This window comes from Somniosus microcephalus, chromosome 3, assembly GCF_052327205.1.
Source record: "Somniosus microcephalus isolate GS21.2 chromosome 3, FLI_Smic_1.0, whole genome shotgun sequence".
NCBI lineage: Eukaryota > Metazoa > Chordata > Chondrichthyes > Squaliformes > Somniosidae > Somniosus > Somniosus microcephalus.
In genome coordinates, this window is record NC_140989.1 from 34,108,222 (window position 1) to 34,179,667 (window position 71,446).

The 71,446-nt window shown below is 46.5% G+C and overlaps 1 protein-coding gene across 4 annotated transcripts; it reads left to right on the forward strand.

The window, feature by feature from the left end:
* The first annotated feature begins 21,273 nt into the window (after positions 1-21,273).
* sult6b1 (sulfotransferase family, cytosolic, 6b, member 1) lies at positions 21,274-60,454 on the forward strand. 4 transcript variants are annotated; one of them, XM_085979963.1, is made up of 7 exons: positions 21,275-21,857; positions 27,820-27,947; positions 31,591-31,680; positions 34,830-34,956; positions 43,261-43,355; positions 49,242-49,398; positions 51,609-53,361. In XM_085979963.1, exons 1-7 carry the CDS (start codon positions 21,434-21,436, stop codon positions 51,659-51,661), a joined length of 1,074 nt encoding a protein of 357 aa, XP_085836089.1. In that variant the 5' UTR covers positions 21,275-21,433; the 3' UTR covers positions 51,662-53,361. The 4 variants fall into 4 exon arrangements, with proteins under 4 accessions (XP_085836098.1, XP_085836089.1, XP_085836094.1 ...); XM_085979957.1 differs by lacking the exon at positions 51,609-53,361 and adding an exon at positions 59,614-60,454 and having other exon boundaries at positions 21,289-21,857; XM_085979972.1 differs by lacking the exons at positions 49,242-49,398; positions 51,609-53,361 and adding an exon at positions 46,214-49,231 and having other exon boundaries at positions 21,274-21,857.
* The last annotated feature ends 10,992 nt before the right edge of the window (positions 60,455-71,446 follow it).

Here is a 71,446-nt window from a genome sequence, read left to right on the forward strand (position 1 = left end):
CACACACTGTACTTTCAATGGATTCACACACTGTACTTTCAATGGATTCACACACTGTACCTTCAATGGATTCACACACTGTACTTTTAATGGATTCACACACTGTACTTTCAATGGATTCACACACTGTACTTTCAATGGATTCACACACTGTACCTTCAATGGATTCACACACTGTACTTTCAATGGATTCACACACTGTACTTTCAATGGATTCACACACTGTACTTTCAATGGATTCACACACTGTACTTTCAATGGATTCACACACTGTACTTTCAATGGATTCACACACTGTACTTTCAATGGATTCACACACTGCACCTTCAATGGATTCACACACTGTACTTTTAATGGATTCACACACTGTACCTTCAATGGATTCACACACTGTACTTTCAATGGATTCACACACTGTACTTTCAATGGATTCACACACTGTACTTTCAATGGATTCACACACTGTATTTTCAATGGATTCACACACTGTACTTTCAATGGATTCACACACTGTACCTTCAATGGATTCACACACTGTACTTTCAATGGATTCACACACTGTACTTTCAATGGATTCACACACTGTACCTTCAATGGATTCACACACTGTACTTTCACTGGCTTCACACACAGTACTTTCACTGGATTCACACACTGTAATTTCACTGGCTTCACACACAGTACTTTCACTGGATTCACACACTGTAATTTCACTGGCTTCACACACTGTAGTTTAAGTTGCAGCACCTAGCTTGGAATCCTGATTAAATGAAAGTGTCTGAGAGCTGCCAGTTTCCTAATTGAGTTTAAGCATTTCAATTTATCCTTTTTTGGGCTCAAATCCAGAATACAAAACCTTCCCATAATTGACCATATATCAACACATTCTACTCCCATTCTACTCGGATGCATCAGGGGTAAACATGGGCTAGATGTAGCGCTCCCTCGCCTCATCCTAAGAATATGCCTTTGACCTCAGAGGAGCGTAGGATATTTCAATTTCCAATGCTAGCCATTCTGTGCCCTCTCTATATGAGATTTCCAACTAATGCCAAATTAGAGGCAGTTTTATGCATCAGAAAATGGCCACTAGGAATTGGGTTGCGACTGCCCAAGCTTACGTGGCCCATACAGCCAGCTGACAAAGCAAAGTTTCATCCTATCACTTTGGATTGGATTTAAGCTGGGGCCCTAGAGTTGAAAAGCCAGTGTCTGATCAATTCTATCACCCATTTCTATATTCATGTCACTATAATTGCAAGCAGAGTGAAATGCAAATATAGACCAGCTAGCCTCCCCAGGAATTTCCTCTGGGGTTCTCCTGATCAGCTGGCGTAACTTCGGCGGATGACTGGCAGAAACTCTGTATCCGGGCTTTCCGCCGATCTTCCACCAAAGTTTTAGAAGCTGATCGGGAGAACTCCTGAGGAGATCCCCAGTGCATATTCCTATTTTCCACTGTGCCAGGTGTGGAGAGACGTTCCCAAGGTGAATGAGTGCACATAAAATGAAATAAACTTGCATTTATATAGCACCTTTCAGATTCTCAGGACATCCCAAAGCACTTTATCGCCAATAAATTGCTTTTCAAGTGAAATCACTGTTATTTTGTAGGCAAACACAGCAGCCAATTTGCACCCATTAAGGTTCCACAAACAGCACTGAGATAAGTTACCAGGTAATAAGCGTTTGGAGGTATTGATTAAGAAATAATTGTTGGCTGGGACGTCAGGACAACTCATCTGCTCTTCTTGACATAGTGCCGTGGGGCATTTTTTTGTTGACAGTGCCTCAATTAAACCTCTCATCTGAAAGACAGCATCTCTGACAATAAAGCACTCCCTCAGTACTACACTGAAGTGATTGAATTATATCATCAAGTAGGCCTTGAACCCACAAGCTTCTGAGTCAGAGGCAAGAGTGTTACCACTGGGCCAAGCTGACAAATGGATGGGGCAGTCGTGTAAATTGATATTAAACTCAACGTTCAGTTGTCTCTGCTGCTTCTCTCCCTTCCCCTAGCGCACTTAGCCAAACCTCCCCTAAGTTTCCCCCTGCCCTTAACCCTGAATTTGCATCTTTCTCTAGTTTCTCTCTTATCTCCCCTCCAAGCTCATCTTGTCCATGAGACCCACCTCCTGCTCCCTCGACCCTATCCCCATCAAATTGCTGACCACCCAACTTCCCTTCCCGGCCCCCATGTTAGCTGATAGTGTTCACAGAGAGACACAGGGGGAAGCTGTAGGCTTATCCAAGTGAGAGTCAAGCCTGGGACGACAGCAGGAGAGTAGGAATGTCGAGGAGTGCAGAGGGATTGTGGTAGTGATTTGGTGGGGGCAGAGTACCCGAGAGGGGAAAAATAAAAGGAGGCATGACAACAGTAGAGAGGGGCCGAGGAGGGGTAAAGAGAAAAGAAGAAAAAAAGGGGGAAATAGAAGTGATGGGGGCTTGGGTGTCCGGAGCTGCAGCCAAAACGTGCATGCGAATGAACACGGGGTATCTCAAATTACATAGGCATGGTTACATAACAAAATTAGGATAACAAGATTAGGCCAATTCGATTCACTCCACGTGATATCAAGAAACAGCTGAGCGCACTGGATACAGCAAAGGCTATGGGTCCTGACAACATCCCGACTATTGTGCTGAAGACTTGTGCTCCAGAACTAGCCGCGCCTCTAGCCAAGCTGCTCCAGTACAGCTACAACACTGCCATCTATCCGACAAAGTGGAAAACTGCCCAGGTGTGCCCTGTCCACAAAAAGCAGAGCAAACCCAATTCGGTCAATTACCGCCCCATCAGTCTAATCTCAACCATCAGCAAAGTGATGGAAGGTGTCGTCGACAGTGCTATCAAGCGGCACTTACTCACCAATAACCTACTCACTGATGCTCAGTTTGGGTTCCGCCAAGACCACTCAGCTCCCGACTTCATTACAGCCTTGGTCCAAACATGGACAAAAGAGTTGAATTCCAGAGGTGAGGTAAGAGTGACTGCCCTTGACATCAAGGAAGCATTTGTCTGAGTGTGGCATGAAGGAGCCCTAATAAAACTGAAGTCAATAGGAATCGGGGGGGGGGGAAACTCTCCATTGGCTGAAGTCATACCTAGCACAAAGGAAGATGGTTGTGGTGATTGAAGGTCAATTATCTCAGCCCCAGGACATCACTGCAGGAGTTCCTCAGGGCAGTGTCCTAGGCCCAACCATCTTCAGCTGCTTCATCAACGACCTTCCCTACAACATAAGGTCAAAAATGGGGATGTTCGCTGATGACTGCACAGTGTTCAGTGCCATTCACAACTCCTCAGATAATGAAGCAGTCCATGACCACATGCAACAAGACCTGGACGACGTTCAGGCTTGGGTTGATAAGTGGCAGGTAACATTCGCACCACAGAAGTGCCAGGCAATGACTATCTCCAACAAGCGAGAGTCTAACCAACTCCCCTGAACATTCAACAGCATTACCATCGCCGAATTCCCCACCATCAACATCCTGGGGGTCACCATTGACCAGAAACTTAACTGGACCAGACACATAACTATTGTGGCAACAAGAGCAGGTCAGAGGCTAGGTATTCTGTGGTGAGTGTCTCACCTCCTGACTCCCCAAAGCCTTTCTACCATCTACAAGGCACAAGCAAAGAGTGTGATGGAATATTCTACTTGCCTGGATGAGTGCAGCTCCAATAACACTCAAGAAGCTCGACACCATCCAGGACAAAGCAGCCCACTTGATTGGCACCCCCTCTACCACCCTAAATATCCACTCCCTCCACCACCAGCGTACCGTGGCTGCAGTGTGTACCATCTACAAGATGCACTGCAGCAACTCGCCAAGGCTTCTTCGGCAGCATCTCCCAAACCCGCGACCTCTTCCACCTAGAAGGACAAGGGCAGCAGACGCATGGGAACACCACCACCTCCAAGTTCTCCTCCAAGTCACACACCATCCTGACTTAGAAGTATATCACCGTTCCTTCATCGTCACTGGGTCAAAATCCTGGAACTCCCTCCCTAACAGCACTGTGGGAGTACCTTCACCACACGGACTGCAACGGTTCAAGGCGGCGGCTCACCACCACCTTCTCAAGGGCAACTAGGGATGGGCAATAAATGCCGGCCTTGCCAGCGATGCCCACATCCCATAAAAAATGGGGAAAAAAAGGATAGATATGCCCTGGCAATAAATGGAGAATAGAGAGGAGACAAAAGGAGGGAGTCCAGGGTTAAAGTCAGAGGTACTGTGGCGGGATAAAGTGGATGTAGGTCGGGTGGAGTCAGCTTGGAGCATCGACGAACTGATGTCCAGGTTTGGAGACAGGTGTGGAAGGCGAGTGAGTCCAGAAAATATTTGAAGGGTAGAGTATCGGGGGATGCACTGCTGGAGGTATTTCTGTGGAAATGGAGAGCTAGGAGGTGTGCAGAATCGATCGCAGGGCGGAAAAATGTTGGCAAAGTTGGAGGTCACTATAGGATCCAGAAGTCGCGAAGCAATGAAATTCGACCCAGGAGAGTGAAATTCTAGCCACGACCTACACTGTAACAAAATAAAGTTGAAGAATGATTAGGACCTCTATGACAGCCATAAGCTCAGCAAGTAACAGCAGTGGTGGGGGATGTGCTGTAACCTAGACAAAGTTACCTTAAAACTTAAGCAAGTTTAATAATGCTTCTGTGAAGCACTTTGGGACATTGTTCTACATTAAAGATGTGATATATCTGTAAACAGTTGCTGTAGTGTTTTTGTGGCAGATCTCCTCTCTAAAAGGATAGCAGAGGTGCGAGGTTATAGAAGTTTAGAGACTTAGGGGGAGAAATTGAGTATAGCCCCGCTTGGGGCGCCAGCCTCGCCAGGGCGCTAAAAGTAGTGCCCCGGAAGCATTCACGGCCGCCCGCCAGAAATTGAGTGGTAGCGCCCCAAAGGGAAGTGCGGCACTACTGGAGGCGCCCCGCATCCCTCTTGGGGCGCTGCGACTGAATATTGTGGCACAACGTGCCGCAGCGCCACACGCTGCAGCACATCGTGCTGCGGTATTGCAGGCCTTCCTCCCCTTCTTAAAGGGGAGGGGCCTTGTGCAGCGCGACCTGGGGCCCAGCTGGGCCCCCGAGGATCGCGAGTGCAGGGAAAAGAGCCCGGCACCGAGGAGAAGTGCCGGGCTCTTGGAACGCAGCCGGCACTCCGCGGGGGGGGGGGGGTTCAGGAGGCCGGGGACGGGAGTGCAGGCAGGTGCTGGCAGGCGGCCAACAACAAAAATGGCCGCCCTGCACCTCTCCTTTAATTTGCGCCTCCCCGGCCGCAGGTACGCCCTCCTGAACCGGTCAGACATAGCGTCCGGCGGTAAATCAGGGGGCGCTTCCAAATATCGCGGCCAGGGCATCAGCGGGGCGCTGCGCACACCGATGACGTCATCGGTGGCAGCGCAGCGCTAACGGCTAACGCCACCACTAGTGTCCCGTGGAATTTAGCGGGAGGCGTGGACAGTACCGCACCCGGGCGCCAGTTGGCTTGCGACCCACTTAGCGCCCTCTTAAGGTGCTAATGGGTAGCGCAGCCAACTGAATTTCTCCCCCTTATAGAGTGTCAGCTGTGGCTCAGTGGGTAGCACTCTTGCTATCTGAGTCAGAAGGTTGTGGGTTCAAGTCTCACTCCAGAGGCTTAAGCACAAAAATCTAGGCTGACATTCTATTGCAGTACTGAGGGATTCTGCACTGTCGGAGGTGCCGTCTTTCAGATGAGATGTTAAACTGAGACCCTGTCTATTCTCAAGAGTGCATGTAAAAGATCCCATGGCACTATTTTAAAGAAGAGCAGGGAATTATTCCTGGTGTCCTGGCTGATATTTAGAGCTCAATCAACGTCACTGAAACAGATTATCTGGTCATTATCACATTGTTGTTTGTGAGAGCTCACTGTGTGCAAATTGGCTGCTGCATTTCCTACATTGCAACAGTGACTACACTTCAAATGTACTTCATTGGCTGTAAAGTGCTTTGGGACATTGGTGGATGTGAAAGGTGCTATAGAAATGAAAGTCTTTCTTTTTTTATAGGCTATACAAGCTAGATACAGGCAGACATGAAGTGTGACACTTAGATACATAGAAGATAGGAGCAGGAGTAGGCCATTCGGCCCCTCGAGCCTGTTCCGCCATTTAATGAGATCATGGCTGATCATCCAAACTCAGTACCCTGTCCCTGCCTTCTCCCCATATCCCTTGATCCCTTTAGCCTTAAGAAATATATCCAACTCCTTCTTGAATATATTTAATGAATTGGCCTCCACTGCCTTCTGTGGTAGAGAATTCCACAGGTTCACCACTCTCTGGGTGAAGAAATTCCTCCTCACCTCTGTCCTAAATGGCTTACCCCTTATCCTTAGCTACTTATACTTGGCGGTATGAGAATAAGGGAAGTGAAATTTGAGCCAATTACTCCAAAATAGATCTACTCAGGAGCACAGGCTCGAGAAGGAAATGAGTATTACATTTACAGATTCACCAATCTGACATCTCAGGATGCTGACACTGTCAGCTCAGAGAGAAAAAGGCAAACAACACTGCTACATTGCATCAGAAGGGTGAAGTCATATAAGTTCCTGGAATAATTGCAAAAGCAAAGAATGAATAAGCACATCAGTAATAAACTGAACTAATTAGACTTTTAATGTATCTAATAGACTTTAAGTTCCTCGGAGTCCACATCACGGAAGACCTCTCCTGGTCCCTCAATACCTCCTCTCTGGTGAAGAAGGCCCAGCAACGCCTATATTTCCTAAGCAGGCTGAAGGGATGTAACCTGTCACCCCTGACCCTCTCTAACTTTTACCGCTGCACAATAGAGAGCATCCTGACGAACTGTATCACAGTATGGTATGGCAGCTGTAGCTACTATGACCGGAAAGCCCTGCAGCGGGTAGTCAAAACTGCCCAACGCATTACCGGCACCCGGCTACCAACCATAGAGCACATATACCAGAAACGCTGTTTACGGAGGTCACGGACCATCATCAAAGACCCTACCCACCCCAGCCACAGTCTGTTTGCCCTCCTTCCATCTGGGAGACGCTACAGATGCATTCGCACCCGTACGACCAGATTTAGGAATTAACCGAGTGAACCTTCTTTGTACTGACTCGAGAGCAAGTATGTCCTTTCTTAAGTATGGACACCAAAACTGTACGCAGTATTCCAGGTGCGGTCTCACCAATACCTTGTACAACTGAAGCAATACCTCCCTATTTTTATATTCTATCCCCCTAGCAATGAAAGCCAACATTCCATTGGCCTTCTTAATCACTTGCTGCACCTGCATACTAACCTTTTGAGTTTCGTGCACCAGGACCCCCAGATCCCTTTGTACTTCAGTACTTTCCAGTTTCTTGCCATTAAGATAATAACTTGCTCTACGATTTTTCCTGCCAAATTGCATAACCTCACACTTTCCAGTATTGTATTCCATCTGCCAAATCTCTGCCCACTTACTTAGCCTGTCTATGTCCCCTTGCAGGTTTTTTATGTCCTCCTCACTCACTACTTTCCCTCCCATCTTAGTATCATCTGCAAACTTTGATATGTTACACTCGGTCCCCTCCTCCAAATCGTTAATATAGATTGTAAAGAGTTGGGGACCCAGCACTGACCCCTGCGGAACACCACTAGTTACTGATTGCCAGTCTGAGAATGAACCATTTATCCCAACTCTCTGCCTTCTGTTAGATAGCCAATCCTCTATCCATGCCAGAATATTACCCCCAATCCCGTGATTTTTTATCTTAAGCAATAATCTTCTGTGTGGCACCTTGTCAAATGCCTTTTGGAAGTCTAAATACACTACGTCCACTGGTTCCCCTTTATCCACCCTATATGTTACTTCCTCAAAGAACTCCAGCAAATTTGTCAAACATGACTTCCCCTTCATAAAACCATGCTGACTTTGTCCTATTAAATTATGATTATCCAAATGTCCTGTTACTGTCTCCTTAATAATGGACCCCAAAATTTTACCTACCACAGATGTTAGGCTAACCGGTCTATAGTTTCCAGCCTTCTGTCTACTGCCCTTTTTAAATAAGGGTGTTACATTAGCAGTTTTCCAGTCTGCCAGGACCTTTGCCGAGTCCAGGGAGTTTTGGAAAATTATTACCAATGCATCCACAATCCCTACCGCCACTTCCCTCAAGACCCTAGGATGTAAGCCATCAGGTCTAGGTGATTTATCCGCCTTGAGTCCCATTATTTTACCGAGTACCACTTCCTTAGTGATTTTGATCGTGTTTACCTCCTCCCCCCCTTTAGCCCCCTGTTTGTCCAGTGTTGGGATATTCTTAGTGTCTTCTACTGTAAAGACTGATACAAAATAGTCATTCAGTGTTTTTGCCATCTCCATATTTCCCACCATTAATTTCCCGGTCTCATCCTCTAAGGGACCAACATTTACTTTAGCCACCCTTTTTCTTTTTATATAACTATAAAAACTCTTACTATCTGTTTTTATATTTTTTGCTAATTTACTTTCATAATCTATCTTCCCTTTCTTAATCAATCTTTTTGTTATTTTTTGCTGTCTTTTAAAGTTTTCCCAATCCTCTATCCTCCCACTAGATTTGGCTACCTTATATGCCCTTGTTTTTAGTCGAATACTATCCTTAATTTCTTTACTTAGCCACGGATGGCTGTCTTTTCTTTTACACCCTTTTCTTCTCAGTGGAATATTTTTTTTTGGAAGTTGTAAAATAACTCCTTAAATGTACACCACTGATCATGTATCGTCTTACCCTTTAATCTATTTTCCCAATCCACTCTACTCAATTCCGCTCTCATACCTTCATAGTCTCCTTTATTCAAGCTTAGCATGCTTGTTTGAGATCCAACCTTTTCACCCTCTAATTGAATATGGAATTCAACCATGTTATGGTCACTCATTCCAAGGGGCTCCTTTACTAGGACATTTTAAATTAATCCTGTCTCGTTACACAGGACCAGATCTAAGGTTGCTTGCCCCCTGGTCGGTTCAATTACATACTGCTCAAGAAAACCATCCCTAATACACTCAATGAACTCATCCTCAAGGCAGCCCTGCCCAATTTGATTTGTCCAATTAATATGACAGTTAAAATCCCCCATAATTATAGATGTTCCCTTATTACAAGCCTCAACTATTTCCTGATTGATACTCCGTCCAACAGAGTTGCCACTGTTCGGAGGCCTATAGACTACGCCCACTAGTGTTTTTTTCCCCTTATTATTCCTTACCTCCACCCAAACTGTTTCATTATCCTGATCTTTTGACCCAATATCATTTCTCTGTATTACAGTGATTCCTTCCTTTATTAACATAGCCACCCCACCTCCCCTTCCTTCCTGCCTGTCCTTCCTGATCGTTAAATAACCTGGTATGTTTAATTCCCAGGCATTGTCACCCTGCAGCCATGTTTCTGTAATGGCCACAAGATCATACACATATGTAGTTTTTTGTGTCATTAACTCGTCTATTTTGTTACGAATGCTACGTGCATTCAGATAGAGAACTTTCAAAGATGTTTTGTGACACTTAGTTCCTGCTTTTGCCCTTTTTATTACTTTACCTTTTACTCCATACCTTCTGCCCCTTCCTGACATGCTCTGGTTTTCAATTTCCCCACTGCTACCTAAGTCTATGACCTTCTCTGTTGTCATTTTTATTATTTGCTCTCTAGGAACCTCCCCCCCCCACTAGTTAGTTTAAAGCCCTCTCTACAGCCCTAGTTATATGATCCACCAGGACTCTAGTCCCAGCACTGGCCAAGTGAAGCCCGTCCCAACGGAACAGCTCCCTCCTGCCCCAGTACTGGTGCCAGTGTCCCAGGAAGCAAAACCCATTTCTCCCACACCAGTCTTTGAGCCACGCATTTAACTCTCTGATTTTATTTGTCCTAGCCAAATTCGCTCGTGGCTCAGGTAATAATCCAGAGATTATTACCCTTGTGGTTCTGCTTTTTAATTTGGCCCCTAGCTGCTCAAACTCCCTCAGCAGAACCTCTTTCCTTGTCCTGTCTATGTCGTTGGTACCAACATGGACCACGACAACTGGATCCTCCCCCTCCCACTCCAAGTTTCTCTCCAGTCCAGAGGAGATGTCCTTAACCCTGGCACCGGGCAGGCAACACAGCCTTCGGGACTCTCGCTCTCGGCTGCAAAGAACTCTATCTATCCCCCTAACGATACTATCCCCTACCACTACAACATTTCTTTTAACTCCCCCCACTTGAATGGCCCCCTGCTCCACGGTGCTGTGGCCAGGTTGCTCATCCTCCCCGCAGTCCCTGTTCCCAACCTCACAGGGAGTAAGAGCCTCGAACCTGTTGGACAAGTGCAAGGGCTGCGGCTCCTCCAACACTACCTCCTGGATCCCCGTACCTGCCTCACTTCTAGTCACACCATCCTGACCCTGGCCACGGACTACATCTGAATTAATTAATCTAATTGGTGTGAATACCTCGTGATACACAGAGTCCAGGTAACTCTCCCCCTCCCTGATGTGTCTCAGTGTTTGAAGCTCGGACTCCAGCTCTTCAACACGGAGCCGGAATTCCTCGAGCAGCCAACACTGCAAATGTGATCACCGTGAGCATCAATGGTGTCCACCAGCTCCCACATATTGCAGCAGCAACACATCACCTGATCTCCCATTCTATGTAATTAATTAAATTTATTAATATTATTCTTAAATACCCTCTGCCCCGATTCTAGATGGTGAATATCACACCTTAGAAACTATAAACCAAAGAGATTTAAGCTTCAAAAGGGAGAAATACTCACCAACCAATCACTTACCCGCTTTCTGGTATGTTGAATGTTTAAATGTCTTAATCTAAATGTACACTCTTGGGAGCCGCAAGCCTACATTTAGTTGTACTGCACTTGTGCACTAACAATGACAATAAAGTTGATTATGATCAAAACTGTTAACTTGTTTTTTTTTAAATTCATTCATGGGATGTGGGTGTCGCTGGCAAGGCCGGCATTTATTGCCCATCCCTAATTGCCCTCGAGAAGGTGGTGGTGAGCCGCCTTCTTGAACCGCTGCAGTCCGTGTGGCGAAGGTACTCCCACAGTGCTGTTAGGGAGGGAGTTCCAGGATTTTGACCCAGCGATGATGAAGGATCGGCGATATACTTCTAAGTAAGGATGGTGTGTGACTTGGAGGGAAATTTGGAGGTGGTGGTGTTCCCATGCACCTGCTGCCCTTGTCCTTCTAGGTGGAAGAGGTCGCGGGCTTCGGAGGTGCTGCCGAAGAAGCCTTGGCGAGTTGCTGCAGTGCACATTGTAGATGGTACACACTGCAGCCACAGTGCACCGGTGGTGGAGGGAGTGAATGTTTAAGGTGGTGGATGGGGTGCCAATCAAATGGGCTGCTTTGTCCTGGATGGTGTCAAGCTTCTTGAGTGTTGTTGGAGCTGCACTCACCCAGACAAGTAGAGAGTATTCCATCACATTCCTTACTTGTGCCTTGTAGATGGTGGAACGGCTTTGGGGAGTCAGGAGGTGAGACACTCGCTGCAGAATACCCAGCCTCTGACTTGCTCTTGTAGCCACCGTATTTATGTGGCTGGTCCAGTTAAGTTTCTGGTCCATGGTGACCCCCAGGATGTTGATGGTGAGGGAGTCGGTGATAGTAATGCCGTTGAATGTTAAGAGGTGGTGGTTAGACTCTCACTTGTTGGAGATAGTCACTGCCTGGCACTTCTATGGCACGAATGTAACCTGCCACTTATCAGCCCAAGCCTGAACATCATCCAGGTCTTGTTGCATGCGGGCATGGACTGCTTCATTATCTGTCTGCTACAAAATGAATCTAACTATAGACTAATTTCACACTAATAACAGCGTGCACCTTTAACTCACCGTTATTTTGCCAGCAAATTCTGGCCCATCATGTATCCAATGATTTACTGTGAGTAATACCATCTACAAGATGCACTGCAGCAACTTGCCAAGGCTTTACCAGCACCTCCCAAACCCGTGACCTCTACCACCTCTACCATCTACAAGGGGAGCAGGCGCATGGGAACACCACCACTTCCAAGTTCCCTTCCAAGTCACACACCATCCTGACTTGGAAATATCCTTCATCGTCACTGGGTCAAAATCCTGGAACTCCCTACCCATCAGCACTGTGGGAGTACATTCACCACATGGACTGCAGTGGTTCAAGAAGGCAGCTCACCACCACCTTCTCAGGGCAATTAGGGATGGGCATTAAATGCTGGCCTTGCCAGTGATGCCCACATCTCATGAATGAATAAAAAAAGAAATCACATTGTTTGAGAAATAGTGATCTTCTCCATTTTTTAGTGTTCAGACACAGGGGAAAGAGAAACAAGATCAGACTTGGGGAAGAGAAGGAGAAATAGGTTTAGACACAGTAGAAGGAGACAGAGCAAGGGAGAGAGAGAGACATGTTCAGACATGGGCGAGAGAGACAAGTTCAGATGAGAAACACATGTTCGGACTTGGGGAGGGAGACAAGTTCAAACATGGTAGAGAGGAAGAGAAGGAAGTTGAGAGGGAAAAAGAGACAGAATTCAGTCACACCGGAAGAGAGATATTAATTCAGATATATAGGGGGAATCTTAACTCCCCGCCCAGCAGAAACCAGGCGAGGGGTAGTTGAAAAGGAATGGGTCAATTACCCTCTCCGTGGGGATTTTAACCCCGCTGTTTTTGGTGGCAGGTGAGATATCCACCTAAATCAAGCGGGAGCCTCATACAGAAGGAGCCAGCGGTACCTGTGATTGACAAGTTCACTCTACGTTCCCAGCTCCAGTCTGGTTATGATATCAGCCCAGAACTTCGGGTCTCCACGGGTGAGTACGCATGGGGTACTCACCCGTAGGCCCAATGGAAGTGCTGGTTTCCTGCATGCACTGCGCACGCGCGGGAAACCGGCACTTCCATTCCCCTGAAAGCAGGGGTTAAGAGGTCGAATGCGTGCGCAGGAGAGGCAGCGCGTGCGCATTGAACTTACATTTTTTTTGCAGGTTTTCCCGGGAAGGGTAAGTCTCCAGGAGTTAGACATTTAAAAAGCAGTCGCAAGGCCTGCTTTTTACAAGGTAAGTGGTGAATTAATTAAAATTAAAACATTTTTTCCACAGGTTTATTATTTTTAAATACTTTAAAGAAAGGTAATTTTATTTTTAGCCCTGTTAGAAAATAAAATTATTTTTTACAAAAATTTAAATTATTGTTTAAAATAGTTATTTCATGTAATTTATAGTTTATTTTAAAAATGTGATTTTTTTTTTTAACATTTATTTGAAGATTTAGTGATGTTTTGGGGCTCGTTGTATTTATAAGTTTTGACAGCCCTTCCTGCTACCATTGGCTCTCCATGGCCCACGTGATCCCAGGGGGCACTTCGAACTAACTGCGCCCCTGGGATACGGAAGCAATGCGCGCCGGCAGTTGGAGCAGGCCCAGGATCGGAATCCCACGCTCAACGGCCGGCGCGCTAGGTAAGTGCAGGTTGGGGGCTTACACCTGCGGGAAGTCCCCGACCCGAATTTCTGGGCCAATATATACGTTATTAAAATATTACTTTCCATAACCTCATAAAATTGGAGTCCTATTATATCAACAGGATCCCAATGGCCTTTTAACTGTGGTCTGAGCAGGACGCTCAGTGAAAGCTGCTCTGAAGAGGCCACAAAAGGTAACTGTTATACTTTCCTTTCTGACAAGGAAAGTCACAACCTCTGCTGTACCAGTCTCTTCCACCTGCAAGACCCTGCCCAAAGTTCCTCCCTGCCATTAACCTTCAAGCCAGTAGGCGGTTTCTTGGCCGTGCGATTGTAACCAGTCGACCACCGGCCATCTTTCTGCCCTATCAGTGGGATATAAATAAGGCCCGGGAGTTAAAATAACCCAGGCCACAAACTGATGCCATCTGGGGGGGGGGGGGCGTTAACACATGGCCCAACCCCTGCCAACCCGATATTCCTCTCCCAGTTAAAATGCTCCCCCTTATCCTCCCCATAGAAGTTTAAAGCACAGTGGGGTGCCGCAGGAACTGGTGTCGGCTCCACTGCTTTACATCGATGACTTGGACTCAAAAATATAATGCAAAGTAGTCAAATTTGTACATGATTAAAGAAGGAGGGCCATCGGAATCAGAGGAGGCAACTCAGAAACTACAGAGTATGTTGGGACACAATTTGTACGCTGGCAGAACAATGGCAAATTAAATTTAATGCAGGTAAAATACTTGCTTTGCCTTTCGCATCCTCAAGACTTCCCAAAGCGCTTTACAGCCAATGAAATACTTTTGAAGTATAGGCACTGTTATTGTGTACAGAAATGTGGTAAGCTATTTGCACACAGCAAGATCCCACAATCAGCAATGAAATAGATGACCAAATAATCCAATGTTTTAATGGTGCTGAGGGATAAATGTTGGGTAGGACACCAGGAGAAACTATGCTCTTCTTTGAATAGCGCCATGAGATTTCTTACATCCACCTGAAAAGGCAGATAGAGCATTAGTGTAATGTCACATTTGAATTACATCACCTCTAACAGTGCAGCACTCCCTCAATACTAAGTGCAGCCTAGATTACATGTTCCAGTCTCTAAAGTGAGGCTCGAACACCCAACCTGCTACCGGTTGGACTGCATTCTTGTTCTTTTCGTTTTGTTGCTTTAAACATCAGATTACACACACACTCAGTTGTAATAATGCAGGATCAGGTCTTTATTGAAACCTCATACTATCCACAACCAGTATGAGTGCACAAGTCTTTTCATACTACACCTTTTCAGTCTGAGTGCACAAGTCTTTTCATACTACACAAAACCAATATGAGAGCTGCTGAGACTCGCACTTCACAAAACCAGTGTGAGCACAAGCTGCTTTTGAGACACACACTATCCGATTCCAGTGTGAACTGGCTGCTGAGTCCTCACACTATCCGATTCCAGTGTGAACTGGCTGCAGAGTCACCACACTATCCGATTCCAGTGTGAACTGGCTGCAGAGTCACCACACTATCCGATTCCAGTGTGAACTGGCTGCTGAGTCCTCACACTATCCGATTCCAGTGTGAACTGGCTGCAGAGTCACCACACTATCCGATTCCAGTGTGAACTGGCTGCTGAGTCCTCACACTATCCGATTCCAGTGTGAACTGGCTGCTGAGTCCTCACACTATCCGATTCCAGTGTGAACTGGCTGCTGAGTCCTCACACTATCCGATTCCAGTGTGAACTGGCTGCTGAGTCCTCACACTATCCGATTCCAGTGTGAACTGGCTGCAGAGTCACCACACTATCCGATTCCAGTGTGAACTGGCTGCAGAGTCACCACACTATCCGATTCCAGTGTGAACTGCCTGCTGAGTCCTCACACTATCCGATTCCAGTGTGAACTGCCTGCTGAGTCCTCACACTATCCGATTCCAGTGTGAACTGCCTGCTGAGTCCTCACACTATCCGAGTCCAGTGTGAACTGCCTGCTGAGTCCTCACACTATCCGAGTCCAGTGTGAACTGGCTGCTGAGTCCTCACACTATCCGATTCCAGTGTGAACTGGCTGCTGAGTCCTCACACTATCCGATTCCAGTGTGAACTGGCTGCTGAGTCCTCACACTATCCGATTCCAGTGTGAACTGGCTGCAGAGTCACCACACTATCCGATTCCAGTGTGAACTGCCTGCTGAGTCCTCACACTATCCGATTCCAGTGTGAACTGGCTGCAGAGTCACCACACTATCCGATTCCAGTGTGAACTGCCTGCTGAGTCCTCACATTATCCGATTCCAGTGTGAACTGGCTGCTGAGTCCTCACACTATCCGATTCCAGTGTGAACTGGCTGCAGAGTCACCACACTATCCGATTCCAGTGTGAACTGCCTGCTGAGTCCTCACACTATCCGATTCCAGTGTGAACTGCCTGCTGAGTCCTCACACTATCCGATTCCAGTGTGAACTGCCTGCTGAGTCCTCACACTATCCGAGTCCAGTGTGAACTGGCTGCTGAGTCCTCACACTATCCGATTCCAGTGTGAACTGGCTGCAGAGTCACCACACTATCCGATTCCAGTGTGAACTGGCTGCAGAGTCACCACACTATCCGATTCCAGTGTGAACTGGCTGCTGAGTCCTCACACTATCCGATTCCAGTGTGAACTGGCTGCAGAGTCACCACACTATCCGATTCCAGTGTGAACTGGCTGCAGAGTCACCACACTATCCGATTCCAGTGTGAACTGGCTGCTGAGTCCTCACACTATCCGATTCCAGTGTGAACTGGCTGCTGAGTCCTCACACTATCCGATTCCAGTGTGAACTGGCTGCTGAGTCCTCACACTATCCGATTCCAGTGTGAACTGGCTGCTGAGTCCTCACACTATCCGATTCCAGTGTGAACTGGCTGCAGAGTCACCACACTATCCGATTCCAGTGTGAACTGCCTGCTGAGTCCTCACACTATCCGATTCCAGTGTGAACTGCCTGCTGAGTCCTCACATTATCCGATTCCAGTGTGAACTGGCTGCTGAGTCCTCACACTATCCGATTCCAGTGTGAACTGGCTGCAGAGTCACCACACTATCCGATTCCAGTGTGAACTGCCTGCTGAGTCCTCACACTATCCGATTCCAGTGTGAACTGCCTGCTGAGTCCTCACACTATCCGAGTCCAGTGTGAACTGGCTGCTGAGTCCTCACACTATCCGATTCCAGTGTGAACTGGCTGCTGAGTCCTCACACTATCCGAGTCCAGTGTGAACTGGCTGCTGAGTCCTCACACTATCCGATTCCAGTGTGAACTGGCTGCAGAGTCACCACACTATCCGATTCCAGTGTGAACTGCCTGCTGAGTCCTCACACTATCCGATTCCAGTGTGAACTGCCTGCTGAGTCCTCACACTATCCGATTCCAGTGTGAACTGGCTGCTGAGTCCTCACACTATCCAAGTCCAGTGTGAACCAGTTGCTGAGTCCTCACACTATCCGATTCCAGTGTGAACTGCCTGCTGAGTCCTCACACTATCCTATTCCAGTGTGAACCAGTTGCTGAGTCCTCACACTATCCGATTCCAGTGTGAACTGGCTGCAGAGTCATCACACTATTCGATTCCAGTGTGAACCAGTTGCTGAGTCACTACACTATCCGATTCCAGTGTGAACTGGCTGCTGAGTCACCACACTATCCGATTCCAGTGTGAGCTGCTAAACAGCGTTTCCTTACATTTCTTATAAGAACATAAGAACATAAGAAATAGGAGCAGGAGTAGGCCAATCGGCCCCTCGAGCCTGCTCCGCCATTCAATAAGATCATGGCTGATCTGATCCTAACCGCCAATCTACTATCACAGAACCATCTCCTGAATCTAACAGAATTAGACACATGAAATAGGAGCAGGATCAGGCTACACAGCCCCTGGGCCCGCTCCGCTACCCACAGGGCCATGACCGATCCGAACCTAGACTCATGTCTAAATTCCTGCCCGCTCCCCGTAACCCTTAATTCCCTTTACTTCTAGGAAACTGTCTATTTCTGTTTTAAATTTATGTAGTGATGTAGCTTCTACAGCTTTTTGGGGCAGCATATTCCATGGACCTACCACCCTCTGAGTGAAGTAGTTCCTCCTCATCTCAGTTTTGAAAGAGCAGCCCCTTATTCTAAGACTATGCCCCTAGTTCTAGTTTCACCCATCATCGGGAACATCCTCCCCGCATCCACCCGATCCAACCCCTTCACAATCTTATATGTTTCAATAAGATCGCCTCTCATTCTTCTGAACTCCAATGAGTAGAGTCCCAATCTACTCAACCTCTCCTCATATGTCCATCCCCTCATCCCCGGGATTAACCGAGTGAACCTTCTTTGTACTGACTCGAGAGCAAGTATGTCTTTTCTTAAGTATGGACACCAAAACTGTATGCAGTATTCCAGGTGCGGTCTCACCAATACCTTGTACAACTGAAGCAATACCTCCCTATTTTATATCCTATCCCCCTAGCAATGAAAGCCAACATTCCATTGGCCTTCTTAATCACTTGCTGCACCTGCATACTAACCTTTTGAGTTTCGTGCACCAGGACTCCCAGATCCCTTTGTACTTCAGTACCTTCCAGTTTCTTGCCATTAAGATAATAACTTGCTCTACGATTTTTCCTGCCAAAGTGCATAACCTCACACTTTCCAGTATTGTATTCCATCTGCCAAATCTCTGCCCACTTACTTAGCCTGTCTATGTCCCCTTGCAGGTTTTTTATGTCCTCCTCACTCACTACTTTCCCTCCCATCTTAGTATCATCTGCAAACTTTGATATGTTACACTCGGTCACCTCCTCCAAATCGTTAATATAGATTGTAAAGAGTTGGGGACCCAGCACTGACCCCTGTGGAACACCACTAGTTACTGATTGCCAGTCCGAGAATGAACCATTTATCCCAACTCTCTGCCTTCTGTTAGATAGCCAATCCTCTATCCATGCCAGAATATTACCCCCAATCCTGTGATTTTTTATCTTAAGCAATAATCTTTTGTGTGGCACCTTGTCAAATTTACTAAATTTTACCTTTGATCACTACATGCCATGCATACTTCCAAAAAATCATGTTATCTCAAAGATATATACACAAGTGCCATAGTTTTACGACATAAACTAAACAACCAGGCACGCAACTATTCTAAGTGTTGCAATAAAACTCTACACTCCCTAAACAGAGTTATCAATTTGACACATTCAACTATGGCTGAAAGACTCTTACACATTCTACTAAATCCTCTTACCCAATTTACAACCCATGCTCAGCAGAAAGCTGTTTTAACTTTTAACCCAGCATGTGCTGGTCTGACAGACTGCGCAGAAAGAATAGCGAGGTACCCAAGTACTGTAGTGTGAACCCTTGTTCCCACACTACCTCGGAGGGGAGAGTGCAGTGACTGAGCCAAGGCTGTCACTACTGCACGTCAGTACAGGCAGCACATGCATTCTGCGAATGTTTTTGAAATAGCTGAGGGAGAGATAGAAAGATACCTCGAAGACTTAGTAGACTTGATGCTCAACTGAAAGAACTTCAGAGCAAAAGGGAAGGTCATGCTTGACCAACCTTATTGAATTCTTTGAAGAGATAACAGAAAGGGTAGATAAAAGTAAATGGCCCAGAAATTTGGGTCTCCACGGGTGAGTACGCACGGGGTATTCACCTGTAGGCCCGATGGAAGTGCCGGTTTCCTGCATGCACTGCGCATGCGCGGGAAACCGGCGCTTCCGTTCCTCTGAACGAAGAGGTTCAGAGGTCGAACGCGTGCGCGGGGGAGGCTGTGCGTGTGCATCAAACTTAGTTTTTTTTTACAGGCTTCTCCCCGGAACGTAAGCCTGCAGAATTTAGAAATATAAAAAGCAGGCGTAAGGCCTGCTTTTTACAAGCTAAGTGGTGAATTAATTAAAATTAAAACATTTTTTCCACAGGTTTATTATTTTTAAATACTTTAAAGCAAGGTAAGTTTATTTTTAGCCCCCTTAGAATATAAAATTATTTTTTTCAAAAATTTAAATTATTGTTTAAAATAGTTATTTCATGTAATTTATAGTTTATTTAAAAAATGTGCTTTTTTAAAAAAATTATTTGAAGGTTTAGTGCTATTTTGGGGCCGTAGTATTTAAACGTCTTGACAGCACTTCCTGTCAGACTTATGAATGGAGCATTCCCTGCTCCGATTGGCTGCCCATGGCCCACGTGATCCCAGGGGACGCATCGAACTAACTGCGCCCCTGGGATACGCAAGCACTGCGCGCCGGCAGCTGGACCAGGCCCCGGATCGGAATTCCACGGGGCCCTACAGCTCAACGGCCGGCGCGCTAGGTAAGTGCAGATCGGGGGCTTGCACCCGCGGGAAGCCCCCAACCCGAATTTCTGGGAATATATTTGGATTTCCAAAAAGCCTTCAATAAGGTACCACATAGTTGACTCATGACTAAGGTCAGAACATGTGGAGTCAGGGGACAAGTAGCAGAATGGATAGTGAGCTGGCTACAAAACAGAAAACAGAGAGTAGGGGTTAAAGGTTGTTACTCAGATTGGCAAATGGTGAGAAGTGGTGTTCCACAAGGATCGGTGTTGGGATCACTGTTGTTCACCATTTACATAAACGATTTGGACTTGGGAATCAGAAGTACAATTTTAAAACTTTTTAAAACCAAATGGGGGAGGGGGGTGCAGTTAATACCGGGGAGGACTGCTACAAAATACAGGAAGATATTAATAAAGTTGCAAATTGCAAATTGGCAAACGAACTTCAACATAGATTAGTATGCGGTAGTACATTTTGGTAGGAAGAATAAGGAGATCACAGACTCCTTGGAAAGTAAGTGTCTAAATGGGGTAGAGGAACAGAGGAATCAGGGGTACAGATACACAAACATAGCAATGTAAGTTAATCAGGCCATTTAAAAAAGCAAACAAAGCACAGGGGATCATTTCTAGAGGGATAGAATTGAAAAGCAGAAACTGTATGTTAAACTTGTATAGAACCTTGGTTAGACCACACTTGGAATACTGTGAACAGTTCTGGTCTTCATATTATAAAAAGGACATAGAGGCACTGGAGAAAGTGCAAAAAAGATTTACTAGGATGATACCAGAACTGAGAGGTTAGGCCTATCGGGAAAGATTGAACAGGCTGGGGCTCTTTCTCTAGAAAAAAGACTGAGGGATGACCTGATGGAGGTCTTTAAGGTTATGAAAGGGTTTGATAGGGTAAATGTAGAGAAGGTACTTCCACTTGTGGGGAGACCAGAACCAGGGGCCATCAATATAAGATAGTCACTAATAAATCCAATAGGGAATTCAGTTTAAATCTCTTTACCCAGAGAGTGGTTAGAATGTGGAACTCGCTACCACAAGGAGTAATTGAGGCAAATCGCATCGGTGCCTTTACGGGGAAGATAGATAAGCACGAACTAGCGTGCGAACCAACCCGAACAGCACCAGCTCAGTAGCGCCAGGGTTCAACCATCAGTCCAGTTCACAGGTGAGGGAGAAAGGAATAGAAGGATATGTTGATGGGGTTAGATGGAGAGGGGTGGGAGGAGGCTCGTGTGGAGCATAAATCACACCGGCCTGTTTCTGTGTTGTAAAATACGTTGTAATGCTTTGTAACTTAGTAGACTTGATGCTTAACAGTCCCAATCAATGGAAAGCAGCAATCAATCAAGAACTCAAACTGTCAAGTCAAATCAGCAGAATCCGACTCAGAGGCGGTCGGAAGTGTTTTCTGTTTCTTTATTTAATTGGTCACACGGCACGAACCCAGCGTGCGAACTAACCCGAGCCGCGCCCTCTCCGCAAACACCAGGAGCCCTGCCTTCGATCTAGTTTCTTTTCTCTCCAGTTTTGAAGAAGGGTCAAACCCGAAACGTCAACTCAAATTTCTCTCCACGGATGTTGCCTGACCTGCTGAGTTTTTCCAGCATTTTCTGTTGTTATTTCGGATTTCCAACATCTGCAGTATTTTGCTATCGTACCAGGAGGGTGTCAGTGGACTTCACAGCCACCCCCCTCGCTCCACGATATACAGTGTGTGTATATAAAAAGGGAGAGGCTTTCAGCCGCTGTGCTGGTTCTGTCAAAGCCCTCGGCTTGGTCATGGCAGGCGAGGCGGTGAAGGTTGGCGCTCCCGGCACCTTCCAGGAGCGGCTGCAGCTGTTGTTGGACCGGGCCAGCAAGATGCAGCCGGAGGAGATGCTGTTCCGCTATAACGGGGTGCTCTACCCGACCGTGCTGAGCTCGGAGGAGAAGCTGCGGGCTATGGAGCGGTTCGAGGCGCGTCGCGAAGACATGCTGATCGCCTCTTATCCCAAATGCGGTGAGATGCTCGACAACAACAACTACTTGTATTTACATAGCGCCTTTAACGCCGCAGAACGCCCCAAGGCGCTTCCCAGCAGCGTTATCAAACAAAAAACGTGTCCTTTAATACTCCTGTGAAGCGCCTTGGGACGTTTGTCTTGGCTCTCGGGTGCTTTTTTTCGGCCCCAAATTATTGAAATAAGTTTGAGCTCATTTTGTCTCAAACTTTTTTTTAAAGTTAATAAGTTTCTGTCAAAAAAAGTGTAATTTGTTTAAGTCCCAGTCCTTTTCTGAACAGGATCTCTCTCCAAATGTTGTTGTTTTATATTTTTAAATGCTGATGGAATTTCCTGCTTGTTTCGCTTTAACTTTTCCTCGATTAATTATTAGTTTATAGTTACCGTTTAGCTTTTATACCAGTTTGTTGTGGTGCTTTTGACTTGACGCTGTAACCTTACACCGCAACTTTTCTGCTGCTAAATTTGGGGGATTGATTTCATTTGAGATTATGGCGGGCTGTCTCGCCGAGTTTTTTCGGTCGATCCGAAACATTTTAAAAACCGATTTATCTCGACTTCCAGTAGTGGCGCAACATTGGCTGCCCAACATTCCTCACGGCCCGACCTCCCGTCCTCTCTGTGCCCTTTAACACAGCGCAGCAAGTTTAGAGTCTGGCTGCTTGGGGGACGAGAGCTAACCTCTTCACACCTTGGTTCACGACCCCCTCTCTGAAACCCACCTTAGGTACAACAACCTGAGCCACGGGCACACCACAGCCACCTTGCTCAAACTGCCCCATTCCCACTCCGACCTCACCGTCCTCGGGCTCTTGCATTGTTCCACGGAAACCCAGCGTAAGCTCGAGGAACATCACCTCATCTATCGAGTTCAACAATTTCAGATCATAACCTTGGCCCCTATTACATTTTTATATTTTTTTTATCCACACCTTTTGTTTTGTGCCCTTCCCCCCCCCCCATTTTTTCTCTCCCACGTTCTCATTCTGCCAGCGCATTTCACACCTAATCTAGAGCCGTCTTTTGTCTCTCCACTAGTCCTATCACCATCTCGTCTGGTTTTGAATACCTCTTAATGGCTCTTCATTTCTCTTTTGTTCTTTCGTCCCCATTTCCCAGCCCCCAAACTGGCCTTTTAATCTGTTTCATTTCCTGTATTTTTTCAGTCCTGACGAAGGGTTTCGACCTGAAACATTGACTCTGTTTCTCTCCCCGCGGATGTTGCCTGGCCTGCTGAGTTTTTCCAGCATTTTCTGTTGTTATTTTGGATTTCCAGCATGCGCAGTATTTTGCTATCATTGCTCAAACAGCTGCCTGGGCCGGTCTGGTGGCTTTTCCCCCAGTTCAGCCTAGAGAGAATTCTGAACGATGGGCCGTATTTTGCGACCTCCTCCCCCCACGGGTGCGTACGAGGTGTGGAGGGGCCCGCGCAAGTGCTGGTTTCAGGCGTGCGATGCGCATGTGCTGAAACCTGGCACTTGCGATCTGTCAAGAATCCTCTTGACCGATCCTCCGCCTGCCCAGTAAAAGTGCCTCTGCGGGCGGAGAGTTGCGCTTTTTGCACAACTTCTGCCCGCTGAATGCCTGTCAAATTCTTATGCCTGGTAAAAGCAGACCTAAGGCCTGCTTTTACCAGCTTAAAAGTTTTTTTTTAAATAGAAAAATGAAATTTTGATATTTATAAACTCAAGATAAAGGGTAGGCCATTCAGGACTGAGATGAGGAGAAATTTCTTCACTGAGGGTGGTGAATCTTTGGAATTCTCTACCCCAGAGGGCTGTGGAGGCTCAGTCGTTGGGTATATTCAAGACAGAGATCGATAGATTTTTGAATATTAAGGGATATGGGGATAGAACAGGAAAGTGGAGATGAGGTAGAAGATCGGCCATGATCTTTATTGAATGGCGGAGCAGGCTTGATGGGCCGAATGGTCTACTCCTCCTATTTCTTATGTTCTGGAGGGTTGGCTGCCAGGGTCCAAGAGGGACAAGGGTCCACACCTCATGTGAAGGGTGAACAGTAACAAATGAGTGGCAGTGCAATGCAGCGCCAGGTTGCCGCACTGCCTGTATGTGAGACTGCTTGAGGAAGGGTAAGGAAAATAGCCAAACCCCCTGCTGCACTCGACCTCCAGCCTGGCCGACAGAAAGCAAAGAGTTGGAATAAACGGCTCTTTTTCCGAGTGGCAGGCAGTGACTAGTGGGGTACCGCAGGGTTCGGTCCTAGGACCCCAGCTATTCACAATATATATTAATGATCTAGATGAGGGAACTAGATGTAATATCTCCAAGGTGGCATAGTGGTCACAGCGCCAGGGACCCGGGTTCAAATCCGGCCTCGGGTGACTGTCTGTGTGGAGTTTGCACATTCTCCCCGTGTTTGCGTGGGTTTCCTCCGGGTGCTCCGGTTTCCTCCCACAGTCCAAAGATGTGCGGGTTAGGTTGATTGGCCATGATAAAAATTGACCCTTAGTGTTAGGGGGGATTAAATACGTGGGGTTACGGGGATAGGGCTTGGGTGGGATGGCTGTCGGTGTAGGGACCGGGTGCTAGGGTTTGGATGATCAGCCATGATCTCGTTGAATGGCGGAGCAGGCTCGAATGGCCTACTCCTATCTTCTATGTTTCTATGTTTGCAGATGACACAAAGCTGGGTGGGCGTGTGTGCTGTGAGGAGGATGCCAAGAAACTCCAGCATGATTTGGGCAGAAGCATGGCAGATGCAATATAATGTGGATAAATGTGAGGTTATCCACTTTGGTATCAAAAACAGGAAGGCAGATTATTATCTGAATGGCAATAGATTGGGAGAAGGGGAAGTGCAACGAGACCTGCGTGTCCTTGTGCACCAGTCGCTGAAGGTAAGCATGCAGGTGCAGCAGGCGGTTAAGAAGGCAAATGGTATGTTGGCCTTCGTAGTGAGAGGGTTCGAGTACAGGAGCAAGGATGTCTTGGTGAGACCACATCTTGAGTATTGTATGCAGTTTTGGTCGCCTTATCTGAGGAAGGATGTTCTTGCCATGGAGGGAGTGCAGCGAAGATTCACCAGGCTGATACCTGGGATGGCAGGAATGACGTATGAGGAGAGATTGGGTCGATTGGGCTTATACTCGCTGGAGTTTAGAAGAATGAGAGGGGATCTTATTGAAACTTATAAAATTCTAACAGGACTAGACAGACTAGATGCAGGAAGGATGTTCCCGATGGCCGGGGAGTCCAGAACCAGGGGTCACAGTCTAAGGATAAGGGGTAAGCCATTTAGGACAGAAATGAGGAGGAATTTCTTCACCCAGAGAGTGGTGAACCTGTGGAATTCTCTACCACAGAAGGCAGTAGAGGCCAATTCCTTAAATATATTCAAGAAGGAGTTAGATATATTTCTTAAGGCTAAAGGGATCAAGGGATATGGGGAGAAGGCAGGGACCGAGTACTGAGTTTGGATGATCAGCCATGATCTCATTGAATGGCGGAGCAGGCTCGAGGGGCCAAATGGCCTACTCCTGCTCCTGTCTTCTATGTTTCTATCTCCGACACCACCTCCCTGTGCCAGTTATCTCCATGGCAGTGTTACCCATTGGAACGAGGGCCTCCTTTGGTTCTGTTCCTCTTCCTTGTGTTGCTCATCATCATCTTATTCTGCAGGAAGAGTGGGAGTGAGTTGGTGGGTGCCCCCGTGAATGCGTTGTGCAGATTTGCGATGCAGCTTCATGTATAGCATGCCCATGCAAGTTGTGAGCATGAAGGGGTGGTGACTGCGTGCAAGAAAGTATCTCCAGTGTGAAGTGTGAAAGCAGTTGTCAGAATAGTGTAAGGCAGTCCAAGTTGTAACTGGATAGCAGTCGAAATTTTTCTGCCAATTCTGAAGCCAGAAACAAATGTTGAGTGTGTGATTTGTAAGGTGAAGCAGCTGTGGTTCAGGGTTGTGTTGTGATTTTGGAGGAAAAGCATGCGCAGCAGCGGGGTGGGGGGAGGAGGAGGATTAGCGGGGTGGATGGCGGGGCGGAGGAGGAGGATTAGCAGTGTTGCAAGGCTTCATTCAGAGAAAAGACCGGAAGAATAAAATTGACTCCTTCACTGCCAGGGTCAAGTAATTGAACCTCTTCCTACGTTGCAGCCAGGACCTCAGTGTAATATTCCAGCCATTGACATGCTCTGCAATCTCTGTCTGTGCCAGCTGACGTGGTTTGCCTGGGCCCCCTGTCTGCCATTAGAAAGAAAGAGGCCCTCCCTCCTGGGCTCTCACCTTGCTCCAGTAGCACCTTCAAAACAGCATCAGAAAAACCGGGATCCCTGGAATTCAACATTCTTCTGAGCAGTGTGCTCTGCTTTTTAAAGAAAAAAAAACTGGTTTATCTGGTAATCTGTCACGCTGAAAGCAGCACTTTCACGGAAAACACAAATATTGGGCCATGATGAAAGATCGTCTGTCCAAAATTAATGCCGAACTCTTTAGAAAACATACGACACTTAATTTTTATTGCGTAGATTGTTGCTGGTGTAACTGGAAATCTACAATTTAAATATGGTTAATCAATTGTAATGTACAGGGCACCCAATGAATAACTAGCTCCACATGGTCGGCGCTAGCACTTTAAAGGTTAACAATTGTTCCTTGCCACTGTAGCAAGAGCGAGCCTTTGGCTTAGTGGTAGGATTATCCTGAATACTTTAAATACATCCGGCGGGGTACTTGCTCCCGGACGGAGTGAACACCTGGTAACATTCGGAGCCGGAAGGTTTGGGCTCGAGTCCCACTCCATACAGCCCCGGCAAGCGGCAAACGGCAAACCAGAGTGCCGGCTCTGAATACTGGCTTGATGGCCAGTGAGAGCACTTGTGCCCGATAGTTGCCCATCTTCCCCCAAATCGTAAATGATAGGTGGGGCACTTTAGCCTTGGTTGCACCCCACCTAGGCGGAGGTACTCCTGAAGATAAAAACCGTGAGGTTTAACCGGTGTCTGGGTGCGGCTGCCCAAAAGGGCATATGCTAATCCCTAGTAAATGACCCCGGAATCTTGTGCTCCCGCTCCCACTCTGATCTCCCTGTCCTCAGCCTCTTCCACTGTTCTAACGAAGCTCAACGTAAGCTCAGGGAACAGCACCCCATCTTTCGATTGGGCACTTTACAGCCTTCTGGACTCAACATCGAGTTCAGGGTAAAGGGTCGGCCATTCAGGACTGAGATGAGGAGGAATTTCTTCAGAGTGTGGTGAATCTTTGGAATTCTCTACTCCAGAGGGCTGTGGAGGCTCGGTCGTTGGGTATATTCAAGTCAGAGATCGATAGATTTCTGACTAGTAAGGGCATCAAGGGATATGGCGATAGGGCTGGTGAATGGAGTTGAGGCAGAAGATCAGCCATGATCTCATTGAATGGCGGAGCAGGCTCGAAGGGCTGAATGGCCGACTCCTGCTCCTATTTCTTATGTTCATATGTTCTTATGTTAACAATTTCAGACCATAACCTCGACCCCTATATATTTTTTCTTTTTTCTCTCACATGGCAGCTGTTGATGATTCTGCCAGTGCCATTTACACCTCATCTAGAGTCATCTTTTGTTTCTTAACATTACCATCTCTTTTTGTCTTGCACCATCATCCCTTTGGTCTTTTAATCTTTCCTGCCTTCCAGCCTATCACAGACCTTCCCTTTGTTCTTTCCTCCCCTTCCCCCCTTTTCCCTGCCCCACACTTGCTTAAAAATCTGTTACATCTCTAACATTTTCCAGTTCTGAGGAAGGGTCATCGACCTGAAACGTTAGCGTTGTTTTTCTCTCCACGATGCTGCCTGACCTGCTGAGTATTTCCAGCATTTTCTGTTGTTATTTCAGGAATCTTGTGTTTGTGTGTGACCAGAGTCCTTGGCCGAGGGCAGAACACTGTTACTGCAGCAAGTATCCGCTTACACCGATGATATGTAACTGGTTATATTACTGTAACTTTTTTTTACTGTACGCTGCAGGATTTAATTGGGTGAATCAGTTACTTCAGGATATTGCCTCTGCCAATCAAAATGAATCTGAAGAAGGGAAGCCTGGAAGACATTTTCAAGTCAAATTGATGGAATTTGAAGGTGTTGAGAAATATGAGGTATGCGCGTGGCAAATGATGTGTGAGTCTTTTAACCCATTAAAGAGTGTAGGAGAGGAATGGGTGGGGTGGGGGGAGGGGAAGCTAATCTGTAGCTTTGACATCCCTCACCCTGATAAGTGGCAAGGCCTGGGAGGGAAAGGACAGCAATAGATACTAAGGCCCTGGGATCATGTTATGACATCCTAGCTTATGGATGTTTATACGCTTGTTTGAAATTACTTGTGTCACTAATTTAGCGAATATGGTAAGCAATTTAAAATGAATTGGGGAAACACCCCTGCTAAAATAATGGGAGTGAAATTTCAAACGAACACATTAAGAATTCATGGCCTGGGGGGGGGGGAGCGTAGGAGTAAACGTTGAGCAGCTCATATGTTGCATTTAGTTTAATGCTCGGATCACGTGCTCCTGGCATATGCAGCCGGTGGCAAGCACCCCACGGTGAATTTTTGCCAGACTTGTAGCAGCTGGGAGAACCAGATTTTGCCAGGTGTTCCTGGCCCCAGCCAATCCTTGGAGAGGGGGGTGGGGGCGTCCTCGTCTGCTGAATGTTCATGGGCAGTTAACGAGCTCAAGTACTGTCTCTTGTGAATTCACAATGAGTGCTCCCGTCATGCTGGCCCCTGCGCCCCAATTCCTGATATGAACTCTCCTCTCCAAAAGCTCTGTCCCAGCAGCACTAATTTGTAAAAAATGACCCCGTAGGTTATAGGAAAAAGTTGTTGAGGTTGTTTTCGTAACATCCTCCCCTCAAATAGTACTTGACATCTTCCATTGTCCTGATTCAGAGAGCTCTTGAACATTAATTTGTGCTTCCTAGCATGTTGCCGAGTCTAAAGAACCAGTTACTAGGGGCTACCGCTTGGCACCAAAAGCTTAGTATTTACTTAGTTAGATAGGATAACCTACCTATTGAGTACATTCCCACATTACAACAGTGACTACACGGCAAAAAGCACTTCATTGGCTGTAAAGTGCTTTGAGAGGTCCTGAGGTTGTGAACGGCGCTATAGGAATGCAAGTTTTTTTTTGTTACATCTGTTTGAGATGTGCTGCGCTAAAGTACGAACTCTGTACAGGGCAGGGGTGGTCAAGTGGCAACTAGTAATAGTAATGAGGGCCAAAGCCACTTTACATGGGTGCTAAAATCTGTTGTGCTGCAATCCATTGGCTGTTGTAGCTTCTCTTTACACAACAAATAGCTGTAAATTGTCAATTTAAATGTTAAATTTTTTTTGAGCCAGTTATCTCAGAAACCATGACATGTACTCCGGTAACAAGTTAATAATTCGGACTTGAATCTATTAGGAAACCCTCTTTTTTTGCATGCCAAGTTACTGATTGATCGGTTATTTCAGTGTCCTCAATGTTAAGGTGAGAGCTCCTTGCACTGATCTGCTGTCTCGTATTTTATGAATAAACTAATGGTGCACATCTTGTGCAAGGCCTTTTGGCATATAATAAATTCTGAGCTATGCTGGGAAAGGTCAATGACCATTAGAAAAGTCTACAGAAATGTTTGTGACTGCTCCTCTTGGACCCTTTTAAGTTTCCAAGTTAAGTTTCCAAGTTTTACACAAGGCCCTGAGTAAAGGCCATTCAGCACACGGAAGCTATTCCTTCTCGTACGTGAACTTGACTGTTACATCCGGCTGCATTTGAGTGTTGCTTATGTTTTCTTCCCTAATATCCTACCTAGATCTTTTGAGTAAAATATGTTTGTCTTAAAAATGTATTAAATTTACTTCTGTATGCATTTATGCCCTCTGGTCCTGCTGTCCTGGCTTAATTTGTGGTCCTGCTATCCTAGCTTAATTTGAAGTCGGCCCATCGTGTCTGTGCCGGCCAAAAAAGAGCTATCCGGCCTAATCCCACTTTACAGCACTTGGTCCATAGCCTTGTAGGCTACGGCACTTCAAGTGCATATCCAAGTAATTTTTAAATGTGATGCAGGTCTTTGCCTCTGCAGTGAGTTCCCGACCCCCACCACCCTCTGGGTGAAAAAAATTCTCCTCAACTCCTCTAATCCTTCTACCAATTACTTTAAATCTATGCCCCCTGATTAGTGACCTCTCTGCTAAGGAAAATAAGTCGTTCCTATCCACTCTATCTAGGCCCCTCATAATTTTATACACCTCAATTAAATCTCCCCTCAGCCTCCTCTGTTCCAAAGAAAACAACCCCAGCCTATCCAATCTTTCCTCATAGCTAAAATTCCCCAGTCCTGGCAACATCCTCAAATCTCCTCTGTACCCTCTCTAGTGCAATCACATCTTTCCTGTAATGTGGTGACCAGAACTGTGTGCCGTACTCTAGCTGTGGCCTAACTAGTGTTTTATACAGTTCAAGCATAACCCCCCTGCTCTTATATTCTATGCCTTGGCTAATAAAGGAAAGTATCCCATATGCCTTCTTAACCATCTTATCTAGATTTACACTGTGTACAATTTAATATTTTATGTACCTTGATGAGGTTCTTTCTTAACCTTCTCTGTAGACTGTAGAGCTGGAGTTCCTGAGCTTTTCTCAAACTCCTCCATGTTATACTAGGGTTGTCCTGTTGCTCTTGTCACCCTCTCCAATTCATGCCTATGTTTGTGGTGTGATGATTAGAATTAAACACTGTACTTCCAAGTGTGATCTGAACAGTGCCCATTGTAAAGACTTTAGCACAGCCTCTGGAGACATTGACAGTCATATTTTGACTACACATCTTTACATTCAGTTTTGCTTTTTGAATTACTATGCCTCCGTAAAGGGAAGGTGCACAGATAGTTTAGGTTTATTTAGTTTGCACAGAGGGGGTGGGTGGGGTGGGGGAGGTGAACGTGTGGAATGGACTGCCCAAGGAGGTAGGTAGTGTGGAAACATTTAAGGGAGAATTGGATAGATTTTTGAGGTAGTGAGCGATGAAATGGTATTGGTGTTTGGGACCTCCCAGATGGACTGCAGTATCTTTTCCTGTCTTGTAATTTCCTTACCTAATATTCCTTGTACCCTGCCCCAATAATGTACCTTCATTCTAAACTCAAGAGCATCATCTCGCCTACTGTACCAATCCTCCCCTCTTTCTGATCCCTTGATCACATGGTAGTCATTTCTGTGCCAACAGCCTATGAGAAACTCCTGAATTGGGGGAGGGCTTGATTCTGATGCTGGACCCTAAAAGTAGAAAGAATGGACATCTTTGGGAAGTAGAAAGGTCCACACTGGTGAGGTGTGAATGCCTGTTGTTACCCCTAAAGCTCAATTTAAAGTGCATTGTTATGGCACTGCAGAGGGAGCTTGGCTGTATTGGCTGTGCTATACCTGATCTGGCTGCAGTATATACAGTAATGTTCTACTGCTCCCATTATTGTTGAACTGGAATGCTTCTTTATCCAAGTTCCAATGTATTTGGTATAAAAACAGAAAATGCTGTAAATACTTAGCAGGTCAGGCAGCATCTGTGGAGAGAGAAACAGAGTCAGCGTTTTCAGGTCAATGACCTTTCGTCAGAATGTATTTGGTGTTGGCGGTTGAGACGCTGTTAGCAGAAAATTGTTTTGTAAATGTGGACTCATTTCTGCCTTCATTCATATGCAATTATCTTTCCCGGTCTGCTCATTTCTTACACGTATATTTGGTTATTCATTTTAAGATGATGAAAAATTCCCCATCTCCACGGGTTTATGGAACGCATAATCATTACGAAAAATTACCACCATCTATATCTGAGAAGAAAACCAAGGTAAGGTTACACATTAAATGACCATGCACGGTAATGTGAGATCAAACAAAAGTTTTAGTTACCCAAACTAAATCTTAAAAGGATTCAATTGATCTGGTCATGATCCTGTGTGGCCACCATCTGAAAACCGAGACCACGGAAACACAAATAGTAAGGGGAAAAAACTGGACGGTAAGTTGCAGGGACGCAGACAACTTGTTTTAGCGATCACTATTTCAGAGTCTAAACGCTGTAGGGAAAGAAAGTATGAAAGGGATGACGGAGGTGAACCCTGAAGTGGTTGAACGTGAGATGAGGGATATTATAATGGACAAAAGGAACATTTTTTAGATGTTTGTTAAGCCAAAGGAAGTCAAAGTACCAGGGCTCCATGGAATACAGTCCCCACCACTTACACCATCCCCACTTAACCCAGACAGATGCCTATATTGGAAAGGTGGTGCTGACCATTTGCCATTACCATCGAGGTCAATTGCAAAGGTGCTGATTTAAATGCACTGACTATTTCGGGCAGTTCAAGAAGCTGTTTGCACTTCATTAAAGTGCGATTACTTGTCATTAAGTCCCGCCGCCTTAAGGTAAAACTGACCAGACTGAGATAGGAGGGGGCCTAGAAATTATACTTCAGGACTCTATTGAGTATGGATGTGTGCCGGACAACTGGAGATTGGATAATGTAACGCTCATTTTCAAAAAGGAAGACCAAACTAATCTGAGTAGTTACAGGCCAGTTAGCGGAATACCTGTGATAGGAGAAATTTTAGAGTTATTAAGTAAGGATGAAAATGACCTCTATCTCGCTAAAGAGACAATACTGTAGTTAAAAGTAGGCAGCGTGGATTTGAAAAGGCACAATCGTGCCTGACAAACCTCCTAGTTACTGGTGGAGGAAACAGACATGGTAGATGAGGAAATGCAATGGATGCAGTGTACAGGAAACTCTCGTTTAAACGGCACCTAAATATCCGGAATTCTCTATTAACCGGCAAAATTCATACTCCGAAAACAACACCTCAATAACCGGAAATGTTGCCGAGTCCGAGTCTCCCGCGGTGGCCGAGTTAGTCAGTGGGAGTAGTTCTCCAAACTGCCACTACTCGGCTTCTTGGCACTGTCGGAAGTCCGAACACCTCAATAACAGGAGTCTGACTCTCCTGCGCTGTATACAGTAATTTACTATATAAGCTTTGTGTTACTGTTAAGTAATTAAAGAGTTATGGATTACCCTCAACTGGCAGTACTGTACTTAATCAAGCATCTTCCACCATCCATTTAACACAACATTCTGTAGGTGAGTACCCAGTTACTGTATACTGCTCATTTCTTGATTTTTTAAATTTTTGTTTGTTAAAAATAGCCTCGGTAGATAACCCTCTCTGTCATCCAGAATTTTTAATCAACTGGTCCCATCGGTGCCGGATACCAAAGAGTTTCCTGTACATGGACTTTAGAAAAGCCTTTGACAAGCTACCATATGGGAGATTACTACAGAAGATTAAGGGGTATGGAATTAGGGGAAGGATAGCAAAGTAGATTAAAAATTGGTTAGAAAAGAACAAAGAGTAGGAGTTAAGGGCAATTTTTCAGTGGTTGGAAGCAAGTAGTAGTGTCCCATAGGGTTCAGTTCTGAGGCCACGTCTGTTCACTGTGTACATCAATGACTTGGTTTACTGTTTTTAAAAAAAAAAAAAAAAACCCACCAGTAATCTTACTCTGAATGGTAGTAGGCTTAGTGCTGTGAAAGAAAGCAGAGGGAGTTCAGGATACATGTTCACAGGACATTAAAGGCAGCAACTCTGGTTGATAAAGGCTGTATATACAAAAAGTTAATAGAATTTTAGGTTTTATCACAAGGGGTATGGAGTATAACATCTAGCCTATATAAAACCTTAATATACTCTTGAGGTCGTCTGCATGCAGTATTGGGGTCCACATTATAAAAGGATATTGAGGCTTTAGGGAGAGTACAACAGACTCCCTATGACGCTGGCTGGTATCGGGAAATACAAATATGAAGAAAGATTTGAAAAATTGGGTCATTGTTGGAACAATGTGTGTTATGGGGCTGTATGATGGTGATTTAAAATTGTGAAATGATGAGACAGGGTAGGTTGACGCCGACTATTTCCAATGTTAAGTGGTCAAGAACAAGGGGCCATTGATACAAGATTGAATGCAAGAGATTGAGAACAAAGGGCAGAAGAAACTACTTTTACACAAAGTAGAGTGGTTATGACCTCTCGGTACAAACCAGATAGAATACAGATGAGTCCGTACAAGCAAAGTTTAAATCCTTATTTATAATTACAGAACTGCTTTGGGTAGACATGGTTTCAGTCATTGACCCGTGCTGGAACTGTGTGCATGTTTAAGACGGATTGGGATGGTTGTGATTCAACTAGTCTTCCCCCCCCCCCCACCCAAACCAACCCCTGGGTTGAATAGTCTTCTAGAATTCTCTCACTGGGTTCGTATGAAGATAGCCAATTGGATGCGTTACTGGAGAGCAATCCGCACCCATGGCACTGTACCTCGGCATGGACCTGAGGAATTCGGGAAAGAAAATGGGATGGGGGAGAAAATCGATGAGGGAAAGAAATGAAGTGGCAGTTATGTTATTTCAAGCATGATATTGCGTGCGGTCGGTGCCCAGTGTGATCAGCCTCTGCTGGTAAAATGCCAACTGACATTTGGTTTTCCTACACAAATGAGTTTGCAAACTTGCTTGTCACCAGGAAAGAGCAGAGTATAGGTCAAGAATGTCTATATAGAGGGGGGGGGCGAGTCATACTAAATTGCTCTTGAACCTGATGACTAGATCAAGAGTGGAGTTAACATAGTCACGAGAGCAAGCTGCTTGCATGACCCCCTTCAGCCAGGAAAGTCTGAAACCAGGGAGGAAAAACATTTTTTTAAAGTGGTGCAGAGTAGACTTGACGCCATGTTTGAGTGTTTATCTTTTGTTAATGCAAACAGTACCACCTTTTATGAAATTGAGTGCTGATTGAAATCAGGTCCACAAACTACACTGAAGGGATTCCTGTTATTAATGTGAAAGCAGAATAGATTGTGGTGTTATTCTGTTTGGTCTCCCCAGTATTGTTGCAGAAACCGATGAAATCCAAATTTCTCTTGTCCCCTCTCGACAGGTGCTGGTTGTGTTTCGCAATCCCAAGGACAACGCAGTGTCCTATTATCACTTCTGTCAGAATAACCCTTTACTGCCCAGCTCGGACTCCTGGGATGTGTTCTTCAAAAAGTACATGACTGGAGAAGGTACATGTCTTGGCTCCCATTACTGTTACTTTTAACCTTTTCAAACTGCATAATTCTTTTAGAATTTAAATCACAGGCCGGCTGTGCAGTATTATAGAATCATAGAATGGTTACAGCACAGAAGGAGGCCATTCGGCCCATCGAGTCCGTGCCAGCTCTCTGCAGGAGCACTTCAGCCAGTCCCCTTTCCCCGTATCCCTACAAATTTCTTTCCTTCAGGTACTTTTCCAATTCCCTTTTGAAAGCCATGATTGAATCTGCCTCCACCAGCCTTTCAGGCAGTGCATTCCAGATCCTAACCACACGCTGCGTAAAAAAGGTTTTCCCTCATGTTGCCTTTGGATCTTCTGCCAATCACCTGTGCCCTCTGGTTCTCGTCCCTTCCGCCAATGGGAACAGTTTCTCTCTATCTACTCTGTCTAGATCCCTCATGGTTTTGAACACCTCTATCAGATCTCCTCTCAATCGTCTCTGCTCTAAGGAGAATAACCCCAGCTTCTCCAGTCCATCCACGTAACTTAATTCCTCATCCCTGGAACCATTCTTGTAAATCTTTTCTGCACCCTCTTTAAGGCCTTCACATCCTTCCTAAAGTGTGGTGCCCAGAATTGGACACAGTACTCCAGTTGAGGCTGAACCAGTGTTTCATAAAGGTTCATCATAACTTCCTTGCTTTTGTACTCTGCCTCTATTTATAAAGCCCAAGATCCTGTATGCTTTTTTAACCGCTTGCTCAGCCTGCTCTGCCACCTTCAACGATTTCTGCACATACCCCCAGGTCTCTCTGTTCCTGCACCCCCTTTAGGATTGGTTTATATTGCCTCTCCTCATTCTTTCTGCCAAAATGTATCACTTCGCACTTTTCTGCATTAAATTTCATCTGCCACGTGTCTGCCCATTCCACCAGCCTCTTGAAGCCTCTATGTCCTCTTGAAGTCTATCACTGTCCTCCTCACTGTTCACTATACTTCCAAGTTTTGTGTCATCTACAAATTTTGAAATACTGCCCTGTACACCCAAGTCCAAGTCATTGGCCCTGAATTTCCGATCGGAGGCTTCCTGCGTGCAGAGGCCTCCGATCAGAAAAAATCTACGCACTTACCTGCTGACTCCGTAGATCCCGAGACTTCTGATCCTGGGTCTCTGCTCTACAAAACGTGCAGGGGCCCAGGTATCCCAGGGGCGCATGCGGTTCGCAAGCATCCCTGGGATCACGTGGGCGTGGGCCATGGGGAACCAATCAAAGAAGGGAATCCCCCTTCACACTTTTGACAAGTCTCTCCGCGCTGACCTGTCAAAAGTATGAATGGCGATCACTTAAAGTTAAACATTAAATAATTTTTTTTTTAAACTGCGTATTTAAAATTACATTACAATTAAATATCTTAAACAAAAAAAATTAAAGTTTTTTACGAGGCTAAAAATAAACTTACTTTATTTTAAAGTATTTTAAAATTATAAATGAGTGGGGAAGTTTTTAAAATGTTTTAAAACTCTTTTATGCTGGTAAAAGCAAACCTTATGCCTGCTGCTTTTACCAGGCGTAAGATTTTTAAAGGTCTAAAGTGGGCGGAAGTTGTGTAGAAAGTGAACTCCCTGCCTGCGGAGGCCCTTTTCCCGGTTAGGCGGCTGATCTGTTCTTGACAGATCGCAAGTGCCAGTTTTCAGCGCATGCCGGAAACCGGCACTTGCGAGGCCCCGATGGGTGCGTACACACCCGTGGGGGTCGGAAAATCCGGCCCAATAATATATATCAAGAAAAGCAGTGGTCCTAGTACCGATCCCTGGGGAACACGACACCTGCACTTTGAAAAGCTGACTTCGAGATATAGAAGTAATATGCAGTTGATTATCAAAGCAACAAAAATCCTCTCTGTACTGCAGGGAAAAGCTCTGGGGGTGGGGGGGCGGGGCGGGTGGAGCCCGGTTTGGGGGGGGCGGGGGTGCAGGCGCATGATGTGTCAATCTTTTCTTTCTTGTCTGCCTTTTCTTTTTCTCAATGAAACCCAACTTTCCCCTTATTCTGACTTTTTTTCTACTGCAACTTTCAATGCAATGGAGGAACAGAGCTCTTCTGTTCATTCTTGTATCGCTGCTGATCACTTCAGCCATGTAACTTTGGTCTCCTTTGGCTTAACCATCCCACTAAATTTATCTACTGCCTCTATTGCTTTCCTAATCTTTAAACTTGTAAAAAAAATTTACCAAACAAACTTATCAACTATAACTTTCACCTGTGCTGAGGGCCCTATTCTGGGTGACTTCAGTGCTCACAGTCAGCAATAACTCCGCTTCCCTTCTACTGGTCAGATCAAGATTAAAAACAAGTACTTTCCTGTCCAGAATTGCTCCTCAATTAGCCTACCTAGTTTGCTTGCTAGTATCTGTGATCAGCCAGTAATTCAAGAAGCCTCCCATTCCTTCCTTGTCTCTGATCACAAGTCTTGCATTGTATCTGTCTCCTCGCTACTTTCTCATATCTGGCTCTTGTAGAATACCCCGCTACAAATCACACTCTGTAAGCCAGTCCGGTCTTGTTTTGACACTTGTATTTCTGCGGGCCCCTCTGATGGCCATGCCTGAATTTCTGCTGTGTGCTCCAGACTCTCAAAGATTTGTGGCACGAGCGTAAATTTGTAAAATCTACCCCATCCGTATTGGTCAACTGCAGTGGTCAGTATATGTCTAAGTCAGGGTGGTGCCTGACTTGAGAGGTGATGCTCCCGTGACGTTCCTAATCTTGTCCTTCTGCGTAATAAGAGGTCGCAGAGGGAGGGAGGTACTGTTAAGGTAACCCTGCAGAAGATAATCTATATTGTTGCTACACTGTGCTGGTGTCAGAGGGGGTGAATGAGTCCAGTGGCTGGGTGCCAGTCAAGTAAACTGCACTGCCCCGGATGGTGCCGAGCTTCTTCAGTATTGTTGCGGCTTCACCCATCCAGGCGAATGGTCGCAATCTTGACTTTAGTCTTGTAGATGGACAGGCTTTGAGGGATCAGGAGCTGAGCCACTTGTTGTAGAGGATCCAGCTTCTGTCCTGCTCTTGTTGATGTGGCTGGTTCAGTTAAGCATCTGGTCAATGGTGACTCCAAAGATGGCGATGAGGGTTGACTCAGCAATTGTTGCTATTGACGGTTAGAGGGAGATGGTTGGCCTGTTTCCTGTTGGAGATAGTCGTTACCTGGCACTTGTGCTGCGCAAATGTTATGTGCCACTTGTCAGCCCAAGCCTGGTTGTAGTTCAAGTCCTGGAGGAATTGTGAATGGAATTGAGCACTTGAGTTGTCGGCCTCACTCCTTACTTGTGATGAAGGGAAGGTTATTAAGAGCTGAAGATAGTTGATGCAAGGATGCTGACGTGAGGAACTATTGCAGAGATGTCTTGCAGTGTGACGACAGGCCTCTGGCCAGCTTCCTTTGTCAGGTATGACTCCAGCCATTGGAGGAATTTCCCTTTGACCCCAGTTTTGCTAGGGCTCGTCAATGCCATTGTGATGCCTTGATATCAAAGGCTCTCCTCTGGCATTCCACTCTTGTGTCCGTGTCAAAATCAAGGCTGTAGTGAGGTCTGGCGCTGAGTGTTTCTGGTGAACCTGAACTGAGCATTAGTGAGTAGGTTTTGCTTCATGTAATATTGATGAATCTTTCCATTACTTTACTGATGCTTGGAAGGAGGCTTATAATTGACCAGGTAAGATCGATCATCTCTTCTTGTGGCTAGGACATACCTAGGCAGTATTCCACATTGCCTAGTAGATGCCAGTGTCATAGCTGTACTAGGACAGTGTGGCTAGTTCTTGTGCACAGCTCTTCAGCACTAGAGCTGGGATGTTGACGGGGCCCATAGCCTTCACTGTCCAGTGTACCGATTTTATATACAAATAAAATAGTACCGAGAGAAAAGAACAAACTTGCATTTATATAGCGCCTTCTTTACAGCTAACTCCTTATTGTTGAATTGTAGTTACTGTTGTAGGCAAACATGGTGGGCAGTTTGGTTCAGGGAAAAATGTTGGCCAGGAGAACTCCCCTGTTCTTCTTCAAACAGTGCACTGGGATCTTCTATGTCATCTGAAAGGCTAGACAGGGCCTCGGTTTGATATTTTGTGTGAATGTCGGTGCCTTTGACAGTACAGCACTCCTTCAGTACTGCACTGAAGTGTCGGTACTAGGTTATGTGCTCAAGTCTTGGAGTGGGACTTGAACCCACGACCTTCTGACTCGGGTAAGAGTGCTATCACAGAGTCAAGACCGAGACTTTAGAAGGAAAACAACAGGGACAAAATCCTAAACAGCAACATTCTTGAGACTTGGGAATCGACCCACAAATGAACATACCCTTTCAGAAAATTGCCTTTATACAACTTCTGAGAATAGAAAGAAAGTACTTGCATTTATATAACGCCTTTCATGTTCTCTGGGCGTCCCAAAGCGCTTTACAGCCAATTAAGTACTTTTGATGTGTTGTAATGTAGACAAACAGAGCTGTTTCTTTGGATGAATTAGCCTTCTCTTTTGCTTGGTACTCGGGCTACCGTTTCAAAGTGTATCTTTTCAGGTCGGTGTTGCATATGGAATACACGAGTCTACAGCGCCTGCCTGCCTGATCTTAACCAAAACTGCTGCCCACTGAAAAATTCATGACTTCTACCTCCCATTTCAAAGTGTTGTCAGTCATTTGTAATTGAAAGAGCAATTGCTCCGATCTCAACATCCAAAGGCCAGGCAAGCAAGATGATGAAATGGAATGTTACTGTGAAGTTGAATGCAAATTGTTTGATACTCGAGCGCCCAACACCTGCTCTAGCTCATGCAGCATTCAGTTCACCCAAGATCAAAGCACCTTTTGTTTTAACCATTTCCTGATCTAAAATGGGAGACCGCGATCCTTTACTTTCTTGTGAAGAAGTAAGCTTCAGTTTAAAGGGTCAATTTTAACCCCCTCTCTAACCAGTGTGGCCAGGGGATAAGAGGACAGGGTGGTTGGCTGGGGGGGGGAGAATTTGTGCTGTGTTCCTGCCCCCCAACCCCCCACCATAGCTTCTACTTGCCTGACTTCATGCACGTTAAGACCTCCCGACAGAGAAGCGGGGGCCTCATTTGAAATGGCAGTGTCGCGCTCTGATGACGCCATTCTAACCGCAGGAGTGTTCTTCCTGGCCCCACAAGGGTGCCTTGTGTCTCCGGTGCCTTGTGTCTCCCCTGCCTTGCGCTGCTCCCCTCTCCTCCCAATCGTAGATTTGCCAGCACCCCCCACCCCTCCCCATATCCATACTTACCTTGCCAGAGACTGTACCCTGCCTGACCCCCCCCCCCCACCCCACCCAATCTGAGCCCCGCCCACCGGCAAATATCGTCATTCCCGCCAGCTTTGGGAGCGAGTCCGTGTCCAGGCATACAAACCAGGCCTGGGAGTTAAAATCTCCCGGGCCTTCCACTCCGGGGTGGGGCTTGGACAGTTCACCACCTGCTTCAGCCCCACGCCTTCCAATCCCCGCCCCAATTTAAAGCGGCCCTTAAACATTTAACTGTACAAAAATCAAAGGCAGAAACTCCTATTTTTATCACTTGCTCCATCTTTAGGGGGTAACTTTTTCTGCAGAGGGCTGCCCTGTTCGTCTGCTGTCACTTCGGTGGAAGAGCTGTGAAAATCTCCCCCCCCCCCCCCCCCCCCAAAAACAGAGTAAACCTCCTTGGTTCTTTTTTTCTTGACATTCTTGTCCTCGCTGTCTGCTCTAACCTCAACTCGAACTCTCGGGCTCCTTTTGAAGCTGCTTCCAAGTTCCTTGGGTTTCTTATTATGTAGGATATTAATTTTATGTTCCTCTCAATAAATCTTAAACCCTGAAGTTCAAGTCCATCCAAGACTGGAGTGCTATTCTTGTACATGGGGAGTTTCGATCGCCTCCCTCGCAGTCTAGACCGATACTAGGAAAAGATTGCCTGATAGATGATCCATAGCCTTGCATCCATAAATTTCCAACCTTGAAAACTAGCAAAAGTTAACCAACAGCTTCAAAAAGCAGATGCAGTCCATTTATAAAAAAACAAATCTGAAACCCAAAACTACCCTGATTGTAAGCCTAATGACATCTGAAAACACAGTTACGTGTGCTTCGTAACTTGAGCTGTGGTATGTTCGCTCGTATTGGACTGAAAGAAAACATAATCCTAGGGAAGTCCGAAGGAGGAATACAAATCTTAAAGGCACAAAATGTCTTTACTGTTTTGGGGGAAGGGGGGGTCTGGAGCACACCGCCTGCTCCCGGCAGAACATTTTCAAGTTTTCCAATATTGTGGAATCTACAATGAACATGGTCATTACAATTTTATTTTTGTTGTAGTCTAAAGGTACAGACGGTTTTATGTGGGATTGACGAGTAGCCCAAGACCGGTTATCCAGGTGAGCTAGTGGCAGCAGCAGAGTTGCCTACCAACCACATCCCTTGCTCTTCGACCCCCCCCACCCCCATAAGCCGGGAGACCAACGCTGGTATAATGCAGAGTGTAGAAGGCTGTGCTAAACAACAAAGCTAAGAATGAGGCACCCAAACTTCAGGCCCTAGAAGGAATCCTTGCACCTCTCTTGCCCTCCCTACACTGGCATCTTTTTGACAATCTCACCTGCCGCCTCCTTCCAGTACTTACCTTCTCCCGGAGACTGTTTCCTTGGGTCCCAAGGAAAAGGCCACCTCCCACCCCAATTCCTGCTCCCGCCCGCTCACCTTAACGTCATTCTGTCTGGCTACGTGTGGGAGACCCATTTCAGATATTATACCGAAGCCTGGCCATTAAAATCGGCCAGGTCACGCAAGGTTGCAGATTTCCGGGTGTGCTGCCTGTTTCGGACCCATCCCACCCCAGCACACATCGATCCCACCCTGACAAAATCCACCCTGACAAAATCAACCCCCCGCACCTCCCCCCAAGTAAATTTAAAGGAATCTATTGGAAGAGTCCGAGGATTTTCTGCAGTATTAGTTCAGTCTATTGGATGGAGGGTGGGGAATTCCCTTGGGTCAGGATTGTTAACCCTATTCCATACTTCATGATTAGGGCTGGTAATTTGAGGGGGAAAATGTGCCAACAGTTTCTGGGCAGCTGCAGAGAAAATGATGCTCTCAAAAGGCTTAGTGCCGAGTGATTGCATACCCTACTGCTTCAGCTCTGCTTTGTTGCAGCCACTTGTGTTCTACCAGCAATTTCACTCCGTTCAGCAGAGGAAACGGCCGGTTCAGCTTCATCAAATGGAGCAAAACAAAATAAAACACGTTCAAAAAGACATCATTGCCTTCTCCCTCCCAACTCATGATTTTTAGTTTTGGCTCCCATCCTCCTGGCTTCAGACCCTTGTCTTGTTGTTTCTGACCTGATTAATAGACTAAAAATCATTGGCCCTGAGATTCTGCAGGGGGTCTCCCACTGTAACTCTGGCGGGAGAGTGGCTGGACACCCCCCCCCCCCCCCCCCCCCCACAGCGACACTGCGCAAGTGACCGTTTTCAGCTATTTACACTAATAAATCCAATTGAGTTAAGAAGCTTCTCCCGAATTCCCTGAGAGTGGTTAGACTGTGGAACTCGCTACCACAAGAAGTAGTTGAGGCGAATAGCATAGATGCATTTAAGGGGAAGCTAGATAAACACATGAGGGAGAAAGGAATAGAAGGAAATGTTGATGGCGTGGGATGAAGTAGAGTGGGAGGAGGCTCATGTGGAGCATAAACACCGGCATGGACTAGTTGGGCCGAATGGCTTGTTTCTGTTCTGTAAATAAATACTATGTCATTTCCCAGGACGTTCCATTAGTCTCCCACTGGAGATTAAATTCCTATGTCCACATTTATAATGGAAACTGCAGATGTGAACTTGTGTGGTGCCACCACTGGTGAGAGGGTGTAATTACAGCGTGACACGTTTACATAGGCAATTTCCATTTTAAATGTGGACATAGGAATTTATATTGGAAAAATATAAAAAGCAAGGACTGAATGTATGACTTTAAAATGGGGACTGAATTATGTCTATGTGCCCTGGTCCGATATCTCCCAGCCTCTAGCTCCACTTCACCTGCAGACGACATGTGGTCTCGATTTCCCCGTATCCATTGCTATGGGACTTCTCTTTTTTAAATCACTAAAGTGTGTGTGTGAGAAGTCACCCTTCTGTTTGTGAACAGTGAGGAACTTGCTTACAGGAATGGTTCTTGGCACTGAACACGAGTGAAATACCCAGTGTAGCCCAAAAATCATAACCGCCGCACGTTTTTTTTTCCCCTTTGACACTATTTTAAATTTTTTAAACCAGTTTGCTGGGGCTCCTACTTTGATCATGCGCTCATCTGGGAGAAACACATTGATGACGAAGATGTGATGATTATTACGTATGAAGAGCTGAAAGAGGTACGGCAGGAATTTCTTTTATAACGATGCAAACCCAATACTGTACAGATTGGCAGACCGGAGTATAGTGCACACTTACTGACACACAAATGCATTGACGCCGTGTCTTAACTTCTGGACTATTTTGTGATTTTTTTTTTAGAATTGTTGTACCTGACCATTTCTTCCTCCTTAACGCTCTCGCTTTCTTGCTCTAATTTGGTAGAGAATTACTGCAAAGGCTAAATGTTGCTAACTAGTCTATTGGAGGCAGTTAACAGAACTACTAACCTTTTCCCTCTTTATTGGGAGAATGCCCTTCTGCTTTTTGGGTGTAACAACACTGTAAATGTATGTGAAAATTTCCTCCTACGGTATTTCTAGTACAATTAATTAAGGGAACAAATGTGCATTAATGCATTTACAGTATCACTACACATATATAGTTAGTATGGGAATTCTTACCCCTTTGTCGTAATACTGCTGGGGCCTGGCATAAAATTATCCGTAGATCATGGCTATCAGAAAAGAAGAAAAGAAAGACTTGCATTTCTGTAGCACCATTCACAACCACCAGACATCCCAAAACACTTTACAGCCAATGAAGTACTTTTTTGAAGTGGAGTCACTCTTGTAATGTAGGAAACGCGGCAGCCAATTTGCACACAGCAAGCTCCCACAAACAGCAATGTGATAATGACCAGATAATGGGCCAGATTTTCAGTGTGCTGTGAGGCGGGCTTTTAGGCATGTGGGGGGCAAAAATCCCAAATTCGGGGGTCCCGACACCATCCCACCCAAAACCCGCCTCCACGTAAGTTTCAAAGGAGGCGGGTACCCACCCCGCACTGGGACCCGCCAACCCGAGGTGGGAAGGGATTAGTGACAATTAACTGCCTGTTAACAGGCAGTTTTTAGCCTAATCCCTATTTTGAGGGGTGTCGTGTGGGATTCCCGACGGCTCCAAACCACGCCAGGTTAGAGGAGTCGGGCCGTCGGGTTGAAGGACTTGGAGAGGTCGCGATGTCTGTGTTCAGGTGAGTGATGGGTGCATGAGTGCAAAGGTAAGTGTGTTTGGTGTGTCTAAAGTGTGTAAAGAAGTTTAAATTACCTGTACTTACCTTAACAGCCTTTCTTCTTCCAGGCGTCAGGAGTCCATCACTCAGCCGGCACTGAAAGCCGAATGGCTGCGATCTGTCAAAAGTGACAGCCCTCAGCTTTCAGTGCCGGTGAGAGTTCTAACTGAGTCTGCGTAGAAGGACTCAGGTTAGAAGTCAGACTGTCAGTGTTTGACAGCTTCAAACCGCTGTGAAACACTGATATTTCATCTGTCAACACCTCTTGACAGATGAAATTTCAGTCTGTGAAGTCACCTGTTGCCGGGTGGCCCTTAATTGGCCTGCTGAGCCCGCTGGGCAGGCTCAACAAGGTCAATCAAGGGAAAATCGTGTCGATTGGCCGGACGTTGATGGAGGCGGGACTAAAACCTGAAAGTTGTAGTCCCGCCTCCTTCCTGACTGCTGAATGAAAATCCAGCCCAATATGTTTTAGTGATGTTGATTGAGGGATAAATATTGGCCAGGACATTGGGGGATAACTCCCCTGCTCTTCTTCGAAATAGTGCCGTGGAACTTTTTACGTCCACCTGAGAGCTGACGGGGCCTCGGTTTAATGTCTCAGCCGAAAGACGGCACCCCGAACAGTGCAGCACTGGAGTATCAGCCTAGATTTTTGTGCTCCAGCCTCTGGAGTGGGACTTGAACCCACAACTTTCTGACTCCGAGGCGAGAGTGCTCCCAACTAAGCCATGGCTCACACTTGATTTGAAGTTATGAAGAACGCCTAAGGAAGTTGGGCTTGTTTTTTCTTGGAAAGGAGGATTCGCCAAGTGAATAGAAGTTTGCAAGATTAAAAACAATTGACAAATTGATCTAATAATTTATGCTGGCAAAATGTTTAAATAGCAGGACACAAGATGAAAAGTTAGGAAGTTTAGATTAAGAAGGAAAGTCAGATGGACCCAAATGATAATGAGATTGTGGAATACATTATTGGGGCAGCCTGTTGAAGCAAACAATATAAATGTGTACCGTAGGTAAATAGACTTGTTTCAGTAAAGAAAAGGCAGGTAGGTGAGGTTGACTTCTAGAAAAGGGAGCAGAACAATTAGTAATAGAATGGGAAACTTGTTTTTTAAAGGCTCCTGACCTCCTGATACACCTGCCACTCTTGCTTGGTGTTCCTCCACGAACTAGAAATGGGTGTCCGCTGTGGCTCGGTGGTAGCAGAGTCAGAGGTCGTGAACACTTAATATAGGCTGACAGTATTGAGGGAGTGCTGTACTGTTGGTGTCCCCTGGTGTCCGGGCCAATATTTATCCCTCAATCAACATCACTAAAACAGATGATCTGGACATTATCACATTGCTGTCTGTGGGAGCTTGCTGTGCGCAAATTGGCTGCTACGTTTCCCACATTGCAACAGTGTCGACACTTCAAAAAGTACTTCATTGGCTGCAAAGCACTTTGGGACGTCCTGAGGTCGTGAAAGGCACTTTATAAATGAAAGCCCTTTCTTTCTTTCCCTTCCTTCTTTCCCAGTCAGCAGTCCGAACCCGGTGCTTGTGCAGGTCTGGCACTCGCCACGAGTCAGGTCTGGCACTCCCCATGAGTCATTGTGCAATGCAGCCGGAGTGTCAGGAATTGATGATGCAAATGAGCTGTCCTCGTGTTCTGTGTCCCGGTTAGCTCACTGTGTGTGCAGGCGCTTGCAACAGCGGTGATAACCCCCTTCCCCCCGCCCCCCACCCCCCCCCCTCCCCCAGCAGATGTTCTTGTGTTCTTATAAACAATGTCAAGTAAAATAGAATTATTTTTCAGGAATAGAAAGAAATCCTACGCAATCTTTCCTCAGGAGCTGAAAAGACTTGGCTGGAGTCCATGATCGTGGATTATACAAAATCTATGAAACGCGTGTGCTGAACGACCTCTTCTCCTTCACCCTCTCCTATTTCCCTATAAATGTTTTGTTTGTAATTTACTATTAATATAAGCACCTCCACCTTTTTGTTAATGACACTTAATACACTGTGAATGGAGTTTCCCCTCCTTTTCTACTTGATTTATTTTTCCTAGGTTTCAAGTCAGTAGTTGCCAATTAAATACCAGTGGGATTGTTCCCATTAAATCACCCAGAATGCAGACAGACTGAAGCAGCGCTATGCACGTAATTGCACACTCAAACAGGCATTTGCTGAATATTCAGCACACAATTGTGAAGCGATTGCTGCTCAATGGTGCAGAGCTTTCCTTCAGTAACCACTCCTACCACCACCTCCTTGCTCCTCCCCAACTTTTTTTTTAAATATAAAAACCGCTCCAAGGCCAAACTATTCAAGCCCTATCAATAGGTGAGGTGTAAAATAGCTTGATTTGTAGCTATCTGTGTGGCAGTGGGTCAAGATCAATTCGCCAACAGCCCTTTAGCAATTTTTCCTTGGGGTGCACGTTAACTCTAAATGTCAGCGTGCAGCCATTTAATTTAATCCATTTAAAAAGCCTACAGTGCAAAAAGAAAAATGTGTTCAACAATTAGAAGTAAATTAACAAACTAATGAAAGAAGGTTTTGCATTTATGACACATTTTACCATGTTTCTCAAATGACTTTGCATAATAAATTACTCTGAAGTGCAGTGGCTGTTAAGTAGACCAGCACGGCATCCATTTTATGTCCCTCCAAACAGCAGTGCTGTCAATGGCTCCATTATTGGTGGTATACAGTGCTCTTTGCTGTTCTTCAAATAGTTGTACCTTTAACCATGCAGTACTCCACCAGTGCTGAATTAAATTTTGATCTGTAGTCCTGGACAGTGACCCCAGAGGGATGTGCTCTTTGACTTATTTTTCCACCCCACTCGCCCATTTCCTTTCTGGGAGGAAGTCTCCGGTCTCTGCCTGCTCCCTCCTCTGGTGGTGATGGAGATTTTTTTTTTTATGTGGGGAAGGAGAGGGGTTAAACATGGACTGGCATTGCACCACTCTGGCACAGTACAATGGAGGCTGTGTCACTGCTCTTCCTGTCATGGTCCAGTTTAAAGCTCAGCATTGCAAAGCTACTTTTTAGATGGGCTTTATTAAACACGCTTCAATCTCTCACTGCGATGTCATGAAGTTGGGAAATGCTGGAAATATCCGAAAGAGCACAGTATGTGATTCACATCAAATCTGTTCCACAGTGTGGCAATAATGCAATTTCACATCATAGCATGGGTGTTGAATCAGTTTTGGTGTGCAACATTTACTCTAATTTAAAAAAAAAATTGAAACCAGGGGAAGGAGCTCCTGCAATAGCTCAATTAGAAGTGAGTGGAGCCGAGCAGGAAGGTACCAGCTTCAATTCCTGGTTTGTGCTGTGTTGCCTGATCTCGGGCTGGGGCAACTTTAGTGCCATCTTTTGCCTCTGGATTAAGGAAGAGAAAACTGGCCATGGTTCACACTCCTGATTGCTACCCATTAACTCCCATTGGAAAGTGTGTGTCAGATGAGGACCGAGTTGGTTGTGTACCATTACATGGGATATACGGCACAGAAACAGGCCATTCGGCCCAACCAGTCCATGCCGGCGTTTATGCTCCACTCGAGCCTCCTCCTGTCTTTCCTCATCTAAATCTATCAGCATAACCCTCTCTTCCCTTCTCCCTCATCTGCTTATCTAGCCTCCCCTTAAATGCATCTATACTATTCGCCTCAACTACTCCCTGTGGTAGTGAGTTCCACATTCTCACCATTCTCTGGGTAAAGAAGTTTCTTCTGAATTCCCTATTGGATTTCTTGGTGACTATCTTATATTAATGGCCTCTAGTTATGCCCTTCCCCACAAGTGGAAACATTCTCTCTGTATCCACTCTATCAAAACCTTTCAGAATTTTAAAGACCTCTATTAGGTCACCCCTCAGCCTTCTCTTTTCAAGACAACAAGAGACCCAGCCTGTTCATCCTTTCCTGATATGTATATCCTTGCATACTGACACTAGCTGTCTAGGCTCACCCATTAGGAATGGCCACTTGGATGAGATACTGTGCGGTTGCCAGCACCAGGGATCTGCACATTTTTAGGAGGGAAAAGAGGTACAAAATTGGGCGAAGAAACACATTTACAACATAAGCAGCTGTCTGTCCAACATTTGCCGAATTTAAAATATTTTTAAAAATCTAGAATATTTGAGGATATACTTTAATCAATTTAATCTATTTTTCTTTTACTTGCCTTATGCTAGTAGGTTGTTTTGTGCCACAGAGTGGGGAGGTGTGACTTTATACTTTTGGGAAAGATTTCCTATGTGTTTTATAAAAAAAAAAAAAAAAAAAATCGTAAACCAGTTTTTTAATTTAAAAAATAAATATAATTTTGGTTTGGCTACACCTAGCATACGAGGAAATCTTCCTCCATCATTGCTGAAAGGGGCAAATTCCTAATCTCGGTCACGGCATCAGAGAGAGCATCCAAGTGGAACAATGTAGGAAAGAATTAGTTACTCCTGGTCATCATTGTGCACCTGCCGCATGCTCTCTCTGCCTCTCGCTCTAATGAAGGATGTGGGGTCTTGAAGGATGGGAGAGAAATAATCTGAACATTGATGTGGAATACATTACTTAAAAACTCTTGTGTATTTAGCCAACCTGCTCTCCCAGCAGTGCACTGTGCTTGAAGGGAGCAAGGATCAGACACAGACCTCTCATACCGTGGCCCCAGTTGTGTGACCTGCACCTCCCTTGATTGCACCTTGTTGCTGGGAAGCGCGGAATTGTTGAATTTATGTGTCTATTTTGTTCTACCGACTTTCTTTTTCATAGATTTATTAAAATGTTTTGTTTCTTCCCCCCCCCCCCTCCCCCCCGCCCCGATAGAACTTGGGAAAGGGGTTGCAGAAGATTGCAGTGTTCTACGGCATCTCTCTGAGTGAGGAACAGATTCAAAAAATTTCTTGCAAAGGCACCTTCAAGGCCATGAGCGACAATTCCCAGGCGACTCACTCCGTCTTTGGCAAAGTTATCTTCCGAAAGGGTAGGTGAAAATGAAGTCTTGCGAGGGTCTTAAATGGTCATTTTTGAGGCAGGAAATGGGATGTGTTACTGGCGCCTGAGGAAATCTTGCGGTGTGATGTGACTTTATTTTTGATGTGGATTGTTTCACCACACATGTTTGGCAAAGCTTTTTTCCCCACTTGGTTTGCTAACACTTTTTACTGGCGATGATGCTCACCAGATGTTGTAACGTAGAGGAAAAGGAGATATTTCACAACATCAACAGTAAGGTCTCCTTGTAACAGAGCTTTGCATTGCATGACATTGCAGTGTGTTAGTCATTATGCTGCAATGCATGCCTGTTAGTGAATGAGAATGAGTGAATAAGGAGCGAAAACACAAAATGCAAGGAATGATAGCATGAGCTTGGGGCAGGTCTCTGACCTTGTCCACTGTCATTTGTAAAAGGTAGGTCATGCCTGACGAACCGGATTGAATTTTTTTGAAGAGGTGACTAAAGTAATGAACAGGGGAATGTTTATGTATGTTGTTTATATGGACTTCCAGAAGGCATTTGATAAGGTCCCTCATAAGAAACTGTTAACTAGGGTTGAAGTCCATGGAATTGAAGGCAAATTATTGACCTGGTTAGGAAATTGGCTGAGCGGCAGGAGACAGAGAGTAGGGATAATGGGCAGGTACTCTAACTGGCAGGAGGTGACTAGTGGTGTCCCACAGGGATCTGTGTTGGGGCCTCAACTATTCACAATATTTATTAACGACTTAGGTGATGGGATAGAAAGTCATATATCCAAATTTGCTGATGACACAAAGATAGGTGGCATTGTAGGCAGTGTAGATGAAAGCATAAAATTACAGACATATTGATAGATTAAGTGAATGGGCAAAACTGTGGCAAATGGATTTCAATGTAGGCAAATGAGAGGTCGTCCACTTTGGGTCTAAAAAGGATAGAACAGGGTACTTTCTAAATAGTGGAAAGCTAAAAACAGTGGATGCCCAAAGAGACTTGGTTCAGGTACATGGAACATTAAAATGTCATGAACGGGTACAGAAAATAATCAAAAAAGATAATGGAATGCTGGCCTTTATATCTAGAGGACTAGAATTCAAGGGGGTAGAAGGTATGCTGCAGCTATACAAAGCCCTGGTTAGACCCCACCTGGAGAACTGTGAGCGATTCTGGGCACCACACCTTAGGAAGGATATATTGGCCTTGGAGGGAGTGCAGCGTAGGTTTACCAGAATGATACCTGGACTTCGGGTTAAATTACGAGTAGCGGCTACAGAAACTAGGGTTGCATTCCCTGGAATTTAGAAGGTTAAGGGGTAATTTGATCAAAGTTTTCAAGATATTAAGGGGAACAGATAGGGTAGAGAGAGAGAAACTATTTCCGCTGATTGGCGAGTCTAGGACTAGGGGGTGTAGTCTGAAAAATTAGAGCCAGACTTTTCAGGAGTGAAGTTAGGAAACTCTTTTACACACAAAGGGTGGTAGAAGTTTGGAACTCTCTTCTGCAAACAGCAATTGATGCAAGATCAACTGTTAATTTTAAGTCTGAGATTGATAGATTTTTGTTAACCAAAGGTATTAGGGGATATGGGCCAAAGGCAGGTATATGCAGTTAGGTCACACCAGCCATGATCTCATTGAATGGCGGAACAGGAAATGGCTTACTGTTCCTGTATGCCACCCAAATGTCCAGGACACTTGACCGTCCTGGGTGAGTGGAGCATTGAGGAACCTTGTGCTGGAATTGCATTTGGCGCTTGTTATGTGCTACATTGGTCATCACTTTGATATGTTAACATTACACAGTGCCATGCAAGCACATGAGCATTCCTGTGCAGTCAGAAAGGTGAAAAGTTGGCAAAATTGTAGGGGGCATCTTTTTCGGGGTTTACGGTAATTTACCTGGTCAGGCAGCCTTTTGCTACTACACTCTGACCAATCCCAAACAGCGGTTTCGAATCGCTAAACCCACCCTTCCAGTTCTGACTGGAGGACTTATAATTAATGATATATTAAAACGGACAACTGGTCTGGATGTGAGAGAATCAACTTTTATTAAACTAAAGAAAACTACACCACACAATTTTAATAATCACTGTACAATTGCTTAAATGGGGGAAGACAGACGGCAAAAATGAAGGATAAATGGCTACAATGTTAATTAAACAATCTTCGCAATTTCCCTTAAATTACCACCCCCTTTAACTCCTTACTAGATTGCCTTGCTGAGGATTCAGAAACCTGCTCACCTGTGATCCAAGGAAGATAAGAGAGAGCGATAGCTTCTCAGGAGCTATCTTTATATCCTGCGAGCTCCTGCTGTTTGCTGCTGAAAGGGTCTGTGTGCAAATTCACGCCGAAAAGTTCGAATACACAAGAGAAAGGCCATGATTGGCTGACTCAAACGGGCTTGGAGTGGTTTGAATGTGTCTTCGTTTTGGGGCCGAAATGTTCCCGCCCACATCCGGAGTTTCTGTGCTAACAAAAGGGAGTAATGGGTGATTCAAAAACCCATTCATTCTAAACTGTTCCCTATCAAAGTCCTTTCCGTACTTTTGGTGTGTCTCATTGTGTGTAAGGGGCTTTGAATGGGTTGGATTACTAGGTAAGCAGAAGCCCTTTGTCCTGCGGTCATTGAAACTGCAGCTTGAATGTCAACTTGTGTCAACAAGACAGCAGTCTCTGTAAATAAACATCGATTGTCAGCAGGGAAGGGAAACTCCCATTTTTGATTGACAGAATCTGGCTGCCACTGCTTGACCCTCCCACTTTTCACAGACATCCACGAGCTGCGAACTGCTTTTCCAAGCCCCATTGTCCCAGCCATGCTTTTCTGACGGCCATTTTTAAACCTCTTTGAAATTACCAAACTCCAGGGAACAATTTTATTAATAAAATGTACTGTCTTAAAGTGTGCGAATTTTTCCACGAAGTTCCTCCATTCTGGTGTTGTCCACGCGCCGCAACGCAGCCTTTTGCGGTTCTGGGCACGTTTTAAAACATTGTCCAACCCAGAGGCAATTTAAAGTCACACACAGTCTCCGTCCACGATGTAGATTAATACCTCCAGTATCTTTGGGGCTGAGGGGATTTTTTGCGAACCCCTACATTTCCCCCCTTTTGGATACTTCCAACTTGCTTGTAGTATCCACTCGAAGAAGTGAGCAAAATTTTCTGACCCCCAGCAAACAACCATCCCCTGTATTTACCTAAATAGCTACCTACCACTGATCCCCCGACCCGTCTATTCCCTCAAATTTGAGAAAAAACCGTGGTACGGTAGGCATCTACAGATACATCAATTTACAATAAGGGGTCTCATACCCCTGCATCACTCGTTACATTATAACATGTTGCAATCTTGGTTATACAATGTAATCACAATGATCCCAAGCACAGAGGGTCCTACGCCTCTGCTCAGCTTGGAGCTGTAACAAAATACCAAAAAACTCTGGTTTAACAACATGCTTAAATAAACCCCGACCATCACGTGCCAATGATGGGTCGCGAAATTCGAGTGGATAATTGCTCCTCCCACCCGGGCAGTAAATGTTCCTTCCACCCCCCCCCTCTTAAATGGTCTTAAACCTTTTAAAAACAGAAGAATGGATTTTACAGAACAGTCTGCTCCACCAGCCCTGAGCCATTCCCTTGTCCTTTTGTGGAGGCGGGGTACCCCTCCTGTTTCATAGACTGAGACCAGAGAGTATGGGATCGCGACTCCCAGTCCCTCCCCCTCCCGTCTTCCCTTGACTGGCTGGAGAGAATGATGGGTGCCTGTGTGGCGGCTCTCCCTGGCCCCACACTCAAACTTGGATCCCAGATCCGGCCGCCCACTCATCCTCCCCAGCCACACTTACACTCTAACTTTTCCCGTGGGCCCCGGGTGAGTTCCTCCCTTCCCTGAACACACCCACGCGACTCTTGGGACGCCCCCTCCCCTTTACAATCTTTCCCGAGCCATCACCACCCACTCCCGGGGCACGCGTCCCTATCTGACAAGGCGCCCGCGCTTCCCCACCATGACTCCTCAATAGCGAGGTCTCCCGCAAGTGAAATTCAGTCAGGATAGTGCTGGGTTGGGGGCCGTGCCCCACCCAGCTGGGTCATCTCTTCCGCGTAGGATGAGTAGGCAAGTTCCTCCAGACCCTGTCCGGTTTCTCCCGAAGGTCGCTGCAGGGTCTCCTCTTGGATTTGTCCAGTGGCGAGGTGATCCCCAACCTTCTGTATCACCATATCTTCATTCGATGCCCAGCTCGGGCTGGGCGACCAGGGCTGCTGCTTCGTCCACTCTCCTGCAAAAACTTAAAAGGACATGCAGCCAGGTCTCTCACTGACCTGCTGCCTTAGGTGGAGACATGGTCGGGTCCCTCGACCTTGGACCAAAACACAGGCATTTGGCACACTTGTAAACTTAAACTTTAAACTACAAAATGTTAATTCTAAACATAAATTCACCTTAAAAGCACGCTATATTCAAAATGATAATCAAACCAAAGCTATAATACAAATGCCGCCCGTCTCCGGACAGCCAGGCTAATCTCTGGCAATGTCGCAGATTACTGCTGCCTGCAGCGAAGCTGGACTGACTCCTGCTTCTGGTCCCTTGCAGCTTATGGCTGCTGATTGGGGACCCCTGTGTTCTGTTTCCTCCCGGGCTCGGGAGATTGCTCTCTGTGGCAGGTACTCTGGTGACCATCTTTTCTTGGGCTTGCAGACCTGCTGAGACCTTCTGAGGGGCGTCTCTGTGGGGGAAACTTTGGCTGGCGGACCCTGAGCTTGGGTCACAGCCCTAGCTGGCTGGGAACCTTCTCCCCCTGATGCAAACTGCCCGGACTGTTTAATATACCTGGCAGCCTGCCGGTACTCCGGGTTTGTCTCCTTTTCCCTACCCACTCCTGTACTGGGGGCAGGTATTCCCTCACCACCCGCTGCTGATGGCTGAAAATCTTCCTCTCCAGGTCCAAAACCTGGTACCAGCTCCTTCCCTATGTCCCCTGCAAGAGGGATTGCTATCCCTGCCTCCCCAGGGTCCCACATCATGGGGGGGACCACTCTAGAAGCGGGCTGGGAAGCTTGTTCCTTTAAACAGGCGACTGCGCCTGCGCGAATCTCCTCCCCGGAGTCCCCCGGCAGAGGCTGTGAAACCTCTGTATCCAAACAGGCGGCTGCGCCTGTGTGAGAAAACTGAGAAAGAGCCGCTGTGGTCCCGCAGGCAACTGCGCCTGCGTGAACAATCTCTTCACAGGGCTGGGGAACCGCTACACTAGCACAGTCAACCGCGCCTGCGCATTCGGTTTCCTTGAAAAAGATAGGGAGAACCGCTGGGCCTTCCAAGCAGGCTACTGCGCCTGCGTGTATAGATTGGGAAGCGGGGACCTTTAAACGGCTGCCTGCGCGCGCGGCCTCAGTGAACAGAAGCCGCTGGGGTCCAAGTTCGCGACTGCGCCTGCGCAAACCCGGTGTTGGGAAACCTCTCCTCTCAGGCACGCGCCTGCGCCTGCGCGGGAAAACTGAAAAGGAGCCGCTGGGGAACCGCAACTGCGCGAGCAGTCTCTGTGAATGGACTTGCAGCAGCCTGCAGATTTCTAATCTCAGGTTGTTGTTCCTCTGTTTCTGAGCCACATAACTTGTTCAAATTTAAACTTTGGCCAAAACTTAGGTCCCACTGGGGCAGGGAAGTGTCCCAATTTGTGGGCTGGACAACTTTTCCCTTGAAACAAGCCACAGCGCCTGTCTTTACAGCCTGTGAACTTGAACTTGTCTTGTCAGATTTATACAATTTACCTGATTTTCCCTGTGTCCCATCGCTGCCACTGGCCCGGACTCATGGGTCCCAGAAAGTGCCTGCACGTGCATCCTCCTTGGCCAGCATACCGGCCAGTCATTGTGGGGAGGCAGAGGTGGGCGAGGGGGCTGCAGCACCACTGATGGCTGCTACCTTACCCTGATTGGCCCCGAGGAGAGATTTTAACGACTCCAGGACGGACTCAACTGTATCGGGAGGAGTTTCTGTCTCTGCCATCTGAGTTAGGGCTGTGGGGGTCCTGGCTTTATCGTCTCTCCCAGGCTTTTTACAATCCCTGCGCCAGTGGCCATCCTCCCCGCACTTGTAACAAGTGACCTTGTTCTGGGAGGGACGGCTCCCCTCCTGGCGCCACTCTTTCTTATATTGAGCCCCAGGTTTAACCTCGTAGACTTTACCCTTTTGCTGGGGGGGTCTCACTATTCCTCCCGTTCCTATATGCTACCGTGAGCTGCCGGATTACAGTCTCTTTGGTTACTAGGGGGTCTCGGTGGTCAAACCAAGTATCAGCTTTTACTTTTATCTGGGGTAGGCAATTGGACACCAGGCAACGAAGCCATTGGGTCCGCTGCCTCTCGTTCAGGTGTGCCCTATTTTGTCCCCCCTGTACACGCGCTGTTGTAGACTGGCCACAGCCTGTCTGCAAATGCCTGTGGGGTCTCCCCTTCCTTCTGCAGGGTTTTCCCTATGCGATCGAACGGATTGCCGTCGTTCGCACTCATGGCTTCCAGTATTTCCTCCTTCAGGTCCTCAAAACCCTTCTGCCCTCTCTTAGCCTCATCTGAAAGGGTCTGATAGAGCTTGCTATCCATAGAGAAAAGCAATATTTTGGCTTTCTCCATCACAGCCGTCAACACCGACTGCCTGTTCTACTTGTTGGAAGTGCATTGAGGGATCTCCCTTTTCAGAGAGCATGGGAATATGTTTCACCAGGCCTCTGAGCTGTTGGGTATCATAGGGTACCAGATAGGTATGCTGCACAGCCCCTGGGTTATTATCGCTCACGGACGGACCGTACCTCCGTTGTTGGAGGGGGTACACTGGTCCTGGTCCCCGCCTGCCTAGTGGGACCTGCTGGCGTTCTCCTACCACCCCATTGTCCACCCCTTCTTGCTGCCAGAGCTCCTCAAAACCCAGAGCTGTGGGCTGCTGTCTTGGGATCTCTAATTCCCTAGCCAGCCTTTCCCTGGGTGTTGCCTGTGGGGCGGTTTGATTTGGGCTGCTGGTAAAATCCGGCTGACCTGCCTTTGTGCCGATCAGGCAAATCATCCCCCTTGCTCCTTAGAAAGCTTTAACATGGCTTTAAATCTCTGCCCTACAGGGGCCATGATCTGCTTCACTAAACCTTTGGTCGCAGGCCAGCTTATAAGCTGCTGTAACTTCTGAGATGAGGCGGGCATTCTCTTCCCGCAGTCTCCTCTCGCTATCTCTGGCCTCAGTGGCTTCCTGCACAAGGCGATCTATCTCTGCCTGGCATTTTTCCAACTCTGACTCCCGATTCTTGGCCTCTGTCACCTGCTCCTGCTTCCTTATCTCACCCTTCTTAACCCAGCCACCTATGCTATAATAGGTCAGCTTACACGCTGCCGCTAACATCTGCAGGGCTACCCACAGACTGAAAACAAGAGCCAATGCTTTCTCCAGATCCAGACCACTCATCATATCAAGAACTGCCTCCAGTCCTGCCGCGGTCGCCAATTTGTAGGGGGCATCTTCTTCGGGGTTTACGGTAATTTACCTGGTCAGGCAGCCTTTTGCTACTACACTCTGACCAATCCCAAACAGCGGTTTCGAATCGCTAAACCCACCCTTCCAGTTCTGACTGGAGGACTTATAATTAATGATATATTAAAACGGACAACTGGTCTGGATGTGAGAAAATCAACTTTTATTAAACTAAAGAAAACTACACCACACAATTTTAATAATCACTGTACAATTGCTTAAATGGGGGAAGACAGACGGCAAAAATGAAGGATAAATGGCTACAATGTTAATTAAACAATCTTCGCAATTTCCCTTAAATTACCACCCCCTTTAACTCCTTACTAGATTGCCTTGCTGAGGATTCAGAAACCTGCTCACCTGTGATCCAAGGAAGATAAGAGAGAGCGATAGCTTCTCAGGAGCTATCTTTATATCCTGCGAGCTCCTGCTGTTTGCTGCTGAAAGGGTCTGTGTGCAAATTCACGCCGAAAAGTTCGAATACACAAGAGAAAGGCCATGATTGGCTGACTCAAACGGGCTTGGAGTGGTTTGAATGTGTCTTCGTTTTGGGGCCGAAATGTTCCCGCCCACATCCGGAGTTTCTGTGCTAACAAAAGGGAGTAATGGGTGATTCAAAAACCCATTCATTCTAAACTGTTCCCTATCAAAGTCCTTTCCGTAGTTTTGGTGTGTCTCATTGTGTGTAAGGGGCTTTGAATGGGTTGGATTACTAGGTAAGCAGAAGCCCTTTGTCCTGCGGTCATTGAAACTGCAGCTTGAATGTCAACTTGTGTCAACAAGACAGCAGTCTCCGTAAATAAACATCGATTGTCAGCAGGGAAGGGAAACTCCCGTTTTTGATTGACAGAATCTGGCTGCCACTGCTTGACCCTCCCGCTTTTCACAGACATCCACGAGCTGCGAGCTGCTTTTCCAAGCCCCATTGTCCCGGCCATGCTTTTCTGACGGCCATTTTTAAACCCCTTTGAAATTACCAAACTCCAGGGAACAATTTTATTAATAAAATGTACTGTCTTAAAGTGTGCGAATTTTTCCACGAAGTTCCTCGATTCCGGTGTTGTCCACGTGCCGCAACGCAGCCTTTTGCAGTTCTGGGCACGTTTTAAAACATTGTCCAACCCAGAGGCAATTTAAAGTCACACACCGTCTCCATCCACGATATAGATTAATACCTCCAGTATCTTTGGGGCTGAGGGGATTGTTTGCGAACCCCTACAAAATCCACTATATTCTTCCTCTCCAATTGTGCGCCACCAGCTTACAGTGATAACCAATGAAGATGGCAAGATACTAACAACAGCCACATGTTGGCATACCTTTGACACCAGCAAATTTGTACATGTGCCTGTGATTTGCATATGCTCCTTGGCTGAGAGTGTTGGCAGACTAACCATCAGGGATATTACAATTTTCAAGCTGAATCTGATTCTATCCTCGTTGTGTAGCACTCCGTCTCTGCACTGGCTGATGTCAGCTAACTTAGGTTTAATTCTTTGCCTGTGCTATCTTTCTCCTGTCATTTATCCAGAGGTAACTGTGTAGGCAATGGACTAGTGGTGACGACAGAAGAAGAGACGTGGGGAGAAAGTTGCGCAAGATCATTTAATGGTTTTTGCATCAAGTCTACCAGATTAGCACCATCGTTCTTCACGCTTTCAATCCTCTGAGCTTTTCACAGTAATATAATTGGTTGCGGTGGGGGGAGGTGAAATTGGTCTTTGACAGCGCAAAATGGACAACAAGGAATTGGCAGTCCGTTCTTTTTCCATTCACTTCGGAAAAGAGAATCCGGTGGGGTGTAAAATGGAGTTGTTTGAGGTGTTTAAGATGATTTGAGTTGTGTAAGATGATTGAAGGATTTGATGGGGTAGAAACTAATTTACTCTGGTGGGTCAGTCCAGACCAAGGTCAGGGCATAACCTTTAAAATTAGAGCTAGGCCGTTCAGGGGTGATGTCACGAAGCACCACTTCTTCACACGAAGGGTAGTGGAAATCTGGAAAACTCTACCTCAAAAAGCTGTTGAGGTTAGGTCGATTGACAATTTCTAAACTGAGATTGATACATTTTTGTTCGGCAGAAATATTAAGGGTTAATGGACCAAGGTGGGTAACGGGCTAAGATACAGAACAGCAATGATCTAATTGAAAGACTGAACCGGCTCGAGGGGCTGAATGGCCTATTCCTATTGGCTGCCGATTGAGTGTTTCCTGTTGTTATTCCCTATCACTGGTGAACTGTGTACTGAATTCAAGGCTGGTCTTTGTTGACTCCCATTAGTGACATATCTCCTGTTTCTCCAGGTGATGGGAGAGTGAGTGAAAATGCGCAGTGAAGTGTTCAATTTAATTTAGAACATATTCCAGAAGGAGCCACTTCACACACACACACACACACACACACACTGATAAATATTGCAATAATATGCCTGGAAAAGTAGTCCTGACAAAGACTTTCAGAGAATCCAAAGACGGTTGGATCTAATTCAAAGCAATCATAAAAGTTATTACCAGTGCCCTGGGGTGCTCATTGGCCGCGGAAGGCCTCCAGTATATGGGTGGGACACCGCATGCTCCCTCTCCAAGGCCGCCTATTTAATTTGGTTTGAGGGAACCAGTCAGAGGTTTGTACATAATTGGCTGAACTCGATCAGTTTTATTGACCCTGCACGCTTTATTTATTTTTTAGGTGTGGTTGGAGACTGGAGAAGCCTTTTCACTGATGAACAGAGTCAGGAGATGGATGCGAAGTTTGAAGCCTGTTTAGCAGGCACAAAACTAGGGGCAAAACTGAAATATGACCTATACTGTAAGCCTTAAACAACAGTGCTGTGAACATAGTTAAAAAAAAGTGATTAGAACTGTATGTTCGAAACTGACTGGCAAACTTCCAAGCCCTTCAATTAAAAACAGAAAATGTGAAAATAAACAGCCGGTCCTGCAGGAAAAGACAGCTTAATGTTACAGATTCAGAGCCAAACCTCTTGTGACTTTTAGATTCTGTGACTAACGTTAAGCACGTTAAACCCTCCGCAGCACCCCCCCCCCCCCCCCCATCCCCATCCCCCAAACAAACGGTGGCTGTAGCAATCATCTAGAACCTTCTGTTCCTCCCTCGGCAGAAACAAATCCACTCTGAAATCTCTTGCAATTCATCAAAGGTGAATACTGCCTGGTGCATACTGTGATATCGCAGCCTCACAGGCTCGACGCTGCTGTGGCAGCAACGTGATATGCCCTGGACAAGGACGACTATAAGTCATTGCAGTAAGGTTTGCTGTCCCCTGCATCCCGGCAGGCATGGCAGTTGTCATCAGCTCAAACGCAGGATGGAGAGCATCCCTTTGTCTTTGTTGCTTTGTTTGAACAGCAGGGCTAAAGAAGGGGATGAAATTCTTCTTTTAATGAAACAGTTGCATTTCTATTTTTTTTTTTAAATATCAGTAGATGCTGGTAATACACAGCTGCATCATGTGTACCTTTTTTTAATGCTTTTCTGAAAAAATATATTAAAAAAACTAAGGCACAAATTTCAGAGTTTCTGACTTTTTTATTCATTCATGGGATGTGGGCGTTGCTGGCAAGGCCAGCATTTATTGCCCAACCCTAATTGCCCTTGAGAAGGTGGTGGTGAGCCGCCTTCTTGAACCGCTGCAGTCCATGTGGTGAAGGTACTCGCACAGTGCTGTTAGGGAGGGAGTTCCAGGATTTTGACCCAGTGACGATGAAGGGTTAGCAATATACTTCCAAGTCAGGATGGTGTGTGACTTGGAGGGAAACTTGGAGGTGGTGGTGTTACCATGCGCCTGCTGCTCATGTCCTTCTTGGTGGTAGAGGCCGTGGGTTTGGGAGGTGCTGCCGAAGAATCCTTGGCAAGTTGCTGCAGTGCATCTTGTAGATGGTACACACTGCAGCCATGGTGCACTGATGGTGGAGGGAGTGAATGTTTAAGGTGGAGGATGGGGTGCCAATCAAGTGGACTGCTTTGTCCTGGATGGTGTCGAGCTTCTTGAGTGTTGTTGGAGCTGCACTCATCCAGGCAAGTGGAGAGTATTCCATCACACTCCTGACTTGTGCCTTGTAGATGGTGGAAAGGCTTTGAGGAGTTGGGAGGTGAGACACTCGCCGCAGAATACCCAGCCTCTGACCTGCTCTTGTTGCTACAGTATTTATGTGGCTGATCCAGTTAAGTTTCTGGTCAATGGTGACCCCCAGGATGTTGATGGTGGGGGATTCGGTGATGGTAATGCCGTTGAATGTCAAGGGGCGGTAGTTAGACTCTTGCTTGTTGGAGATAGTCATTGCCTGGCACGTGTGGTGCCAATGTTACCTGCCTTGGCTAAATCGTTTTTTTTTTCTCCTGAGAGTAAGCCCCACAAACAATATTGCGAGAGAGCATGACTTTGAATGTTGCAATTTCTGAGTACTATTTTGCTAGCCGGTCATAAGTTACAGAGACAAACAGGCAATCTTACCCTTCTTGAGGAATTTCACCCCTTATCTTAGCCTCCACATCGTTGCTGTTAATCTGTATCATTTTCAGTTCTTCAGTCATTTTTGGGGGGAATTATTTTATACAGTAATTCTGAAAAGACTAGCATCCAAAAAGTTGCTTGGGATTTTGTTGGGTCTTTGATCTGCAGATTTTACGTGTACTGTTTTTTGTAATTTTTGTTGTGTGAATTGCCCTGAGATGTCACCGTGTGATAAAGCACTGTTTTAAAATGTTATTATTTTGTCATTAGCAGATCATTGTTGGAAAATGAGTGTGCAATAACTGGACATTTGCGGCTTGGAGCTTAGCCACTGGTCAACAGAAATAGGTGCTGGAGCTTGGTGCCGTGTTTCTTTTAATACATTTGAGTAACAAAACCGCTGCATAGATACAGTTGCGTAGACTTCTGAAGTAACAGCAGAAAATTCTGGCACTGCGAGGCCAGTCCAACTCCATCTGGAGACGGGTGAAAGAATGGGGTTCTGAGCTTGGCCACTGGGTGGTGCTAATGGCCTAATAGAAAGGGGAGACTGCAGACACGTTTTTGCAAATGGACTTTCTAAAAGTAAAAAGCTTTGTGGGCGATTTGCAGAGATTTCCAAGAAATTAAAGCGTTAAAAATAAATGTGTTGTACATCTTGACGGCATTTTCCTGCCGTTTTGAAAGCGGGCCGAGCAAATTCAAAACTGAGGACATATGCATCTTGCTTTTTATAGAAGAATGTTTCGTGCAGAATTACCCTGGATGTGTTTGCCACGTGTGAACCATTTTTAAAGAAATGTACTGGAAGGGGAAAATGTTGACATGGGCAGCCTGTAACTCCGTTCAGCACTTATCCAGTCGGGTGTGGTTAACAGCACTTGTGTTACCATCGCAGGGACAGGGGGAGGCCATTCAGCCCCTCGAGCCTGAGAGATCATGGCTGATCTGTGACCTAACCATACACCCGCCTTTGGCCCATACCCCTTTAATACTTTTAGTTAAATGCCATCATACTGAATTTAAAACTGGTAATGCATTACTGCCGCTGCACTAAAAATGCCAGTGGAGCTAAATGTCGGGGGGAGTAGGTCTCATATTAAAAGCAGCCACTCGGCCATTTACTGAGTTTTGAAACCATGTGCCCCAGGTGTGGTGCAAGCCCAGTTCCAATTCCAATGAATGTTCTTACTGCTATAGGAACAATCAAGGCCACGTTCCTCAACATGCTACTTCTGGAGGGTTACTTGTAGGAAACCTTATCCAGGTCGGACGCCTTGTAGGCCAAGGTTCATCTATCGGCCATTATCTGAGGATTAGTGTACACCGAGGTTGGTGCTGAACGGGGAGGTAATGACTTCTGACGTAAGAAAACTACCAGGCACTTGGTCTAAGCGTTAAACAAAGCTTTAATCAACCATTTTACAACATGGAGGTCTAGTTGTGTCCTTCACTAGTTCCTGTTAAGAATGTCCCGCGCAAGCTGGGCCCGTGCCCGAGTATTTATACTCTCCCTGGACAGCGCCACACATGGGCCGCTCAGTATTATTTCATAAGTCTTTCTTTCATGAATGAGTGATTCATGTCAACCCCGATATTTACTGGGGGAGAGGGGGTGGTGGGGGACGGACAATTCTGTGTACAGGAAACCCGGAAGAATAGGTTTCCCTCGGGTCCTGCTGAATTTAACAGCAGGGCCTGATTACCATGTCTTGTCTCAGTTTCCCAGCCGCAGCCATCCTGTCTGGCGGGTGGGCCTTCGGTGGGGGAGCGGAGAGGGAAAATCGGAAAGGCCGGGGCTGTGTGTGCAGGGAGATTGGAAGGGTGGTGTGGATATCGGAGCCTGCGGCTGAGGAGCACAGAGGAGGGAGCGGAAAGACCGGGAGGGGCGAGGGGAGATCAGAAATGTCGGGTCGGTGGGAGATCGTGGCTGGGGCAGTGGGGTCGGCCAATCGGGGGAATGGTTTACAGGTAAGCTTGGTGGGGCCGGGGTAGGGAGCGCGCCCACTCCTCCTGGCCCACGGGCAGAGATGGAAAGGCACGTCCCTGCTGGATCCAGCAGCCCTTGCCTCCATTTAGCCACCAGGAAACCCGGCTGACCAGCGTTGAATATAAAAAGGAGGTAAAATCTGAGGCATGCAGGTCACTAAAATATTTAAATGCTCCACCGGCCTCCTGGGAGCCGGTCGGTTGCCCTAGCCACCGTCCCATTGCCGTTAAAACCGGAAGTGAGCGGGTTTGAGGCAGGCTGGTTTCGGCTGAGAGATTTTTTTTTAACGGGCAGCAAAATCTTGGATGAACTTAAGTTTACGGAGGGTGGAAGATGGGTGGCCAGCCAGGAGAGCGTTGGAATAGTCAAGTCTGGAGGCAACAAAAAGCACGGTGTAAGTTTAGAAGTAAAGTCTTCCACTCCTTCAACATGAGGTGAGAATGGGAATTTGTCCAGCATGGGAGTTTGCAGCCAAAAGGGAAGGAGCAGAGTAGTTCAGTTGAAATTAAAAGTAGTTTTATAAAAAAAATGTCAAACTTAACTATAACATTTTATCAGCAAAGGAAGATCTAGTGATGGGTGAAATAACAACAGAAAATGCTGGAAAAACTCAGCAGGCCCGGCAACATCCGTGGAGAGAAATTAGAGTCAACGTTTCAGGTCAAAACCCTTTATCAAGACTAAAGAGGCGCAGGGAATGAAATAGATTAAAAGGCCAGGCTGGGAGAGAACAAAAGAGAAGAGACATTAAAAGGTATTCAAAACGAGACGAGATGGTGATCGGACTAGTGGAGACAAAAGACGGCTCTAGATTAGGTGTGAAATGCGCTGGCAGAATGGGAGACAGCTGCCATGTGGGAGAGGGAAAAAAAAGACTTTGGCGGCAGCAGATATATATTGGACAAACCCCTTCTGTGGCAAGTGTCTCCAGTTGACTTTGGCAACCGAGTTGAAGACCATCTGACTCATAAGGAGGGAGAGCGGTTTTGGGAGAGAGTTTCAGAGGGTAGTCACCCTGTTGAGAGATAGAGATAAGGAGCTGGCTGCGGTAGAGGAGTGGTGTCTATCCCCAGATCAGGGAAAGCGAGGAGGGACAGACTAGACAAGAATGCCCAGATTAAATTAATCCTTTTTCTAACCTGTTTCAAGCACTGGCTTTCCATGGGGAGGATGAAGAACTAATCACTATTATGATAGCAAAATACTGCAGATGCTGGAAATCCGAAATAACAACAGAAAATGCTGGAAAAACTCAGCAGGCCAGGCAACATCCGTGGAGAGAGAAATAGAGTTAACGTTTCAGGTCGAAACCCTTCTTCAGTCCTGACGAAGGGTCATCGACCTGAAACGTTGACTCTATTTTCTCTCCATGGATGTTGCCTGGCCTGCTGAGTTTTTCCAGCATTTTCTGTTGTTATTTATGAAGAACTAATTGATGATAAAGGTACCAAAAACATGAGGAGATGGCTCAAGAGAGGGAGATTAGCAATGCAGTTAGGAATACAGTATTAATGTGAGTTAAAGGGTCGGACAGCATAGGGCTCATTTTTGACTCCGCCCCCGCCTGGCAGGAACTGTGCGGGTTTGGGGGGGGGGGGTGTGGTGTGTCAAGATGGCAGGTGGGGGTTCGCTTCACGTTCCCGCTCCCACCGTCATTTTTACTTGCCTGAATTCAGACATGGGAAGGCCACCTGCCCCAGAAGAGTGGGGGCCTAATTTAAATGGCAATGTCACGCCCCGATTATGTCATTGGGAAATGCACGCCATTTTAACCGCGGGCCTGACTAAGGCCTGCACAGTCTTCAACACGCCAGCACAAATTCTGGCCAGAGAAGGGCCAGGTAAATGTCTTAAATTTTTTCTTTAAAAGGTTCCTTTGACCACCCACAAGGATACCTTGGGCTTCCCCTGATAGCAAACTTCACCTTCTCCCACCGCCCCCCCCCCCCCGGAATCTGTACTTGCCTTGCTGAGGACAATTTCTGTAGCCTGACCACCACCCCCCCCAGCTAAATTTTATTTTGACCCCTGCTTGCTGGTCATGACGTAATTCATGCCAGCTTTGGCCAAGAGTCAGTGTTGGGTCAAGCTAATGAGGCCCGGGAGTTAAAATCTCCAGGGGCGGGGGGGGGAGCTGACGGTACACCGCCCACTTCGACCCCCACCCTGAGCTAAAATCAACCCTTAATTTTTGCAGTCCCGACCGAGCGTCCCAGCTGCTTTGTTGCCTCTCGGATGCTAAAGTAAAGGACATTTTGGGAAGACTGGTAAAGATTAGGGAAGGGGAGGGAGAGACGCTAGTTATCGTGGTCTATGTGAGAGCCAATGGTGTAGGAAGGAAAAGGAAAAAGGCCTAAAATCCTGCAATAGGATGAAGCAAATTTAGGAGCTGGACTTCTAGTTTGGTAATCCCTGGATTATTCCCCCAACCACATGCTAGAATAGGGAAGGGTAGGAAGATTAGTATTGTTGGGAAATTAGAATGTTTTGCCATGGGGAATAGTGGATAAACATCTGAGGCAGGAGAAGATCAGGAACTATAAGGAGAGCGAGGAAGTGGGATGAGTTGCTCTAGCAAAGAGTCATCTTAGACAGAATGGGGGTGAATATCTGCTGGGCTTCTCCCAATTGTCGTAACTTCGGCGGAAGAGACACAGAAACCGTGGAAAAACACTGTTCGGGCCGGGAGAACCCCCAATGGGCCGAATATCTTCCTTCGATGTAGGCCGTACCTGAGCATGGTCCTTAAAGGGACAGGCCAGATAAGCAGCTAAGTGTGCCCCACACCACGTACTACCCATAAGCAATATATGGGAGATCAGCTCGTCTATTAAATTAACTTTCCATTTTGCTTCCTCCTTGATCCCACTTTAGCCATGAATCTCTAGCAAAGGATTTTTATAAAACAAAATAAGTCAATATATATAACATTGACCACATTACCTTCATTCATTTACTCTGACTACCCCAAAGAATTACAATAAATATATTGAGCGTGACTTGCATTTCATAATGTCACATTGGCTTGGATTCATCAGCTCCATTTTCAACAGATACACTTGAACTGCTTTGTTTATGATGGACACCAATATTTTTCCCACTATAGATGCCTGGCTAACAGATTTATACTCCACTGGCCACACTTTTGACCTTTATAAAAGATTGGAATAACATTCATTATTTTCTGATCTTCTGGCACTATCCCTCTGTATTAAATAGGCTTTGCAAAAATATTCATGCTGTTGGGCTAAGCCAATAATAAGAATATCTGTTACAATATGAATACAATAATGCTAAGCCTGGCTTCTTTCCTCAGTCTGCTATTATCAATCTGTGCTGCTGATTTAATGTACTCTACTGTAAACTGTGGCTAAATCTTGAGTAAAATGTAAGGGTAAGTGCATCTCACATACTGTCATTACGACTCGAGCAATTACTTTAGCAGCTTTAAAAATACAGCTTATGAAATAATCTTTTCCAGTCATACCGGTTCTTTGCCAAGGCAGTTACAGATGGGCTAAATTTTACAGCACATCTTCAGACCAAACTGTACCTAATTAAGGATTTACACCAGGCTAAATAGGCTGGTTAGATGAATAGTCTATACCATGGAGGGAGTGCAGCGAAGATTCACCAGACTGATACCTGGGATGGCAGGAATGACGTATGAGGAGAGATTGGGTCAATTGGGCTTATACTCGCTGGAGTTTAGAAGAATGAGAGGGGATCTCATTGAAACTTATAAAATTTTAACAAGACTAGACAGACTAGATGCAGGAAGGATGTTCCCGATGGTCCAGGAGTCCAGAACCAGGGGTCACAGTCTAAAGATAAGGGGTAAGCCATTTAGGACAGAGATGAGGAGGAATTTCTTCACCCAGAGAGTGGTGAACCTGTGGAATTCTCTACCACAAAAGGCAGTTGAGGCCAATTCATTAAATATATTCAAGAAGGAGTTGGATATATTTCTTAAGGCTAAAGGGATATGGGGAGAAGGCAGGGACAGGGTACTGAATTTGGATGATCAGCCATGATCTCATTGAATGGCAGAGCAGGCTCGAGGGGCCGAATGGCCTACTCCTGTTCCTATCTTCTATGTTTCTAATCTAAGCTGGTCCATTCCAGCACTTGGTAAAGCTCCTCTCATTGAAAATGACCAATCTTTCATTTAAGTTAACTTATTCTTTGTCAGCTGTGGCTCAGTTGATACAAACTTCTGACTCAGGCGAGAGTGCTGAGTTCAAGTCCAACTCCAAAAACTTGAGCACAAAAATCTAGCCTGACACTCCAGTGCAGTACTGAGGGAGTGCTGTACTGTCGGAGGTGCTGTCTTTCGGATGAGACGTTAAACTGAGGCCCCGTCTGCGCACTCACAGGTGGACGTAAAAGATCCCGCGGCACTATTTCGAAGACGAGCAGGAGAGTCATCCCCAGTGTCCTGGGCCAATATTTATCCCTCAACATCACTTTTTTTTAAAAACAGATAGTCCGATCATTATCACACTGCTGTTTGTGGGAACTTGAGCTCAATTTGGCTGCCGCGTTTCCTAATTTTACAACAGTGACTACACTTCAAAAAGTACTTCATTGGCTGTAAAGCACTTTGGGATGTCCTGAGGTCATGAAAGGTGCTATATAAATGCAAGTCATTTTTTTTTTCTTTTACTGTCTGACGTAAGATAAGTCACTGAGCACTTGGTTGAGTATTAAACAAGGCTTTAATCAACAGTTTCACAACCATGAGATTCTAGTTACATCACTAGTTCCTGGTTACAAAAACGCCCTGGGAAAACTGGGCCCATGCCCAAGTCTTTATACTCCTTGGACGGCGCCACCAGCTGGCCACCCAGTGTTATGTCATGAGTCATTTCTTCCTGAATGATAAGATTCATGACGCTGTCGTTGAGTTATTGGTAGTAATTTTCCGTCTAAACTACCGGTGGGGAGCCTCGCCCGTCAGCAGCTCAAATGTGAAAATCAGCTGTGGGCACCCCATGAAATCCTGCCCATCCATTTTAATGGTTGGAAAATCTCGGGCAGTGAGTGCCAGAGTTTCCACTTTGTGCTACTGACCAGCAAAGTTCCCTTCCAGTAGCGCAGACCTGTAAAATCACACCACCCTGTCAGGGCATGGTCTCGGCCCCTGGGCTGCCAGTGTGGTAACTTGCTGGGCGGTGGTACTGGGTTTCCATTTGAGGCAAGCATATCAAATTTTACACTTCTCCGCATCAATTGTACGTGGAAATAGCTTTCGGCTCCAGCTTATGGCTAATGTTTGGATTCGACTGCCTCATTCGAGATTGAGAGGCTGAGAGAGAAAGGTAAAAGAAGGGTTTTGACATTTATTTCTCTAATGAATAGGAGTAGTATTGATTTTTTTTAAATTCGTTCATGGGATGTGGACGTCGCTGGCAAGGCCAGCATTTATTGCCCATCCCTAATTGCCCTTGAGAAGGTGGTGGTGAGCCGCCGCCTTGAACCGCTGCAGCCTGTGTGGTGAAGGTACTCCCACAGTGCTGTTAGGGAGGGAGTTCCAGGATTTTGACCCAGTGACGATGAAGGAACGGCGATATATTTCCAAGTCAGGATGCTGTGTGACTTCCAGATAAATTGATTGCACACACGTAGCTTTGCGGGCGCCATTACTGAATGCTGAGGACTTCCGCAACCGCAAGGGGTTCCACTTCCTCAATGTGCAGCTGGTCTGTGACCACCGCCAAATGATCATGGCAGTCAACGCCCAATTCCCAGGGAGCAGCCACGATGTCTTCATCCTGCGGCAGACCTCAGTTTGTGACCTTTTTGAGGGGCCGGCTCGCCCATGAGGCTGGCTTCTTGGGGACAAGGGCTATCCTCTCTGCCCATGGCTCATGACACCACTCCGTTTGGCCGCCACCCCAGCAGAAGAGCTGTACAACAGCAGCCATCAGGCGACCAGGAACATTGTGGAGCACACTATTGGTGTGCTCAAACAGTGTTTCCGCTGTCTAGACCATTCGGGGGAGCCCTGCAGTACTCGCCGGAGCAAGTGGGTCACATCGTCGTCGTCTGCTGCATGCTCCACAACTTGGCGATTCGACACACCCAGCCAATGCCAGCTGTCCCTCAAGGTCCAGCAGAGCAGGTGGACGAGGAGGAGGAGGAGGAGGATGAGGAGCATGCGGAGGAGGAGGAGGAGGAGGAGGAGGAAGATGGGAGGGCTCCTGAAAGTGGAAGGGCCATCCGTCAGAGGCTCATCAGGACTCGGTTCGAGGCCCCTCTGGCGGAATGATGGGTGTCATTCGTCCTGCGCACTTCGGATCTTTCAAAGCCTCTGAAGGCAAGCATGACTGTAAATAGTAACGTGTACCATTGCAAATTAAAACTTTTCTTTATTGTCAAAAAAGTCCTTCCTTCCAGCATAACAACGTCATGTCAACAGAAACCATAACTAACAAAATAACAGTTAACTCTTCGGCAAAGCCGCAAAACTAAACAAACCATTTCCAACAATCACAACAGGTGAGGGAGTCCTTGAATTTGGCCAAAGAAACGTCTCAGCACCTCCCTCTACTGCTGGCCCCTTGATGGAGAACGACTTCTCTTTTGCGGTCGGCCCCTTCCCTCCCTGCTGCTCCTACGTAATTGAACCCCAGTGGCGGGGTCAAGGCTGGGGGATGCCTGCTGACTGTCGAAGCGCAGAAGCCCCTGAGGGGCGGCCTGGACGACCTCTGGTCTTGGAGGGTGCGGACGCAGGCTGCTTGATCTGAGCATGGCTGGAAGCAGTGTGCCCTGCAGGTGGTGGCAGCTGCACTGCAGACGTACCAGCGCTGGCATGTGGAATGGTCACCTGCCGAGAGAGGACACCTGCACCATGGTCGGACGACACACTGGCTCTCTGAGGGGACCGGTTCGGCTCAACCGCCACAATCGACTGCTCCACTGATTCCTGGCCTTGTATGGTACTGGAAGGGCCCGGGGTGATCCTAGCTGATGCAGATAGGGTGGCTGCAGTGAGAGTTCGCGTTGCCTCAATCTGGGTGTGGACGAGGCCAGCAAGTGACTGCGTGGCAGCAGTGAGGACCTGTGTGGCAGGTGCCAGTGCTTTGGAGAAGCCCTGGACAGTTCTTTCCATTGCTTCGGACAAGGCCGGAGCAGTCCGTTCCACTGCCTCGAACAAGCCCTGGACAGACCTTGCCAGGGATTATCCGAAGCTCTGAACAGTCCTTTCCATAGCAGCCTCGAAGCCCTGGACAGTCCTGTCCATTGTTGCCCCGAAGCCCTGGAGAGTCCTGTCCATTGTTGCCCTGAAGCCCTGGACAGTCCTCTCCATTGCTGCTCCAAAGTCCAACACACTCTTTGCCAGTGTTTCTATCGACTGAGGCATCCTCCCCACTGCAGCCATCAGCTCAGTGTGCCTGAGCCGGGCCTGGGTGCTCATTTCAGCCAGGCTACGCACCTCCTCTGCACTCTGTGCAGCAGTCATCACTCCCTGCCTTGCCCTCCGGGGAGCCGGTGGCCGAACTTGCCTACCCCCCTCGTGTTGCTGCAGGCCGCTTGTTCCGGCAACTGGCTCATCATCAGAGCCCCCCGCCTCCCCTCCAGGGAACTACTATCCCCAGTCTGCAGATGTGTAGGCTCCCCTGAGGTTGGAACGGATGCTCCGGCTTCCTCCTGATCCTCGCCTCCAGAGGCACTGGCACTGGCAGCTTCAGGGCGCAGATCCCGAGTTGGTGATGCAGCATCTGAAAGCAGGGAGGTGGAAGAGTGGCTTTAGCAAAAGGACAGGTTGGCGGCAAGGCATGCCAGATTGCGGCAAGGCTCTGACATGGCTGCACACTGAGAAAGCATGCTGGCGGGGGGACCAAGTGGAAGGAGACAGCTGAAAAAGGTGAGAGCCTTACCCTTGCTGTCGACAATGGGGTCGGCAGCTGCAGTGGTAACAGGACCACTCAGACGTCCTCCAAGAATCTGGTGCACTCTCTCCTCGAGATCCATGAGAGTGACCACTTGTGGAGGTCCGCCACCGGTTCGACACTGGTCCTTGCGGATCGTCGCCAGCTTGGACTGCAGGGGAA

What these genes read in the sequence shown, in the direction of transcription:
- sult6b1 (XM_085979957.1), top strand. Translation starts at nt 21,434, where the DNA reads ATGTTGCCTGACCTGCTGAGTTTTTCCAGCATTTTCTGTTGTTATTTC. An exon ending in CGCCTCTTATCCCAAATGCG is followed by an intron (nt 21,858 to 27,819) that starts GTGAGATGCTCG and finishes TGTACGCTGCAG; the next exon opens with GATTTAATTGGGTGAATCAG. An exon ending in CAAAGTTATCTTCCGAAAGG is followed by an intron (nt 49,399 to 59,613) that starts GTAGGTGAAAAT and finishes TTTATTTTTTAG; the next exon opens with GTGTGGTTGGAGACTGGAGA.